The sequence below is a fragment of the Gossypium arboreum genome, chromosome 12, assembly GCF_025698485.1.
Source record: "Gossypium arboreum isolate Shixiya-1 chromosome 12, ASM2569848v2, whole genome shotgun sequence".
Lineage (NCBI taxonomy): Eukaryota > Viridiplantae > Streptophyta > Magnoliopsida > Malvales > Malvaceae > Gossypium > Gossypium arboreum.
Window position 1 is genome coordinate 84,914,627 of NC_069081.1, and position 72,089 is coordinate 84,986,715.

At 38.0% G+C, this 72,089-nt stretch overlaps 1 protein-coding gene and 2 non-coding genes across 3 annotated transcripts; 1 reads left to right on the forward strand and 2 right to left on the reverse strand.

Annotated features, from left to right (window-relative positions):
- Positions 1 to 4,184: 4,184 nt before the first annotated feature.
- On the reverse strand, positions 4,185 to 6,302 carry LOC128285436 (uncharacterized). The gene is made up of 4 exons (XM_053022931.1): positions 6,201 to 6,302; positions 5,935 to 6,126; positions 5,141 to 5,311; positions 4,185 to 4,388 (listed from the first exon to the last, which is right to left on the reverse strand). Exons 1-4 carry the CDS (start codon positions 6,300 to 6,302, stop codon positions 4,185 to 4,187), a joined length of 669 nt encoding a protein of 222 aa, XP_052878891.1.
- Positions 6,303 to 9,837: 3,535 nt separating this feature from the next.
- On the reverse strand, positions 9,838 to 9,943 carry LOC128286019 (small nucleolar RNA R71). Its single transcript, XR_008276566.1, has one exon. It is a non-coding gene; the product is annotated as a small nucleolar RNA R71 (small nucleolar RNA).
- Positions 9,944 to 37,102: 27,159 nt separating this feature from the next.
- LOC128285921 (small nucleolar RNA R71) lies at positions 37,103 to 37,208 on the forward strand. The gene has a single exon (XR_008276468.1). It is a non-coding gene; the product is annotated as a small nucleolar RNA R71 (small nucleolar RNA).
- Positions 37,209 to 72,089: the final 34,881 nt, after the last annotated feature.

Sequence of the window (72,089 nt, forward strand, 5' to 3'; positions counted from 1 at the left end):
AAAAAAACATTCTCATATATGATATCTAACTAAAGGCCATATCTCTTGATAGAGAATCATCGATGGTTCAAATCTCCTCTTTTGGATAAATATTTTTCCTTGAATTTCTACAAAATATTTTTCAACGTTTGTATTTGGAAAATTAGAGGGGTTTGGAACCATCAAAGGTTCTGGTTCATTAGTTCTTCTAACCTTTCGTGGAGGCATTTTGGAATTGTAAAAATAGCAAGCAAAGTTTCCAATGGAATAGTAAAAATAGGAGTTAGGAACCCTTAACCTTAAATGGAAATTTGTCGAATTCCCTTGCGAAATCTTGTTTGTTTCATCTTCAAATCCTTGCACTGAGTGAGTCTATTCCAAAAATAAGAGCTGCAAAATAAAGATCTTGGGAACAAAAAGAGATTTGGAGGTTTTAAAAATTTTAAGGTTTTAAGTGTTTAAAGGATTTTTAAAGAATTAGAAGTAAAGAGGTTTTAAGTAATAATTAATAGTGTTTTAGAGTTTTAAAATAAATATTTTTGGGTTAAAACTGGGTATAATTAGGGATTAATTCATCGGGTTGTGGAAATGGGTTAGGTTAAACCTGTAGAAAATTGTAGTAATGTCGCGACACTAGGGTTCTGTGTCGCGACACCCCTGAGATGTTGTCGTTGTTGCAACATCGGGGTTCGATGTCGCAACACACTCTGGAATTTTGGTTTTTTGGGTAAACTGGCTTTAGTGTCGTGATGCATAAAGTCTGTGTCGAGACATCTAGATGATTTTTCTCAATTTCATTGATTCTGGCCTTGGTGTTGCGACACGGGGTTACCGTGTTGTGACATTGGCTCTGTTTCTAGCAAATTTCCAATTTTCAGAGTGTCACAGTTCCTATACAACATAAATTTAATAAAAATTAAAGTCTAGACTAATAGTTAGTTAAATATACAATAATTTAGAAAGAGTTAAACATCAATCTAAATAATCAATATTTACTTTTGGATTTATCCGACAACACTATTAATTCATATAAGGACGATTCATTGGTTTTTTCGTTTATCTGTTTCCATGAACCTGTTCTTTTGACATGCATTGGTTGTAGTAAGTACGTCCTGTGATTCAGGATTATTAGGATTGAAAATAGATAACTTATTATAATGCACCCCTAAGTCCCTTTTATTTTCCCCACTCTGTTGGTGGCCATATTTAAAAACTTTCATTTCACCATTAATATTCATTGTTAATTCATTACTTTCCAGATTAATGGTAGAGCTTGAAGTGGCTAGAAAAGGTCTACGTAACAAGATTGGTATCTCTCGATCTTCTTCAAAGTTTAGAACTACAAAGTCTGTTAGTATGATAAAGCTGCACACTTTGACTAACACATCTTCTAATACTCCTTTCGGATGCACTGAAGATCTATCAGCCAACTACTATATTATTTAGGTGTTGTTTAGGTCCCCTAACCTGAGTTTTTCACATATTGATAGAGGCATTAAATTGATATTAGCTCCTAAATCGCGTAGGGCTCTATTGAAATGAATGTTCCCTATCTCTATGGGAATTGTAAAGCTTCTTGTGTCTTTCAAATTTTGGGGAACCTGTCTAGAAATAATAACACTACAAGAAGCCCTCATGTTAACTTGTTCTCCAACCTTAATTTTCCTACGCCTGGACATGATTTTCTTTAAAAATTTGGCATACTTTGGAACTTTTTCAATTAATTCAATCAAAGCCAACTTGACATTTAATGTTTTGAACAAGTTTAGAAAACTTAAAAATTGATCTTGATCCCGTTTTTGCTTCTCTTCTAGCCTTGAAAGGAACGTTATCTTTGCAGCAATAGAATCTTTAATCATCTCTTTCTCTGGTTCAACTGTTGGTGTAACTAATTTCTTTGACTTTGGTTCATCTTCATCTTCTAAGGGTTCTTCTTGAAGATCATCAGTGTTCTCCTTATTCATCTCCTAAGTTGGGTTCTCTTGTAACACCCCAAACCCAACCTAGACGTTATGGCCAAATCTATGATGTCACATTGGTGTTAAAACACAAATTCTGTGAAAAATCAGTTCTACATAGAATCTTCGTTCAGTGTGAAAACTCATGTTGTTTTAGCAATATATTAATTATAATAGTTGGTTGTTAAACTTTAAAACAGTGTTTGTTGCGGAAGCTTTCCAAATGTGTTGCGTAAACGTGGTGTTTTCAGAAAACATTTGTTTATATTTTCTTGAAAATTCGAGTCCTATTACTAATAGGTAAGATAGAGTAAATAAATCCCCAAATTAAAATAAAACTTTAAGAGTCCTTATTACATAATGAAAACCCAAAAATAAAATCTTAATTATAATATATATAATAAAACAACTACATCGAATAGCCACCACTGAGTCCTCCGACGCCTCGATCCATCTAAGCCTGAGGATTTCCTACACAGATAACAGATGGGTGAGTTTACAAAAACTCAGTGTGTGAAACCCCATAATAGGAAACAGTCAGAGTAAACGCAAACTTTCAGTTTCAGTTAGGGGTTTTAGCCCCTCTTTCAGTAGTAGTAGCAGTCTGGGCCTAAGCCCATTTTAGTAACAGTGACAGTCTGGGCCTTAGCCCATTTCAGTACAGTATACAAACAAAGAGTCCTACCCAATCCATCCATTACACACCACCTCTGTACCAGCCCTACACACCATGTGGGGACAAAACTGACCCAACCAACCCTACACACCAAGTCGTATCGATTGCGGCACTAAAATAGTATTTGCAGCAGAGTTGCCAGTAATAGGCTTATAGCCATTCAGTACACTTCCTCCAAAATCATATATCCCACCCCATGCAATGCAACATGATATAAATCTACATACAGTAAAAATGGCATGCTCAAACAGTCATACATCACATAAGGGTAAAACAATCATCTTACCAAAATAAGGGCCTAGGTATACTTACCGGCCCAACAGTAGGTCTATAGTCGCCTTGGGCGACCTGTGCAACCATAACAGTCAATCAGTGATAATGGGCCTACAACCCATATTATGGGCCCACAGGCCTGAGTGGCCCAAATAGCCCAGAAATGGCCTTGGCCATGTAAACTATACAACCTGACCCAATATTCTCCACACTTTCGTGTGGTTTACCCGCGGGCCCACACGGCCCGTTTCAGCCCAACATGGGCCAAAGCGGCCTAAACTCACAAGATCACTCGTGGTGGCCTCTACGATTGATTTCTCACACTTATGTGTTTGGACCACCACACGAGCGAGCGCGCGCTCATGTGGTGTCCAAAAACCTATTTTTTGGCTTTTGTCGAATAGTCGATATTGCAATGTGATTACATACCTGTTCACGAAAACGTATGAAGAATCCACGAGTTTTCTAACCTACATTCATTCTGACACACAGTCAGACTTTAATCAACAAGATTAAACACCCACTTCCTAGCACTTATTCAAAATTATATTGTTACTTGCTTTATTTATTCGAAGGTTGATCACAAACTCCTTGCTGACTATCTGCAAGATAAGTGGATCCATTACACATGAGTACTTATACACATAGATTGAATCACATATACCACCCTATAGAAAACATAAACCCCAAGGATAAAGGAAAAGATTATTCGGCCACTACCAAGAATCCAAGTAAAAATACCCTGGTTAGTACCCTGATATCAAATAGCGTTACCTTAGATCAAGAGAAGAGGAAGGTTCCGATCTTTTCTATGGCACTAGAGACTCCTCCATTGCACGAGAAGTACTAAAACCTGAAGGACACCCAACCTAGAGAGAAAGATGAGAATCAATTTTTAGAGAAAAGAAGAGAAAAGCTGAAAAAACAGAGACTTACCAATCAACATTCGGCCAAAACCCTAATGCAACAAGGGAGGAAATTAAGAAAGAGCAGGGAAGAGAAAAGAAGAGAAAAGAAGATAAGATATTCGGTCTAATGGCTACAACCGATTGTAGGAGGGAGAAGGAGGAATCAAAATAAAAAATGTAGCAAGAGCAGTCAGTCAAGAAAAGGGCCAATTTAGAAAAAGAAGGAAAAATGAATCAGTTAGCTAGAAGAAAATGATCAAAAAGAGGCACAAAAATGCACAACTCAGAGGAGAGAAAGACCCAAATGGTCACAAGCAACATTCAAAAGAATGAAATGAACAAAAATGAAGAGCACAACTCAAACACACTTTTGACACTAAGGTAAGAGTCTTATGACTGAATTGGTACAAGGGAGTTTCCCACATTTGGCACACTACTACCCCATGCCTTGATCCCCTTATCAAAACTCTCCCCACATCTCTCCACAAATCCCTCCACCAATTCCTCCTCTATCCACATCCCAACTTTCCTCCTTAAATCACGCCACACACTCCTATTTCCTTCAAAAACACCAATCGCCCAAGCTCCAGAGTTCTAGTGATATACACCCACCTACACGACACAACAGCAAAAAGGCATCCCTTGTGCACTATAGGACTCGAACTTAAGTCCCTTAGCATTAGTAACACGCCACTTGCGACTAGTCCAGTAGGCTTTTCATGACATACAAGACTGACAATAATTTAAGAGTCTACTAGTTGAAGACAAGGGTTTATTCAAGTAGAACCAAAATTTTGCTCAAGCCAAGGCTTGAATTCATGACTTCGCAGACACTCCAAAGCACTAAACCACTAAGTCAGACATACATCCACTTCACAACACATAAAAATAATTTTAACGGGGTGTTAAGGATTTGGGGTGTTACAATTCTAAACTCCTTAAAAAAAATTTTTGCCTCGAAATTTACCTGGTCAGAATAGGTGAGGGTATTGTTGTAGCATCGCCTCCTCGGATTCCCATGTAGCCTCCTCAGAACTGTTGTTCTGCCAAAGAACTTTCACTAATGGGATTGATTTCCTTCTGAAGACTTTTACCTCTCGATCCAAGTTCTGGACTGGTTCGTTCTCGAAAGTCAGATCTGGTCTAACTTCAGTTTCCTCAACCGGTACCACATGCGAAGGATCAGAGCGGTAGCGTCTTAACATCGAGACGTGGAATACATCATGAATTCACTCTAATTCTAGAGGTAGCTTTAACTGGTAGGCAACTAGTCCTACTCGTCTCAATATGTGGTAAGGCTCAATAAACCTTGGGCTGAACTTGCCCTTACGCCCAAATCTCAATACCTTTTTCCATGGCGAGACCTTCAAAAAGACAAAATCCCCCGCTGAATATTTAATTTCCTTACACTTCAGATCCGCATATGACTTCTGTCTGTTTGATGCTGCCTTCAGTTGATCCAGAATTAATCTAACCTTATCCTCGGTATCAGATACTAGCTCAGAACCCAGAGCATGCTGCTCGCCCAACTCAGTCCAACATGACGGAGAGCGACATTTACGACCATATAGCACTTCATAAGGTGCCATCTGTATGCTAGACTGGTAGCTATTATTATAGGCGAACTCTGTTACCGGAAAATAATCCTCCCAACTACCTAGGAAGTGAATCACACAAATTCGTAATATGTCCTCCAGTATCTGAATCACCCTCTCTGACTAACCATCTGTTTGAGGATGGAACGCAGTACTGAAGACTAATTGTGTACCTAGAGCTTCATGTAACTTCATCCAGAACTGAGACGTGAAGCGAGGATCTCTATAAGATATTATGGAAACTGGTACCCCATGCAGTCTCACTATCTCGGATACATACAGCTTAGCTAGTTTTTGTAACGAATAATCTATGCAAACTTGTATGAAATGGGCAGTTTTGGTCAATCGATCCACGATGACCCACATTGAATCTTTCTTAGAAGGCGATAGGGGTAGCCCACTCACAAAGTCCATAGTTACTCTTTCCCACTTCCACTGCAGAATCTTAACTAACTGAAGCAACCCAGAAGGCAATTGATGTTTCGCTTTAACTTGTTGGCAAGTCAGGCATTTCCCCACAAAGTTGATAATCACACGCTTAAGACCTGACCACCAATATACCTCACGAAGATCTCGTTCATCTTATTTCTACTTGGGTGCATAGCATAGGGGCTACTATGTGCCTCTCGCAGTAAGGTCTGTCTTAAATCAGTATCCTTGGGTACATAAATTTTGCCTCGAAAACAGAGTACCCCTTCACTATTCAACCTAAAATCCACAGTATTAGCACTCTCGATCTGACGGAACCAAAGACCTAATGACTCATCTTCCAACTGTTTACTCTTAATCTATTCAATCCACACGGTTTAACTTGGAGCTCAGCCAACAAACTACCATCATCAAATAGGCTAAGATGGGCAAACACTGCTCTCGGATCAGTCATAGCCCTACAGCTCAGTGTGCCGGCCACCATATTGGCCTTACCAGGGTGGTATTCAATCGAACAGTCATAATCCTTAAGCAGCTTAATCCATCTACGCTGCCTAAGATTTAACTCCTTCTGAGTGAGGAGATACTTAAGGCTCTTTTGATCCGTGTAAATGATACACTTCTCACCGTACAAGTAATGCCTCCAAATTTTCAATGCGAATACCACTATGGCCAACTCCAAGTCATGTGTTGGGTAATTCATCTCATGAGTCTTAAGTTGACGAGACTCATAAGCTATCACTGTACCCTCTTGCATCAACACACAACCCAAACCAACGTGTGATGCATCAGTGTAGACAATAAATTCCTTCCCAGACTCCGGCTGAATCAAGATAGGGGACTCAGTCAGAACTTTCTAAAGCTTCTGAAAACTCTCTTACTGCGCATCAGTCCAGTTAAGGGGCACGTCCTTACGTAGTAGCTTAGTTAAGGGCACGGCAATCAATGAGAACCCTTCTTCAAATCTTTTGTAGTACCCAGCCAGTCCCAGAAAACTACGAAGTTTTGACATAGTATTACGTTGCTTCCAATCTAAAACAGCCTTAATTTTCTAAGGATCAACACTAATCCCCTCAGCAGATACCACATGACCAAGAAATGTTACCTCACGTAACCAGAATTCACACTTGCTAAACTTGGCATACAATTATGTTTCCCTCAAGATTTGCAGACCTACCCAGAGATGCTCATCATGTACATCATCAGTCCTTGAATACACTAGTATGTCATCGATAAATACTACAACAAACCTGTCCAGATAGGGTTGAAACATTCTGTTCATCAGATCCATAAAAGCTGCCAGTTCATTTGTCAGTCCAAAAGGCATTACCAGGAACTCGTAATGACCATAACGAGTCCTAAACACTGTCTTGTGCACATCGACCTCTTTAACTCTCAGTTGGTGATACCCCAATCGGAGATCTATTTTAGAGAAAACTGACGCTCCTTGCAGTTGGTCGAACAGATCATCAATCCTTGGCAGAGGGTATTTGTTCTTAAAGATCAATTTATTCAGTTGTCTATAGTCGATACACATACACATGGATCCATCCTTCTTTTTCACAAACAAGACTGGTGCTCCTCACAGAGATACACTAGGCCAGATAAACCCACAATCGAATAATTCTTAAATCTGGGCCCAAAGCTCCACAAGCTCCTTCGGTGCCATTCTGTATGGGGCAATGGACACCAGAGTTGTACTAGGAAGGAGCTCAATCCTAAATTCCACCTCACCTTTTGGAGGTAACCCCATTAACTCTTAAGGAAAAGATGTCCGAAAAATCCTTAACAGTCTTGATATCCTTTATAGATGAGTCCCCAACATTTAAAACACTGACGTAGGCCAAGAGCGCCTCACAACCTTTGCGAACCAATTTCTCGGCCCTTAGTGCAGAAATTACATTACTCAAATAGTTCCGTCATTCCCCAATTACCATTACTTCCTGATCAACCATAATTTATACATGTTTTTATCCCATGCTCAGCACATTTATGGATGGTTTCTCCTTATATTTGGTAAATTCGATGCTCCTAATCCTTTAATTTCATGTTTTATACTTAGGTGAGAATAGGAGAGTAAAAAGAGCGAGAAACGGGCCGAAAACGGAGAAAATAGACCCACATGGGAAATCAACACGGCCTGGACTTCCTCATACGGGTGTGTCACACGACTGTGTCCCTTTGGCAGGATCAAAGCATGACTTACATGGGTAGACTACACGCCTGTACCTATTCAATAGCCTTGACCACGGGATGGAGTAATTGCACATGGGCGTGTCCTTGTTGAGTCCAAGTATAACCTTATTCGAAAAAGGCCAATTTTGAAGGCTCTTAGGCATTCTAAAGCCTATTTAAACACCTGAGGAGGCACTTAGGAAGGGGACGTGGAGTAGGAAGCAGGGAATTACTCAAGGAAAGTCGATTGATCCATCTCAGAAGCCGGATTCATCATCAAGACTGAAGATCTCCCTTCAAGTTCCTTCAGGAGTTTTGGGTTTTCTTATGTTTTGTTATCTTTATGCTTTTGAGATGTTTTCTTTCATAAGTATGAACTAAACCCCCTAAATACCTAAGGGGAATGAAACCTAAGACGGATCTTGTTATTATTATCTGAATTGTATGATAAATATTTACTTGTTCTTAATTATGTGTTCTTAATTCTTGTTTTAATATTCCAGGATATTGATTCAAGTTAATGCTCTCATCCAGAGGAGGAACAGACCCTGTCTAAGAGTAAATTTGTCATAATTAAGTGGAGTTGATTACACGCCTAGAGATAGGGTGATAAGATTTTACTGGATTAGGGTGAAACCTAATAAGAGGATCCATAGATCGAGTTAATGCAACACTAGGGCGTTAATTAGAAAGAGATTTCAATTAATCAACCTAGGGTTAGACATTATTAGTCTCGAGAGAGATAATAATATAACTTAGGGATTTCTACGGATCAAGTCAAATAAATAAATTGTCTGATTCAGAGTCAAATTACAAGTGAAGTCTAGGTGGATTTTTCCTTAGGTATTGTCTTAATCAATCGAATTTTCTAAAAAGTATTTTTCCAAATTTTCTTTCTGTGCATTCTTAGTTTAGTAATTAGTTTAGATAACCAAACCCCTTAATTTTTAGGCTAGATAATAAAAAGAAGATAATTACTAGCACTCTTAGTTCCTTTGGGTTCGACAATCTGGTCTTGCTAAAGCTATACTACTGTTCGATAGGTACACTTGCCTTTATTGTGATAATAGTTAGTTTCAAGAACGCTTAATTATAAATATTTAAAACATGTCATGAATATCACGTATCAAGTTTTTGGCGCCGTTGTCGGGGAACGAGGATATTAGGAACACTCGATTTTTATTACTTTAGCCATTCTACTTTATTTGCAATTTAAATTTTTATTTTCTTTTCTAATTTATCTTTTCTTCGTTCCTGGCGGGTTTTTATAGTGTATGACTAAAAGAAACCCGTCGGGACCATTACTATTTGATAGTAAGATCGATCGCACAGTTCGTAGAAACCAAAGAGAAATAAGGCGAAGCTTACGATACACAGAGGAAGATCAAGAGGACGATACTTTAACCACAACCGAGGAGATGGCTGAAAACCAAGAAAATCCGCTACCTCTTGCGATAGCTGTTAATTAGAATCCTGATCTGTGCACTATGTATGATTATGCTAAACCTTCTTTAACAGGAACTAAATCGAGCATTAGACCTACTGTAGCTGCAAATACTTTTGAACTGAAACCTAACACAATTCAAATGATACAGAAATTTGTTCAGTTTGATGGTGTGCAGGACGAAGATCCCAACGCTCACTTGGCAAACTTTTTGGAACTATGTGATACATTTAAAATTAATGGTGTTTCTGATGATGCCATTCGCCTTCGATTATTCCTTTTTCATTGAGAAACAAAGCTAAATAGTGGTTGAATTCGTTACCACGAGGGTCAATCACTACTTGGGAACAAATGACCAAAAAGTTTTTATTAAAATATTTTTCGCCGGCTAAAACGGCTAAATTACGTAATTATATCTCTTATTTTGTGCATATGGATTTAGAAACACTCTATGATGCATGGGAGAGATACAAGGACCTCTTGAGAAGATACCCTCACCATGGATTACCACTCTGGCTACAGGTTCAAACGTTTTATAATGGCCTGAATCCTTCGACTCGACAAATGGTTAACGCAGCCGCTGGTGGGACTATCAATAATAAAACACCTGAAGATGCTTATGAATTTATAGAAGAGATGTCACTGAATAATTATCAGTGGCAAGTCATGAGGATAAAGCCAACAAAAGCAGCCGACATTTATAACATCGATTCGGTCACCATGCTCTCTAATCAGGTCGAACTATTGAATAAGAAAATTGACAGTTTTCTTAGTTCTTCACAGGTTCACCTAGTAATGCAGTGCAAAGCAAGTGGAGGTGGATCGAGCAATCCAGATTACCCACCTTATGGCCACAACATGGATAACGAGCAGTTAAATTACATGGGTAATAATCCTCTATCTCAAAATAATCCTTATATAGTAATACTTACAATGCAGGTTGGAGGAACCACCCAAATTTCTCATGGGGAGGCTAAGGAAATCAGCTACCACCACCACCTCTAAGCTTCCAACAACCATCCTATCAACAAGAGAAAAAACTGAACCTTGAGGAGACGCTAACGAAATTCATCTTGGTGTCAGAAACTTGTTTTCAGAATACTGAGACAGCACTTAAAAATTAACAAGCGTTGATCGAAGGGCTCGAAACTCAGATAGGTCAGCTCGCTAAATTGATATCTGAATGACCACAAGGTAGACTGACAAGTAACACTGAATCTAACCTAAGGAAGCAAATCAATGCAATTACCATTCAAGATGAGGAAGGGTTAGTTGCACCTGAACCAGAATAAAGGTAAGAAACTGTGGTAAGTAAAGGTAAGGGTGAGGTGAACCACAATGACCAGAAACAGGTAAGTAAAGAGTACAAACCTCGTGTTCCATACCCAAACGTGACAAGGAAAGACCGCACAGAAGAACAATTCGATAAATTCCTTAAATTATTAAAAAAAGTTACATATTAACTTACCATTTATTGAAGCTCTTTCGTAGATGCCAAATGCAGTCAAATTCTTAAAGGAGCTTTTAAAAAATAAGCGGAAGTTGGATGAGGCATCACATGTGGAACTAAATGCTGTTTGCTCAGCCATACTACAGAATAAGATGGCCAACAAATTAAAAGATCCAGGGAGTTTTACGATTCCCTGTTTAATTGGTAGCCTAGACGTAAATAATGCTTTGGCTGATTTAGGGGCTAGTATCAATGTCATGCCTTACAAAATGTTTAAACAACTAGGTCTTGGGAAACCCAAACAAACTAGGATGAGTATTCAATTAGCTGATAAAACAATCCGATTTCCTAGGGGGATTATTAAAGATGTACTCGTTAAAATTGACAAATTTATATTCCCAGTTGATTTCGTTGTTCTAGACATAAAAGTGGATATTAATGTTCCTTTAATTTTAGGGTGGCCCTTTTTAGCAACCGCTAGAACAATAATTGATGTTGGCACAAGTGAACTCACACTTCATATGGGAGATGAAACAATCACCCTTCAAGCTCATAATTTGAGTAACACATTGAAAATTGAAGGTGGTTGTATAAATCATTCTACTAAAATTGACCATGTGGTGCAACCTACTTTGCAGGAAATAAGTTTGAAGAACCTACACGAGCCATGTTCAAGCAACAACAAAGGACCTATCTATGAAGAACGAAGGCTACAAATCGAGGAACTAGATGAATGGCGGACACAGAAACCAAGAACACCTGATAAACATAAACCGAGCCAGGACGAGCTCAATACATCACCAAATCAACTTAAGGTTGGAGACAAAGTACTACTAGATGCAGTAGGTCCTCGCATTACCACTTCTGAACCTAATGAAGAAATTCCTCTTACGGTACTCAGTATTTTCCTATATGGTACAGTCGAGGTAAATCACCCCAAATTCAAAACTTCTAAGGTAAAAAATACTCGTCTTAAACCTTATATTGATAAAGTTGATAGCAGGGATGAGGAGTGTAAACTCCTCGAGCCACCATGATCACACACCAGAGAGGTAAGTCAAGCTTAGACTACAAATAAGAGCTTCTCGGGAGGCAACCTGAGCACTAAAAGTAATGATTTATTTAAATTCTAGTTTTTCACATATAACCTACTAACTGAGTCTTGAAACACATGGTTTTCCCATCCACACGGCCAGGCACACGGGCGTGCCTTATGCCGTACACATACCACAGGAGCAGACACGACCGTGCGATACGGCCGTGTGAAGATAGGGCAAATTTTTTTTCTTTAACACTGGATGCGATAAGTAGCCACGGCCGTGTGATAAGGCCGTGGGTGAAACTGCCAAACCAACATGGGCGTGCAACACACCCATGTTTTGAAACCGTGGGCGAACCTATCAATTTAGTACGGGTGTGTTGATTGACACTGTCAAACTAATATGGGTGTGGGCTATCATACATAGGCGTGAGAGATGCGAACAAAGCCAGACACGGCAGTCCGACACGGCCGTGTGCACCCACACGCCTAAGGAACACAGACATGGGACGAATGCCAGACGCGCCTAAATTTAAAAATCGTCAAACACATGGGAAAAAATTAGGGCACACGGGCCTGCCCCACTGCCGTGTGCCCCAAAATCTATATAAACCCCTCACTATTCATCATCTCCCTCCCCAAAAATCCCTAACCCTAGCCCCTGCAACTCCACACGCCCTACCTGCCACGCCCGTGTGCCGCCTACAATACTGTTTTCGATAACCCAAGCTTCTCCCTTTTGCATTTGTTTACTCTTTTCTCTCTATTTTCTTTAAATATTTTGCCTATTTCCTGTTTCCTCTGATCCATTTGACTATTTTAAGTGAACATTCATAGTATAATAATAGAAATACTCATGCTTATTATTAAAGAATTTTTCCATTTTTCATATTACATTCATCCATCTTTCTCGTTTCCATGGATTTTATGCTTACCCACATGCACTCATGCATTAGATATTCTCGTAGCATTATTCTCATAGTCTTATTTTAATAACTTAATATATTTGCTTTAGTTGTTTTTGTTTAGTTTACTTCATCTTGTACGTGAGGCTCATGAAATATTCCTATTTTGTTTTGTTTTTCCATGCTATTCTTCAGGCATATTGGTTGAACTTCGACTTTTCAATGCATATATACAATGTCATTCTCACTTGGTAAGAAAACCGCTGTCCCCTCTTGAAGAAGAGGGAAGGAGCAGCGTTATCGTCGGGTCCTATCACTGAGATCCATCACTCTTTCCTCGAGTTCCCCTTGGGACCCCAGGAGGAGCTATTTCAAACATTACGGGCCCGACCCCTAGGTGTGGGCCGTTGCATTGACTGGGCTGCACTTGAACAGATTCAATTGGCTGACGCAGTCCGAGCCCTCTAATGACTGACCCGTAAGGGCTCTTCTTTGAGATCGTCGAGTTGACGTATCTTGAGTTCACATTGGAACTCTGCTCGACGTTCCATCTTCAGACCATCATGACCAACTTCGACGATCCTGGAATGGTCCAATTCCACCTTGGTGGTCTAGTGCGCCAGTTGAGCGTACCTGAGTTCAAGATTGCACTAGGGCTGTCCATGGAGGAGTTCATGGATGACAATGAACTCGACACCCTCCACCGCCACATCCACTACTCTCCCTCAAAGTGCTGGAGGGGCCTCAGCCACCTACGATCCTAGCCGTTCTAAGGCATCGGCTCTCCCTCCATCCTTGAGGTACCTACAAGCCATCTTGGCTCACACTCTGACGAGACGACGAGAAAGCACCAGCGTCGTCACCACCCACGACGCCTATTTCTTATGGAGCATGGCGAACTGGCACGTCCTTGACCTCGCCTACTTCATCGCCCTCTCCATCCGCCATCAGACGGAGCGACATCGGAGGGGGGGTCATCTCTATCGGGCCCTATGTGACTCGATTGGCACAACACTTCGGGCTCCTCAACACAGCGGCACAATCATCTTCCCTCACTCTCATCGGCCAGATGTCTCCACAGGGCATCTCAAGCATGCTAAACATGAGGATGATCAAGAAACGACGTGGCACCTACCCTCATCAGTACCGCCTCGTCCAGTCCACCGAGGAGGAGGACCCAAAGGACATTACTGATGATGTCCCTCCATGTCATGAAGACTCACCGTCTCAGCCACTACCCATCCATCGTCTAGTTCATGCGGCGGTTTCATACTCTAACATATCCGAGCGCCTTACTCGATTTGAGCAGCAGTGTTTTTAGCGTTTTGATCACATTGATGCTACACTTCATTAGATTTGTCAGCACCTTCACATCTCATCGGCACCACCACTTCGCGAACCATCTGACGATGACGATGTTTAAAAACTTTTTATTTATTATTTTTATTTTCACTATTATCTTTATCTATCTTATTTAAGTACTTTTTATTTCATTTTCCTTTATTATTATTATTTCAATTTTAGTTTTTATAATTTTTATTGAATAATTTATAGTTTTGGCTATTTCATTACCAGTAATTATGCTTCCTTATATTTCCTAAAAAGTTTCTGATTCTATCACAGTATAAAGAGCTCCAAAGCTCATCATCGCATAGGAACTACAAACTCCACTGGCAAAGGTTCTCCACGACTGCCATGTCCTGCTCGACCACGACCATAGCTACCACCAGATATAATATTCTCTTGGCGTAGGACTTATGGACTAATGAACCTCTACCACCACCGGAGTATCCTTCTCCATTATAACCATTGCCTTGGCTGATTATTCTCCATAACTCCAAATCAAGGAGTTCATTCATCATTCAGGAAGTTTCACTTCTCTCCCTATCTTATGATTATTTATCTACATTTTTCAATATATCTATCTTTGTACATTGAGGGCAATGTACACCTTAAGTGTGGGGGGGTCTTTCATATCATCATTAGAAATCCCTGAATTTTGTCTTATTCTTACATGAATCACTCATATCACTATTAGAATGAATTTTAATTAATTTATTATTTTTATTGATATGTCTTGAATTAAAACACATATGCATTTATGCATTTATTGTTTAAACTTTAAGACATTAGGGAATCAAGCATGATAAGTTGATTTTTGAAGAATTATAAACCTTTAGATTGTTTCCCTAAGTTTAGGTATTATAGTGAGTTGAAATTCACAAGTTTAAACATCAAAAAGCCATATTTTTTGTGAGATCTTAAGCCTTTAGAGTATATTTTATTTCTTTCATGCTCACTTTTATTATGAATGCATCAGTATTGATTTGTTATTTTAGAACTTGCTTGATTATGCATGTCAAGACCACACCATTTGATTTGATATGTCAAGATGATAAAGGCACTTAGGTTTAACCCATTCACTCCACAAAAGCTTACCTTCATAGTTGACCCTTAGTGAACCCCTTTGAGTTTAACAAGCCATTAATTGATTTACCCTCAATATTAACCCATAACCCATTATTGTTGAAATCCACTAATTTGATCCCTATTTTTGTCGAGATTTGATTTGAACTAATTGCTTAGCTATGTTTTGCTCTTCTATGTATTTTACTTGTTCTAAAAAAAAGAAAAATACTTAAACACATATTAGTAGTAATTTGTCATTTTTGAGCTTGAATGTTAATTTCATATTCTGGGAAGAAGCTCACTTGTATTCAACTAATAACTGGCTATTTTTCTAGCTAGGTAATTTTTCAATTCAATTTCGATTCTAACCTTTTCTTTCAGCTTGTGACCACACCCCCTACCCAAAGCTACATTACAACCCTCTAAAAGACCTTTTTGATTGATGTATCAACTCAATTCATAGTGGTGGGGATTTGATTTTCAAGCAAGCCTATGGCAAGAGCTTTTCATATTGACTAATGAGTGCTTTAATTGACGTCCTTAAACACCTTGAGTGATTTGAGTGAATCTTTAGTGAGGATGTTAAACTCTGTGATATTTTGATCAAAGGTAATCACTTAGATAAGGGGATACACCTAGGTTTTTGTGATAAAATAATCAACTTGGAATGTTTGAAACTTTGATGTACTTTTAGTTGAATTTTCAATGTATGAATACTTATGGATTATTTTGAGATATTATTGATAGGGATTATAAATTGACAAGAATTTATTTTGATTGTGAGTTGAGGATTTTGCTTGAGGACAAGCAAACGCTTAAGTGTTGGGGTATTTGATAAACCGTAATTTTTACATGTTTTTATTCCATGCTCAACACATTTATGGATGATTTCTCCTTAGGTTTGGTAAATTTGATGCTCCTAATCTTTTAATTTCATGTTTTATACTTAGGTGAGCATAGGAGAGTAAAGAGAGCGAGAAATGGGCCGAAAATAGAGAAAATAGACCCACATGGGAAATCAACACGGCCTGGACTTCCTCACACGGGCGTGTCACACGGTCGTGTCCCTTTGGCAAGATCGAAGCACAACTTACACGGGTAGACTACACACCTGTGCTTATTCAACAGCCTTGACCACGGACTGGAGTAATCGCACACGGGCGTGTCCCTGTCGAGCCCAAATATAACCCTATTTGGAAAAGGCCAATTTTGAGGGCTCTTAAGCATTCTAAAGCCTATTTAAACACCTAAGGAGGCACTTAGGAAGGGGACACAGAGTAGGAAGCAAGGAATTACTTAAGTAAAGCCGATTGATCCATCTCAGAAGTCGGATTCATCATTGAGACTAAAGATCTCCCTTCAAGTTCCGTCAGGAGTTTTGGGTTTTCTTATGTTTTGTTATCTTTATGTTTTTGAGATTTTTTCTTTCATAAGTATGAACTAAACCCCCTAAATACCTAAGGGGAATGAAACCTAAGAGGGATCTTGTTATTATTATCTAAATTGTATGATAAATATTTGACTTGTTCTTAATTATGTGTTCTTAATTCTTTTTTTAATATTCCAGGATATTGATTCAAGTTAATGCTCTCATTCAGAGGAGGAATAGACCCTGTCTAAGAGTAACTTTGTCATAATTAAGCAGAGTTGATTGCACACTTAGAGATAAGGTGATAAGATTTTACCAGATTAGGGTGAAACCTAATAAGAGGATCCATAGATCGAGTTAGTGCAACACTAGGGCGTTAATTAGAAAGAGATTTCAATTAATCAACCTAAGGTTAGACGTTATTAGTCTCGAGAGAGATAATAATATAACTTAGGGATTTCTATGGATCAAGTCAAATGAATAAATCGTCTGATTTAGAGTCAAATAACAAGTGAAGTCTAGTTGGATTTTTCCTTAGGTATTGTCTTAATCAATCGAATTTTCTAAAAAGTATTTTCCCAAATTTTCTTTCTGTGCATTCTTAGTTTAGTAATTAGTTTAGATAACCAAATCCCTTAATTTTTATGCTAGATAATAAAAAGAAGGTAATTACTAGTACTCTTGGTTCCTTTGGGTTTGACAATCTGGTCATGCTAAAGCTATATTACTGTTCGATAGGTACACTTGCCTTCATTGTGATAATAGTTAGTTTTAAGAACGCTTAAATATAAATATTTAAAACCTGTCGTGAATATCATGTATCACTTCCTCATCCTCTTCAGTTCTAAGAATAACCTGTTTAGTGGTACAATCCAAGCTTACCCGATGTTTAACTAAACAATCCATGCCCAATTTTAGGTCAAATTCTCCAAAAGGCTACTCTATAAGATTGACCAGAAAAACCACTCCTTGTATTTCCAAGGGAACATCTCTAAACATCTTATTTATCTGAACAGATTGCCCAGTGGACTTAGAACAGTAATCTCACCCATAGTGTTTTCAGCCATAATACCCAATATCTCAAACATAGAGCATGCTATGTATGGATGTGTAGACCCAACATCAATCAATGTAGAATAAGGTACACTATGAATAAAGAACATACTCGTAATGACATTTGGAGCATATCTTTCCTCTCAGCGATGTGTAACATAAACCAATGCCAGCTGCCTTGCCTCAGTATGACCAGCACCTCTGCCCGGTACTCCACGACTATGACCCATACCATTTCCACCCTTGGTCTGACCACGACCCCGCGGTGGCTGCTGACCACCCAATTGAGCATTATAGAAACCAGTAGTTTGCACTTGCTTAGGCCTCCATGGACAATCCTTGACATGGTGCTCCAATAATCCGCATCTCAGACATGCACCCGTCTTTTTCCAACATTCGCCCTGGTGGTGTTTTCCACAATTAGCTCAAAACTGAAGTCCAAAAGTAGCAACAACATGGGTCTTAACTCTAATTGGACCATCAGTTTTGGGCTTTTTCTTAAACCTTTGAAAAGAATTTGAGGGCTCAGCATCCCTCTTATCTCTGTCTTTTTTCTCAGTACTGGCGCTCAGCGCGTGTCACATCCTTAGCGATTTTTTCCTTGTCAACTAGTGCTGCAAAATCCCGCTCCCTCTAAGGAGCTATCAAAACCCTTAGACCATCTCTGAGGCCATCCTTAAACCAAACACACCGCTCGTATTCTGTTGCCACCATCCTACGAGCATAGCGGCTCAATCGTAAAAATTCAGCCTCATATTCAGCCACTGTCCTATCTCCCTGAGTTAAATTCAGAAATTCCCTCCTACGGGCATCTACATAGCTGGCACCCATATACTTAGCCTAAAAAGTAGTCTTGAAAAACTCCCAGGTCAATCGATCAGCTTGAATGCCCTCTTTGACGGTAAGCCACCACTGGTAAGCCTCGTCTCTCAGTAGAGAGACTGCACCTTTTAGCTTCTAATCAGGGGTGCAGTCAAGGTCATCCATGATCCTTTCTGTGGCCTCCATCCAATATTCAGCCACATTAGGGGCAACTCCAGCAATACCCCTGAAAATCTCTTCCCCATTAGACCTGAGTCGTTCAGTAACCAACCCACTGCCTACAGTGCCAGTACTAGGCTTAACGACCCTTTCCAGAATCCTCAACATTGCTTGAGACAGTGCGTCGTCCCCAACTGCTTGATTTTGAGACTTTTCTTAGCCATAGGTGAAGCTGGTGCCTCTCTAACTTCCTCATTAGGCTGGTGTCCAGAAGATGAAGACCTAGCCCGAGCACCTCCACGGCTTCTGTCGCGGCCTCTACCACGACTACCTCTAGTGCTTTTTATACAATCGCGCTTTTATCTGTATTAGAAGTTTTATGCTAGTCAGTTTATTGTTTCAGTTGTTTATTACAGATTTCTTATGAACAATATTATCTCAGAGTTTTGTTTTCGTAGTACGCAATCTTACTATGGTTCGTAGTTTACTCTAACTAAAGAGTTTCAGTACAGTTTTACTACCTAATATAGTTCCAGTAATAACATCTTTTAGAACAAACAATTAGAGGACTTACAGGATCGACGTGGAGACTCGGTGTACCACTCATTCAGTAAAACATACATCTAAATAATCACTTTATTCCAATTTAAAACAATGTTGTTGAAATTTCTACGTTTTTGAAAAACCCAAATCTACAATTGAGTTTTGCAACTTGGCTCTGATACCACTAAAACTAATACCCCAAACCTGGCCTAGACGTTATGGCCGAATTTATGATGTCACATTGGAGTGTTAAAACACAAATTTTGTGAAAAATCTGTTCTACATAGAATCTTCGTTCAGTGTGAAAACTCATGTTGTTTTAGCAATATATTAATTATAATAGTTGGTTATAAACTTTAAAACAGTGTTTGTTACGGAAGTTTTTGAAATGTGTTGCGTAAACGTGGTGTTTTCAGAAAAAAAACATTTGTTTATATTTTCTTAAAAATCTAAGTCCTATTACTAACAGGTAAAATAGAGTAAATAAATCCCCAACTTAAAATAAAACTTTAAGAGGCCTTATTACATAATGAAAACCCAAAAATAAAATCTTAATTATAATATATATAATAAAACAACTATGTCGAGTGGCCACCACTCAGTCCTCCGACCCCTCGATCTGTCTAAGCCTGAGGATTTCCTGCATAGATAACAGATGGGTGAGTTTACGAAAACTCAGTGTCTGAAATCCCATAATAGCAAACAGTGAGAGTAAACACAACTTTTAGTTTCAGTTAAGGGTCTTAGCCCCTCTTTCAGTAGTAGTAGCGATGCAGGCTGAGCCCATTTCGATGTGATGGCGACTGGGCCTTAGCCCATTTCAGTACATTATGCAAACAAAGAGTCATCCCAATCCATCCGCCACACACTACTTTCGTACCAGCCCTACACACTATGTGGGGACAAAATTGACCCACCCAACCCTACACACCAAGTCGTACTGGTTGCGACACTAAAACAGTATTTACAGCAGAGCTGGCAGTAATAGGCTTATAGCTTTTCAGTACACTTCCTCCAAAATCATATATCTCACCCCATGCAATGGAACATGATATAAATGTACATACAGTGAAAATGACATGCTCAAACAGTCATACATCACATAAGGGTAAAACAATCATCTTACCAAAATAAGGGCCTAGGTATACTTACCGGCCCAATAGTAGGTCCACAGTCGTCTTGGGCGACTCGTACAACCTTAACAACCAATCAGTGATAATGGGCCTATTACGGGCCCATGTGGGCCCACACTCCAGTGTGGCCCAAATAGCCCAGAAAAGGCCTTGGCCATGTAAACTAAACAACTTGACCCAATATTCTCCACACCTTCGTGTGGTTTACCAGTGTAGGGCCCACGAGGCCGTGGGCCACAAAGCCCGTTTCGGCCCAACATGGGCCAAAGTGGCCTAAACCCACGAAATCGCTCGTGGTGGCCTTTACGATCGATTACTTGCGCTTATGCATTTGGACCACTACACGAGCGAGCGCGCGCTCATGTGGCGTCCAAAGACCTATTTTTTGGCTTTTGCTGAATAGTCGATATTGCAATGTGAATACACACCTGTTCATTAAAACGTGTGAAGAATCCATGAGTTCTCCAACCTACATTCATTCCAACACACAGTTAGACTTTAATCAACAAGACTAAACACCCACTAACTAGCACTTATTCAAAATTATATTGATACTTGCCTTGATTGATCGAGTGTGGTTTTAGTCCGCTAAAACCGTTGTCGAAGGTTGATCACAAACTCCTTGCTAACTATTTGCAAGATAAGCGGATCCATTACACATGAATACTTATACACATAGATTGAATCACGTATACCACCCTATAGAAAATGAAAACCCCAAAGATAAAGGAAAAGAGTATTCAACCACTACCAAGGATCCAAGTCAAAATACCTCAGTTAGTACCTTGATATCAAATAGTGTTACCTTAGATCAAGAGAAGAGGAAGGTTCTAATCTTTCTATGGCACTAGAGACTCCTCCACAGCGCGAGAAGTACTAAAACTCGAAGGACATCCAACCCAGAGAGAAATATGAGAATCGATTTTCAGAGAAAAGAAGAGAAAAGCCGAAAGAACAAAGACTTACCAATCAACATTCGGTCAACACCCCAATGCAATAAGGGAGGAAATTGAGAAAGAGCAGAGAAGAGAAAACAAGAAAAAAGAAAACAAGATATTTGACCTAAGGGCTACAGCCGATTGTAGGAGGGAGAAGGAGGAATCAAAACAGAAAATGTAGCAAGACCAGTTAGTCAAGAAAAGAGGCCAATTTAGAAAAAGAAGGAAAAATGAATCAGTTAGCCAGAAGAAAAGGATCAAAAAGAGGCACAAAAACGCACAACTCAGGGGAGAGGAAGACCCAAATGGTCACAAGCAATATATTCAAAAGAATGAAACGAACAAAAATGAAGAGCACAACTCAAACACACTTTCAGCACTAAGGTAAGAGTCCTATGACCCAATTGGTACAAGGGAGTTTCCCACATTTGGCACACTACTCGCCTATGCCTTGATCCCTTCCTCAAAACTCTCTCCATATCTCTCCACAAATCACTCCATCGGTTTCTCCTCTATCCACATCCCAACTTTCTTCCTTGAATAACGCCACACACTCCTATTTCCTTCAAACACACCAACTGCCCAAGCTCTAGAGTTCTAGTGATATACACCCACCTACACGACACAACAGCAAAAAGTCATCCTTTATGTGTAGTAGGACTCAAAATCAAGTCCCTTAGCATTAGTTGTGACAGCCCTAAAGTGACCCTAGTCCGAAAGTGGTTTCGGGACCACTAAACCGAGTCATAAAAATAATTAACCGTCATAGTTAATGCTTATTAGATGTATGTATGCATGAATAAAAATTTCATATTGGAATTTTGTTAATTGTAAGTGAATTTTATTAAATAGGACTTATGTGGGAAAATTTAGAAATGTGCTAGGCAAATGTAAAGTGGCCTATTTATGCATGTTGCAAAATAATTGTACTTGCATGTCAAATTAACCAAAGAACAAGATGGTGTCTGGCCATGCTATAAGTTAAAGCCTATTATAAACATTTGGTGTTAGTGTTTTATGGGAGAAAGAATAAAATAAAAGGTTAGTAATAAAGTAATGAAAAGGGAGGGTGATGAAAACAAAGTTGTCTCATCCATGTTTCTCCCCCATTGCTTGTGACTTGAGGAAGAAAGAAAAGAAGAAATCAGTTCTTCTTGGCGAAATGAAAAGAGGAAGAAGGGAGTGAAGCATTCGGTTATCCTAGGTCAATATTAAGGTAAGAAAGTTTATACTAGTTCTTGAAATTTTAGTTGATATGGGTGAGATACCAAGTTATTTTTGTAACCCATGTTGAAATTTTGAGTGTGGAATGAGTAAGGTTTTCGCCATGGAGATTAATAAGGGTGATGGTTGTTGTTACATGCTAAATCTAGATGAATAATGGTAGTTGCTTACATCTTGATATTTATGAGTTCCTTTCTTGGTTCTACCTTAGACCCACGAAGTATATTTTTATTTAGTGTTGTTGGAGATTGATGATAGAAGCTAATGAGTGAGAGTTGGATAGATATTATGAGGTTAAAATTCATGTGATTGTAAGCTTGTAAGTTGGATGATGAAATTCATGCTTTGTGAGGGTAAATGGGTTAAAAGGAGCATTCGGCCATGATGTAAAAGCATGATGAAGTGATGTTAAATGTTTTGAATATTGAGTATATGTTGTTATAAGTTGAATTTAAGGTTTGTTAAATTGTCTTTGTCATTGCCGAATGTGTGTAGTTAAAGAAAAAAATTGTTAAAGTGCTTAGTTAATTGATATTAGGTTAATGTATGTGTTTTGAATTGATGGAATGGAGAGGATGCTTTAATTGTGTTATGAACAATTATATGTTAAATTAAGGTTTGCTAAGCTAGCTATTAAGGTGAAGTACAAATGTTAATATTTGATTACTAGTGTATATATGGGTATTAGCTTAGTTTTGAACTTGAAACAAAATGGTATTTAGTCAATACAAGTAACCATATTAAGTAAAATGTATTAAGTATAGAATCGGCCTCGGCATAGACATGCATATTCGGCCACATGAGGTAGATTGATGTTGCATGTATTCGGTTAGAGGCAAGCATATTGATGCTTTTATCTTGGCTTAGATAATCGGCTGAAAGAGAGTGTGGGCTAATATGTTGAGTTGAGTCATGATTTCATATATATGTGACTCTAATGTCTAATGTATATATGGGTTAAGTACCTTGAGTTTCTCTTTTTGATGTTCAAATGATTAAATCAATTTGTTTGTTAAATTAAGCTCAAGAGCAAAGGGGAACTAAATCCGATAAAGGGAAGGAAAAAGTGATCAAATAGCCGTCGAAATCGTTCGACAACATCCGAGGTAAGTTTTCGAGTAATGAAACTTAGTTTACGATTTGATTAAGACATGACGTATAATCATAACTAATATACGGTGATATAATGGTTCTACTTGAATTATATGTTGAGTTAATTAGTCTATACGTATGATGGGTAGCCGTACGTGCATAGAGATCAAGTCACAAAGTAGACCAAATCATGTTGTTTGTATGTGGCTATTGAGCCGAAAATGGGAATGCTTAATAATTGACTTGTGTTTGAATTCTAGTTATGAAAATGAGATAAAGATGTGTCATGATTTACTGATATGTACATGAATATTCGGATGATAACCGGGCTAAGACCCGAAGGAATTTGTGCTAGTGACTAATTCCTGGCTAAGTCTCGAAGGCATTTGTGCGAGTTACTAATTCCGGGCTAAGTCCCGAAGGCATTTGTGCGAACTACTATATCCGAGCTAAGTCCCAAAGGCATTTGAGCGAGTGGCTATATCTGGTTAAAGCCCGAAGGTACTTGGTTTGGGAATGAGCGATCTTGCTGTAATAAATTTCAATTATTATGCTCGTAAAGTCCCAATGAAGAGGTATGTTTCGTATATGCATTGGATTAGTTGATTCCCTTTAAATAGTATTCGCTCAGTCGTTTAATGAGCTTCTGGCTTTTGGTTAAGTTGATCTCTTGTATGAGTACAAGGGTTGGTGATGTGAAGTAGGTATGATTTTGAGAATGTGTGTATATGAAATTATCCGTTTAGTCATATGAATGCTATACTTCAATTGTGCCTAATTTCATTGCTCAAAACTTACTAAGCATTAAATGCTTATTCTGTTTCATTGATTCTCTGTTCTATAGATTTTGGTTCGTCAGCTATCAGACTCGGGATTGTCGAAGTCGAAGTTGTCCACACTATCAAAGCCCTTTTGGTACACTTTTGGTTGAACTCTGAAAATGGCATGTATAGGACTACCCTTTTGTTGTTAGTCAAGTACCTTGGTGTTGTATATATTTGGATAGCCATGTGAAAATGGCTTATATATTTTGAGCATAGTGTTATAATCATTTTGTATGTATATGGTTAATGAGAGTTGTGGATATGCTTGGTGATGATTGGCCATTGGAATGGTTAATCATGATCATATTTTGTGCTATATATGCTAAAAGGGCTAGTTGAATCATGGAAACTATGAAATAGGTAAAGTCTACCTCAAAGGCGAATCTTGACAGCAGCGATGATGTAAATTTGAAAAATCACTAAAAATAGTAGGAATGGAATTAAATAGTGAATAAATTATGTAATCGAACCTTGATGAATCTACTTTCATATGGAAGAAACGAAACGATCATATGAGTCGTAGTTTAGAAGATATTTAAGTTTTCATGGAACAGGGCAGGCGATTTCTAGATCCCCGATCGACTTTGGAAATTCACTATAAATTAACCGAGATAATTAGAAGTCATGCCATATATGTATAGATTCCTTTTTGAGTCTAGTTTCGTTAGAAACAAACGGCATAAGTAATGAAGGTCAAAGCAGTCGAACCCTGAAACAGGGTAGACTTTAACTAATAAACTATACTAATTGGCTCGACCAAAAATTCTAGAAAAAAATTTGTAGTTGGACTTAAGGGTCTAGTTTCAGAAAAAATTTACAGAACTGGTTTTCGAGTTTTGGAACTCGAGATATGATTTTTAAGGTGGCGTGGCGCGATTAGCGAGTTGTCTGGAAATTTTAAATGAACTGTGTTTACAATGAAATAAGTCCGTAAATACCTCGTGTTCGACTCGAAAGCATCTCTGCACGGGTGTTACAATTTTATTGGTATCGAGCTACGGTTTAGTCGATTCTAGGACTACCGTAATACGTTTGGGTCTAGCTATACATGCCATTATGCGATTATTTGATAGTGTGGTGATTTACGACAATTGAAAATGTGTTTATTTATAGTAATGGATCCCGATCCCAATCGAAAGGTAGTGATGATCTTGAGAGTGTAGCGCCCGCTCCCACTTTAAGGGACAATGGCCGGACTCTCAACCTATTGCTAATAATCGAATGATGAAGCTAGACAAGCTTTTTATAGTGTGATGAATGATTGGTTCAACCAATACATTCGAACTAATCTGTTGTTCCACAACCTCTATTCCCACTAATACCACCCCACCTACAATACCTCCGTAACTAACCAAATAAGGTCAAATAAGCCTCCGGTTGATGAATCCGAAAACACGGACTCTTGAATTTAAAGCTACGGACAGCGATGATGCCGAGCAAGCTGAATTTTGGTTGGACAACACTATTCGGTACTCGATGAGCTATCTTGCACACCGATGAGTGCCTAAAGTGTACTATCTCCTTGCTACGTGATTACGCCTACTATTGGTGGAATCGTTGACTTCTGTTGTGTCCAGAGAGCAAGTAACTTGGGAGTTTTTCCAAAGCGAGTTTGGAAAAAGTATATCGATCGAGATTCATGGATCAAAAGCGGAAGGAATTTCTTGAACTTAAACAAGGTTCTATGTCGGTTCTGACTATGAGCGAAAATTTGTAAGGCTTAGCCAGATGCGCTCGAGAATGTATTTCCTCGAAAGTCGTGATGTGTAAACGTTTGAGGATGGGCTGAATGATGATATAAAGTCGTATGTTGGCATTTTGGAAATCAGAATTTGTGGTACTTGTCGAGCGAGCTTGCAAAGCCGAGGAGCTCGATATGGAGAAAAGAAAAGCTGAGGTGGGAGCAAAGGAGTTTAAGTAAGAGGTCTTGGAAGCCCTTCCAACGATCATCGAAGAAATTTAGAGATGACTTAGGCGGTCTAGAGACACTTGGTCTTTCTAGACGAGATCGCGATCGACCCCTGTGAGTGCACGAGTCACTTGATCGCCGGTGTTGGATATGATCGTCGAGACGAGCAGTGTCGATATTGTGGTAAATGGCATTCGGGAGTTGTAGATTCCATGACCGCTCTGTTACAAGTCTTGGTCACCGACCACTTTATTAAAGATTGCCCGAGATTGTGCGAGCAGAGCGTAAATTAGAGTGGGAAACCTGGTACTACTACTGCTCGGGGTAGACCATCTAGAAATACGGGCAATACTAGTGGCAGTCAGAGAGGATCTAGAGATGCTACAACCAGATCTGAGGCTCGTGCTCTGCTAGAGCTTATGCTATACTGCCAAGCCGCGAGGATGCTTCCTCGCCGGATGTTATTATCGGTACTTTTACTCTCTTTGATACTAATGTGATTGCTTTGATTGACCCTGGTTCCACTCATTCCTATATATGTGAAACCTTAGCATCCATAAGACTCTACACCTGAGTCTCTTGAGTTTGTAATTCGGTGTCAAATCCTTTGGGTCGTTCGTGCTTGTCGACAAAGTGTGCAAGAAATGTCCCCTAGTGTCTGAGGTTCCTGTTTTCCGGCCGATTTGATGCTCTTACCGTTTGACGAATTTGATGTTATCCTCGGTATGGATTGGTTGACCGTACATGATGCAATTGTAAATTGCAAAAGAAAAACCATCGATTTAAGGTGTGTAAATAACGAGGTAATCCGAGTTGAGTCTACTGACTTGAATAGGTTGCCAGCTGTAATATCATCGATGTTGGCTCAGAAATATGTAAGAAAGGGGTGTGAAGCATACCTTGCGTATGTACTTGATGACAAAGAGTTAGAAAAGAAGCCTGAATCTGTGCCAGTGGTTTGTGAATACCCGGATGTTTTTCCCAAAGAATTACCGGGTTTACCACCTGTTCGGGAGGTAGAGTTTGGTATTGAGCTTGTACCTGGGACTACACCGATTTCGATAGCTTCGTATCGTATGGCACCAACAGAATTAAAGGAATTGAAAGCTCAGTTGCAAGAGTTGACGGATAGAGGTTTCGCTCGACCAAGTTTCTCACCTTGGGGTGCACCAGTATTGTTTGTGAAAAAGAAGGACGGAACCATGAGGTTGTGCATCGACTATCGTCAGCTGAATAAGGTGACAATAAAGAATAAAGATCCGATACCGCGCATTGACGATTTGTTTGATCAAATAAAGGGAGCCTCAATGTTTTCAAAGATAGATTTGAGATCGGGTTATTATCAGTTGCGAATTCGAGATTCGGATATACCCAAAACAGCTTTCAGAACGAGATACGGTCACTACGAATTCTTAGTGATGCCGTTGGGCCTCACTAATGCCCCCGCGGTATTTATGGATTTGATGAATCGGATCTTTAGACCGTATTTGGATCGGTTTGTAGTTGTGTTTATCGATGATATTTTGGTCTATTCGAGAAATGAAACCGATCATCTTTGAACACCAGGATTAGTGTTGCAAATTTTACGGGATAAGCAGTTATATGCTAAGTTCAATAAGTGTGAGTTCTGGTTAAGAGAGGTTAGCTTCTTGGGTCATGTGGTATCTGCATCGGGTATTCGAGTTGATTCGAACAAAATTTTGGCCATACTAAACTGGAAGCCTCCGAGAAATATTACTGAGGTTCAGAGCTTTTTGGGACTTGCCGGTTACTACCGACGGTTTGTAAAAGGTTTCTCGATGATAGCCACACTAATGACGAAACTACTTCAGAAAGATGTTAAGTTTGAATGGACGGAAAAGTGTCAGAAGAGTTTCGATCAATTGAAAACTCATTTGACGGAAGCTCCAGTACTAGTGTAGCCCGAATCAGGCAAAGAGTTCGTCATTTACAGTGATGCATCCTTACTTGGGTTGGGTTGTGTATTAATGCAAGAAGGTCGAGTTGTAGCTTATGCGTCGAGGCAACTGAAGCCACATGAAAAAAATTATCCAACCCATGATCTCGAACTGGCTGCCATCGTATTTGCTTTAAAAATATGGCGACATTACTTATTTGGTGAGAAGTGCCTACGGGTTTACTTCAGTCGATCATGATACCTGAATGGAAATGGGATCGAGTCACAATGGATTTTGTGTCTGGGTTGCCAGTGTCGGCAAGTAAGAAAGATGCGATTTGGTTTGTTGTTGATAGACTGACTAAGTCGGCTCACTTTATCCCCGTACGCACGGATTTTTCATTGGACAAACTAGCTAAGTTGTATGTTTCTCAGATTGTGAGATTACACGGGGTACCCATTTCTATTGTGTCGGACAGAGATCCGAGATTCACCTCGCAATTTTGGAAGAAATTGCAAGAAGCTTTGGGTACCAAGTTGCATTTTAGCACCGCTTTTCATCCCCAAACCGATGGTCAATCCGGCGGATAATTCGGATACTCGAGGATATGTTGAGATCTTGCATCCTTGAGTTTAGTGGTTCATGGGAGCGGTATCTACCTTTGATTGAGTTCGCCACAACAACGATTTTAGTCAAGCATTAAGATGGCGCCTTACGAGGCTTTATGCGGTCGAAAATCTTGTACACCATTGTTTTGGACCGAGCTCGGTGAAACTAAATTTTTGGAGTTGATTTGATTAAAGATCTTTGACGCGAAAGTAAAAATAATTCGTGAAAGTCCGAAGGCGACATCAGTTATCGAAAGTCGACGCGGATTTGAAGCGAAAGGACATTGAGTATCGGTGGGAGATAAAGTGTTTCTTAAAGTTTCACCTTGGAAAAGATACTCGATTTGGGCGTAGGGGCAAATTGAGTCCGAGGTTCATCGGACCATATGAAATATCCGAACGAGTCGGTCGATTCGTATAGATTGATTTTACCCCGAACTTGAAAGGATCCACAACGTTTTCATGTTTCGATGCTTTGGCCTTCTGATCGATCCTTCGCACATAATAAGTCCCTCAGAGGTTGAAATTCAAGCCGATATGAGTTATGAAGAAGAATCGATTCGTATCTGGCTCGTGAAGTGAAAGAGTTACTGAAACAAAAGGTTCCTTTAGTAAAAGTGTTATGGCTCAAACACGGGATGGAAGAAGCTACTTGGGAGACCGAGAACTCTATGAAAGAACGATACCCAAACCTATTTACGGTAAGATTTTCGGGACGAAAATTTCTTAAGTGGGGAGAGTTGTGACAGCCTAAAGTGACCCTAGTCGGAAAGTGGTTTGGGACCACTAAACCGAGTCATAAAAATAATTAACCGTCATAGTTGATGCTTATTATATGTATGTATGCATGTATAAAAATTTCATATTGGAATTTTGTTAATTGTAAGTGAATTTTATTAAATAGGACTTATGTGGGAAAATTTAGAAATGTGCTAGGCAAATGTAAAGTGGCCTATTTATGCATGTTGCCAAATAATTGTACTTGCATGTCAAATTAACCAAAGAACAAGATGGTGGCCGGCCATGCTATAAGTTAAAGCCTATTATAAACATTTGGTGTTAGTGTTTTATGGGAGAAAGAATAAAATAAAAGGTTAGTAATAAAGTAATGAAAAGGGAGGGGTGATGAAAACAAAGTTGTCTCATCCATGTTTCCCCCCCCATTGCCGTGACTTGAGGAAGAAAGAAAAGAAGAAATCGGTTCTTCTTGGCCGAAATGAAAAGAGGAAGAAGGGAGTGAAGCATTCGGTTATCCTAGGTCAATATTAAGGTAAGAAAGTTTATACTAGTTCTTGAAATTTTAGTTGATATGGAGTGTGTGACAGCCTTAAAACGACCCTAGTCGGAATGTGGTTTCGGGACCACAAAAACTGAGGCATAAAAATAATTTGATATTTATTTTGATGCCTATAATATGTGTTAACTCATGTGTGACATTTTTGATGCTTTAATTTAGAGTTATAAATGTGAATTTCACTAGAAAGGACCTAGTAGAAAACTTTGAAAGTATGATGGGGGAATGTGTGATGACTAATTAAAGCATGCATGCAAAACAATGGCCTTGCATGTCAAATACCCTCTTTTTACAAGTGATGGCGGCCATGACAAAGAAATATGGGCAAAACATGTCATAGACATGTTTTGTTGGTGAATCATGGGTGAAAAAATAAATTAATGAGCATGGGTAATAAAGAAATGGAAAAAGAAAAAATGGTCTCATGCATGCCCCATTGCTTGGTGTAATGAGGAAAAGAAAAGAAAAAAATTTGTTCATCCATTTTTCATTCTCTCTTGACCGAAAATACTAGAGGGGAAGGGAGGAATTTTGCTTCATGCTTGGTTTGGAAGAGGATTAGGAAGAGGTTTGGCTATACTTGCATCAAGATTAAGGTATGTTTGAGGTTGTGCCATGAGATTCATGCATGTTTTTTTTAGTTGATAGCTTGATGCTCTTGTTAGCCCATGGTTCAAACCTTTGTTATATCATGGGGATGGTATTTGGCCAAGGTGGATTTTGTGTTAATGCCATTGCATGTTAAATATGAAGCTTGCTAATGATATATGTGATGGTGGATTGATGGCTCTTGGACTTTCTTTTTAGTATTTTTGAGTAAGACATTAAGTTCTTTGTTTAATCATGACCAAAATTATGGTGTTGTGATGTATTCGGCCATGGTACATCCAAAAGTGTGATTTATGCTCATTGCATGGAAAGTAAGATTTGTGTTTTGAAATTTTGTTCATGTTTAGTTACAATCAACTTGAGATTCGGCTCTAGCATATATATATACTATTTCAAGGTGTATATTTGCTTGTGATGATGTTTCGTTTATGAAGTAAATGAGAGATGTGTATTGAGCTACGATATGTAATGCGTTAGTTAGTAAAATGTATGCTGTTTTTGTGTGGTATTAAGTGTATAATTGGCCTCAACACGGACATGCATATTCGGCCACATGAGGGGAAATTGGTGTGCATGCATTCGGTTAGAGGCAAGCATATTGATGCCTATTCTTGGCTTAGAAAATTCGGCTAAGAGGAATATTAACTAATGTGTTGAGTTCGATTCATGATTTCGTACACATGCGACTTTGATGCCTAATGAGTATATATATTGGCTAAGTACCTTGTATTCCTCTTCGATGCTCAAATGATTAAATCGATTTATTTGTTAAATTAAGCTCAAGAGCAAAGGGGAACTAGATCCGACAAAGGGAAGGAAAAAGTGGTCGAATAGCCATTGAAATCGTTCGACGACATCCTAGGTAAGTTCTTGAGTAATAGAGCTTAAATTCTGAATTGATTAGATCATGTTTAAAGCAAATTAAAATCATGCTCTTTGTGTGTGGCTATTGAGCCTAAATTGCAAGTGTGAAAAGTGCCTTGTGTTTGAGTTTTGCTAATGAAAATGAAATACGAATGTGTCATAATTTATTGATAATTGTGCTCGGTTATTCGAATGATGTCCGAGCTAAGTCCCGAAGGCTTTGTGCTAAGTGACTATATCCGGACTAGGATCCGAAGGCATTCGTGCGAGTTAATAAATCCGGGCTAAGCCCGAAGGCATTTGTGCAAGTTACTAAACCCGGGTTAAGTCCCGAAGGCATTCGTGCGAGTCACTATAACCGGGCTTCGTCCCGAAGGCATTTGAGCGAGTCGTTATATCCGGTTAAATTCTGAAGGTACGTGATTCGAGAATGAGCGATCTTGCTGTAAAATTTTCAGTTAATACGCTTGAAAAATTCCAGCAATGAGGTATGTTCGTATGTGCTTGAATTAGTTGATTCCCTGAATAATATTAAGCTTAGTCGAGTAATGAGTTTCCGGTATTTGGCTAAGATGATCCCTTATGTATGAACATAGGGGTTGGAATGTGAAATGAGTAGGATATTGAGAATTTGTGCATATGAAATTATCCGTTAGCTTTATGAATGCTATGCTTTTGTTGTGCTGGAATTTCTTGCTCAAACTTACTAAGCATAAATTGCTTACTCCGTTTTCTCTGTTTCTTTGTTTATAGATTTTGGCTCGTCAGCTATCGGACTCGGGATTTTTGGAAGTCGAAGTCTCCCACACTATCAAAGCCCCCATTTTGGTACAATTTTGGTTGAACTTTGAAATGGCATGTATAGGACTACCCTTTTGTTGTAGGTCATGTACCTTTCGGTTTTGTGTAAACTTGGATAGCCATGCGAAAATGGCTTATATACGTTTTTAGCATAGTACTATAATCGTTTGTATGTTGATCATTATGAGGTATGGAATTGTTTTGAAACGATTAGCCATTGGAATGGTTAATCATGATCACACTTTGTGCTATGTATGCAAAAAGGGCCAATTGAATCATGGAAATCATGAAATAGGTAAAGCCTACCTTAAAGGCAGATGCTGACAGCAGCAGTGATGTGGATGTGAAAAATCACTAAAAATAGTAGGAATGGTATTAAATAGCGAATAAATTATGTAAATGAACCTTGATGAATCTAATTTCATATGGAAGAAACGAAACGGTCATATGAGTTATATGTTAAGAGATATTAAAGTTCTCGTGAAACAGGGCTAGAACGGTTTCTGGATCCCCTGTTCCGACTTTGGAAATTCATTGTAAATTAACCAGAGATAATTAGGAGTCATGCCATATATGTATAGATTCCACTCTGAGTCTAGTTTCTATAGAAACAAACAGCATCAGTATTGAAGCCCTTTACAGGGAGATATCCAATTCGTAATGCGTGAGGGTCAGTGTAGTCGAACCCTAGATTAGGGGAGACTTTAACTAATAAACTGTACTAATTGGCCAGACCAAAAATTATAGAAAAAAATATGTTGATGGAATTATGAGTCTAGTTTCAGGTAAAATTTACGAAACTGGTTTTCGAGCTTTAAAACTCAAGATATGATTTTTAAGGCGACAGTGACGCAGTAACCAGCTAGTCTGGAAATTTTTTTTTAAGACTGTGAAAACAATTAAGTTAAGTCTGTGTGCACCTTGTGTTTGACTCCGGTAACGGACTCGGGTACGGGGTGTTACAGAGTGAGATATCAAGTTATTTTTGTAACCCATGTTGAAATTTTGAGTGTGGAATGAGTAAGGTTTTCGGCCATGGAGATTAATAAGGGTGATGGTTGTTGTTACATGCTAAATCTAGATGAACAATGGTAGTTGCTTACATCTTGATATTTATGAGTTCCTTTCTTGGTTCTACCTTAGACCCACGAAGTATATTTTTATTTAGTGTTGTTGGAGATTGATGATAGAAGCTAATGAGTGAGAGTTGGATAGATATTATGAGGTTAAAATTCATGGGATTGTAAGCTTGTAAGTTGGATGATGAAATTCATGCTTTGTGAGGGTAAATGGGTTAAAAGGAGCATTCGGCCATGATGTAAAAGCATGACGAAGTGATGTTAAATGCTTTGAATATTGAGTATATGTTGTTATAAGTTGAATTTAAGGTTTGTTAAATTGTCTTTGTCATTGCCGAATGTGTGTAGTTAAAGAAAAAAATTGTTAAAGTGCTTAGTTAATTGATATTAGGTTAATGTATGTGTTTTGAATTGATGGAATGGAGAGGATGCTTTAATTGTGTTATGAACAATTATATGTTAAATTAAGGTTTGCTAAGCTAGCTATTAAGGTGAAGTACAAATGTTAATATTTGATTGCTAGTGTATATATGGGTATTAGCCGAGTTTTGAACTTGAAACAAAATGGTATTTAGTCAATACAAGTAACCATATTCGTAGAATGTATTAAGTATAGAATCGGCCTCAGCATAGACATGCATATTCGGCCACATGAGGTAGATTGATGTTGCATGTATTCGGTTAGAGGCAAGCATATTGATGCTTTTATCTTGGCTTAGATAATCGGCTAAAAGAGAGTGTGGGCTAATATGTTGAGTTGAGTCATGATTTCATATATATGTGACTCTAATGTCTAATGTATATATGGGTTAAATACCTTGAGTTTCTCTTTTTGATGTCAAATGATTAAATCAATTTGTTTGTTAAATTAAGCTCAAGAACAAAGGGGAACTAAATCCGATAAAGGGAAGGAAAAAGTGATCGAATAGCCGTCGAAATCGTTCGACAACATCCGAGGTAAGTTTTCGAGTAATGAAACTTAGTTTACGATTTGATTAAGACATGACGTATAATCATAACTAATATACGGTGATATAATGGTTCTACTTGAATTATATGTTGAGTTAATTAGTCTATCGTATGATGGGTAGCCGTATGTGCATAGAGATCATGTCACAAAGCAAACCAAATCATCTTTGTTTGTATGTGGCTATTGAGTAGAAAATGGGAATGCTTAATAATTGACTTGTGTTTGAATTCTAGTTATGAAAATGAGATAAAGATGTGTCATGATTTACTGATATGTGCATGAATATTCGGATGATAACCGGGCTAAGTCCCGAAGGCATTTGTGCTAGTGACTAATTCCGGGCTAAGTCCCGAAGGCATTTGTGCGAACTACTATATCCAGGCTAAGTCCCGAAGGCATTTGAGCGAGTGGCTATATCCGGTTAAAGCCCGAAGGTACTTGGTTTGGGAATGAGCGATCTTGCTGTAATAAATTTCAATTATTATGCTCGTAAAATCCCAATGAAGAGGTATGTTTTGTATATGCATTGGATTAGTTAATTCCCTTTAAATAGTATTCGCTCAGTCGTTTAATGAGCTTCCGGCTTTTGGTTAAGTTGATCTCTTGTATGAGTACAAGGGTTGGTGATGTGAAGTAGGTATGATTTTGAGAATGTGTGTATATGAAATTATCCGTTTAGTCATATGAATGCTATACTTCAATTGTGCCTAATTTCATTGCTCAAAACTTACTAAGCATTAAATGCTTATTCCGTTTCTTTGATTCTCTGTTCTATAGATTTTGGTTCGTCAGCTATCGGACTCGGGATTGTCGAAGTCGAAGTTGTCCACACTATCAAAGCCCTTTTGGTACACTTTTGGTTGAACTCTGAAAATGGCATGTATAGGACTACCCTTTTGTTGTTAGTCAAGTACCTTGGTGTTGTATATATTTGGATAGCCATGCGAAAATGGCTTATATATTTTGAGCATAGTGTTATAATCATTTTGTATGTATATGGTTAATGAGCAGCAGTGATGTAAATTTTAAAAATCACTAAAAATAGTAGAAATGGAATTAAATAGTGAATAAATTATGTAATCGAACCTTGATGAATCTACTTTCATATGGAAGAAACGAAACGATCATATGAGTCTTAGTTTAGGAGATATTTAAGTTTTAGTGGAGCAGGGCGGGCGATTTCGGATCCCCGATCGACTTTGAAATTCACTATAAATTAACCAGAGATAATTAGAAGTCATTCCATATATGTATAGATTCCTTTTGAGTCTAGTTTCGTTAGAAACAAGCGGCATAAGTAATGAAGCCTGTGCAGGAAGATATTAAGTCGTAATACATGAAGGTCGAGCGATTGAACCACAAAGCAGGTAGACTTTAACTAATAAAGCTGTACTAATTGGCTCGACCAAAAATTTTAGAAAAATTTGTAGATGTAATTATGGGTCTAGTTTGAGAAAAAATTTACTGAAGCTGGTTTTCGAGTTTTGGAACTCGAGATATGATTTTAAGGTGACAGTGATGCGATTAGCCGACTTATGCGGAAATTTTAAATGAACTGTGTTTTACAATGAAATAAGTCCGTAAATACCTCGTGTTTGACTCCGGCAACGGTCTCGGGTACGGGGTGTTACATTAGTAACATGCCACTTGCCACTAGTCCAGCAGGCTTTTTCATGACATACAACACTCACATTAATTTAAGAGTCTAATAGTTGAAGACAAGGGTTTATTCAAGTAGAACCAAAACTTTGCTCAAGCCAAGGCTTGAACTCATGACTTCCCAAACACTCCCAGAGCACTAAACCACTAAGTCAGACATACATTCATGCCACAACACACAAAAATAATTTTAACAGGGTTTTTAGGATTTGGGGTGTTTCATCTCTGGGCTACTCAGTACTTTACCTGATTGGAGCACTTGACTTTCAGATGCTCCTTCCCTTCTCTTTAAGGATTATTTTCGGTATTACTAGGAATACTTGTGCCAATTTGTGTTTTTATATCACCTATCATGCTCATCAATTGGCCCATTTGATCTTCAAGCTTAGTCAATGTTCTTGTTGAATTGGTGCACTCAAACTGCACCTACTTTACATCTATTCTTATTGGCTGCATCTCCCCCTCGATTCTATCCAGATTTTGGCCACATACAGTATGGTCATTTGGGCTGACCTTTTCTTGAGGTTTTTGTAAATAAGGAGGTTGCTAGTTAGTGTTTTTAACTTGGTTAGAGCTATTACCTCCTCTTTGGTTTCCTCCCTATCTCAAATTTGGGTGATCTCTCCATCCAAATTTGTATGTATACGAATAGGGATTTCCACCCCTATTTCTGATGTAGTTCACATCCTCGATGGGATTGTTAATGTAATGGAAGAGTGGTTTGTCTCATCTGTATATAGATGGTGCATTATTCTTAGGCTCTATTCAGTTGATTCTGTCCACTAATTATTGATATCTATCATCCTCCTAGACAACCTTCATCGTAGATGGCCTTTGGCCATATGCATATCTTTCAGTTGGCCACTAGCAGGAGTTCATTGCCTCACTTTCTATTAATTTTATGCATCCTCATACGTTCTGTTCATGAGGGCACCTTCTGTTGCTCCATCTAATCCTGATATTGATTGCACATCCAACCCATTATAGAAAATTTGCAATTGTAAACACTTAGGAAATCCGTGGTGTGGGCATTTTTGAATCAGCATCTTAAAACACTCCCATGCTTCTTCAAAGCTTTCTCTTTCTAATTGTTTAAACATTGAAATTTCTTTTTTTAGCTAGACTGTCTTGCTAATAGGAAAGAACTTCTGTAGGAATTTCCCTACGAGTTTGTCCCCTGTCATTATTGATCGTAGTGCTTGCGAGTCTAGCCAAGAAAAAAGGTTACCGATTAATGAAAAGGGGAACAACTAAAGACGAATAGCGCCATTAGTGACTCCATTGTATTGAAGGTATCACAAAGCCGGAGGAACCATTTTAGATGCTAGCTTAGATCTTCTGTCATTGTTTCTCAAAACTATAAATTATTCTGGATCATTGTTGGTTTAGTCTCAAAATTATTGGCCGTAATGGCTGGCCTCGTTATACTTCCTTGAATCGTATCCAAATTTGGTAGCACATATTCCCTCAGAGTCTTCTCGTTACGTGGCATATTTATATTTGCAGGTAGCTGTGGTGGTGGTGGTGAATCTTCTAGGTTATTATTATAAACTTCGTTGAACAGTGGATTCTCGCGTGGTGGTAAATTACCTCCAACAGATAGCTAATTTTGCATTGGCTACTGTTGCTGTTACTATTGACGATTTCTTCGGATTATTCTTTCTAGATCTGTGACTGGCTTTATGGGTGGTCCCCTACTACGAGTCTTATTCTAAACCCAAAAAGACAGGATTAGTAGAGAATAAGAAAAATAAATTTGTAGCTATAACCTAAAAATTTCTTAATTATTCTATTAATATGCAAAAATTAAAATCAATATTAGTGACGCTACCTCCCCGACAACGGCACTGACAACTTGACCTCCTCTGGACATACCAACGTTCAGAGTAGAAATCCTGCACAAAAGATATGAAAAGCAGTATCTGCAAGTATACGGATCAGGTTGTAATATAGTTACAACAAAACAGGTAAATACTCCGACAATCATATCCAAGGGAGGCGAGCATTAAATTAATTCTAACCTAAACATAAATAGATCTAATTAGTACTTTACATGGATTATAGTATGATGAATAAAAAGAAAGGTTGTGGTAATCTATATGAATAATAATAAGAAAAGAAAGAAATGAAAATAAATAAATAAATCACGAGAAATCAAATAATAAAATATATATCAAATCTGGGTACGGGTGATTAGCTCACTTCAGTAATCAATAGCCAACTATAGTTTTGGGTTTTCTTGTTCAATCAACTAGTCAAAACCCAACAGGATTTTTCGATCTTCCACTAAAATATTGAGTTGGGAAGAACAACTTATCTTTCAACCTCACAGTCCAGACAGGTTCAAGGTTAAGGTGTTCATGGATAGGCCATACCAAATTTGGTTTAATTCCCACCTTAATTACTTTTTAGGGTTGTCAGGCCTAGGGTTTAGGTTCTTCCTCTCCTAAACAATTAATCCGCTAAAAAAACCTTATAGAATAGTTAATTAATCATACCTCTTGTAACATCCCTAACTCCTATCTGCCATCGAAATAGGGTTATAGAGTATTACTGTAAAAACGTAACGTAAAAACATACATTTTATACATTAATGAAACCATGAATTATGTAACAGCCCATTTTTAGTCAAATCAAAATAGTGGTTTTGGGACCACAAATCTGATGTAAAAATTATTATTTTATTATTATTTTAATGTCTATAGCATGATAATATATTTGTGTGAGAATTTCGTTAACAAATTTTATCGTTTGGTTAGTTAATTTGATAAAAAGGACTAAATCGTGTAATGTGTAAAACTTGAGTTCTATTAGCTAAAAGTATCTAATAGCTATAGAACCTTAAAGTAAGAGTCCTTAAGTAGTAATTAGACCATTTTATTGGTGAGTGGAAAATATTGGACATGTATTATGTGATTTTAATGTTTATTTACTAAGGTTAATTAAGTAAAATGTTAATAATCATAAAATAAATAAAACAAAACCATTTTTTAAATCATCTTCATCATCTCTTTCACCAAATTTTAAAGGAGGAAACCATTAAAGCATGCTAGGTAGGGTATTCGACCAAGCTATTTACATTGCATTGATCAAGAAAAGCGAAACTCGGATCTAGATCAACGGAAAAATAAAGTTCTCAACTAATCGACCAATTTAGCTTTTTTTACATCGGATGCAAGTTCGTATGTAATAAGTATTATTATAATTATGTTTTAAATGCTTTGATATTGTATAAATTGTGAATACGAGACTACAGACATATTCGACAATGATTAGAAAATGATTCGGCATTCGAAATCCCGGTTGAACCTTAGGAATAGATTTGGATTCTAGTGACATGTCATTAGGGATTATTGTGATTATTTGATCTGGGTGCTGGTCCTGTACATCCTACCGGTGGCTGAGTATACCAGTATTTGTTGTGTTTACTTGACAGCTTGTGTAAGCAGCATCGAGTAGCTACGACTTGACCCATAGCTTGTGTGAGCAGGCCCATTGATAGCTCGAGAGTGAGCATATATGTGATATGTGATTGAGATAGTATTGGCTATATATATGGCACCTGGGGTGCGAGTTTCCCATGTATCCGATAGTATTTCGAATGGTTCAATGGGTAAATGAAAGATGTGATTGTGTATGAGATTGATACGAGATGGTACAGGTATGTACATGAGCCGTATAAGCTTAAATCAAAGAAGTTGTGAAGTTCATATATAAGATTGTGATTGAAAATGAGAAAGGTTTTTTAGTTTATTAATACGAGCTTACTAAGCTATAAAGCTTACTTGGTTTATTTTTCCATGTTTTATAGTGACTTCAAAGCTAGCTCAGATTTGGGGATCGTTGGAGACTTCGTCACACTATCCTACTATCACTTTGGTACTTTTGTGCTTATGTTTTGAGTATATGGCATGTATAGGAACTTTGGTCATTTTGGTAATGTGTTGTGCCATTTGAAATGGCTTGTAAATGTTTATATTTTGGTTTGTATATATAGCCATGAGTGATGGCTTATTTTGGGTTATTTTAGTATGTTTGAATATTGTATATATATTTTTATATGGATTGTGTGATGTTTTGAAAGTTGGACATGTGATGCTAGTGGATAGTTAGCATAATAGATATCTAATAGCCAAGTTTTGATTGATTAACATGCTTGAGAATATAGATCAAATGTTGTATAGTTGATAATGGTCATATTGATGAATTGAGGAAGTAAAGTTTGGTACAAATAGTATAGCATATTTTGGTGATTTGTGTATATGTAAAATGAAAGTATATAATGTGCATGATTTACGCTTGAATTGGCTGGTTTAAATGCTTATATATGCTATGTGTTGGTGCCAATTGATGTGGTGTAGCTACATATGAGTTTGGGTGGCAAAAATTGGCTTGGTAAATAGCCTATTTTTGTCTACACGGGTAGAGACACGGGCATGTGTCTCAACCGTATTTGACACACGGTTACAGTGTGTGCCCCCTGGTGTTTAAATTTAAAACAAGTTAGTATGCTCCACCGGCCTCACACACAGGCGTGTGACTTGGCCATGTGGCATAAGTCAGTATACCCTACAGGTTTGGTACGGCCTGACACACAGGCGTGTATGGCCATTTTTAGGGCAAATGGACTAGCCATACGGGCGTGTGTGTTGGCCGTGTAACCCAAGTCAGAGAGTTACACGGGGTCAGATATAGGCTGAGAAATGACCATGTGCTCCCATTTCGAATGTCCATATAGCCTGCGACACAGACGTATCTTTGGCCATGTGAGAGACATGACTGGGCCACACGGGCCTATGTCCCTTGTTTTTGAGAAAATTTTCTAAGCACTTTAAAAGTTTCTCAAGTTATCAGTTTAGTCCTGAGCCACTCCTAATGCATGTTTAGGGCCTCGTAAACTCGTATTAGGGACAAAATTTTTGGTTGTGAATGGAATGTATACTTTGTGATTAATTGTATGTGAAATGTATGTTTAAATGTGTTATAAGTCCGGTAATGCTCCTTAACCCTATTTTGGTGTTGAATACGGGTGAGAGGTGTTACAAATTAAATCATTAATTCACATGCTTAGCGTCCCTTAATCGAGCCCTCGAGGCCCTAAAAACACTTTAAAAACAAATTAGGACTAAATTGGAAACATTTGAAAAGTTCAGGAAAAAGATAGAAAATTTGAACTGCAGGGGTCACACGGCTAAGACACACGTCTGTGTCTCATGCTATGTAACAATCAAAATAGGGACACACGGCCGTGTCCCAGCTTATCTCGTGTCCTTGTAACTTTCGAAGTTAGGTTACACGACCACGCCACACGCCCGTGTGCCAGGCCGTGTAACAACCTGACTTGCATCCTTTAAAACCTACAGGGGACACATGCCGTGTCGCATGCCCGGGTTATAGGCCATGTGGACATGAAATTAGAAAAAATCAAGCCATTTCTATCACCAACATAAACATGTACCTAAAAGCTTTTTGTGCACAACTTCAAATGTAACAACCCGTTTTTAGTTAAATTAGAACGGTGGTTTTGGGACCACAAATTTGAGGTCAAATATTCATTTTATTATTATTTTAATGTTTATAGCATGATAGCATGTATGTGTGAAAATCTCGTAAAGAAATTTTATCGTTTAATTGGTCAATTTGAGAAAAAGGACTAAATCGCGTAAAGCGTAAAAGTTGATTTCTACTAGTTAAAGGTGTCTAATAGCTAAGGAATTTTAATTGGAGGTTCTAAAATGGTAATTAGTCCATTATTATTATAAGTGTACATTGTTAAGCATATGTTAGGTGAATGAAATGATTTATAACTAAGGTTAATATAGAAAATTGGTAAATAAAAAAATTAAAACAAAACAATGGTTCCTATCATCTTCCATTATCATTCATCCACCGAAAATATACCTAAGGAAGCCATTAAAATAGCTTTAAGCATTCGATCACCTTGGAGCTTAATTGTAAGTTCATTTTTGCTCGGTTTTAATGATTTCTATGTTTTTTTGATTGTTACTTCATATTCTAGTTAGCCCATACCTTAGATTTTGAGATTTTTAAAGATGTAACATGTTGCCATGGTTGAATGTTTGAGTAATAATGGTTGATGATGGATTTTGAATAGTTTTTGATAGTTAAACAAGTTTTGTAAAGTAATTTTTTTACAAAAAATTTAAAAAGGGATTAAATTGAGAAAATGTGAAATGTAGTGGTTAAAAGTGTGAATAAATGAAAATTATGGGCTACTAGGGGCATTATGGTAATTCAGCTAGCATGGGTTAATCTTGAATTTCATTTATTTGTGATTTTGAGAAATAAGGACTAAATTGTTAAAAGTGTGAAAGTTTAGGGGTTAAAGTGTAAATAGGCCTAAATGCATGTTTTGGACTAAATTGAATGAATAAATAATTAAATAAGTTAATTTTGAATATAATTAGATCAAGAGAAGCAGAATACAGTCTTGGATCTCAACTCGATTCGCTGTTTTAACATTCGAGCTAAGTTCGTATGTATTAAGCATTGTGATGATTATGCTTTAGTGCTTTGATATTGCATAAATTGTATATACGGGAGTACAGATAAGTTCAATGAGAAATTGGTTATTTGTGGCACTTAGTATGCAATACGACATAGCTTCAACTATATAGGGCACTTAGTGTGCGATACGATATAGCTTCGGCTATATACGACACCTAGTGTGCGATTTGAGATAGCTTCAGCTATGTACAGCACTTAGTGTGCAAAATATTAGGTATAGCACTTAGTGTGTGAGATATCGAGTATGGTACTTAGTGTGCGAGATATTGAGTATTCAACGACATATTGTGCATGTATGAACTTGTTATGGATTGGTATAGGTATGTACATGTATATTTATGAGCTTAAAATCGAAGAGGTTACAAATTTTGCATATAAACTTATTAATAAGCAGTTGAAAGGATTGTTAGCAATCTTAAAGTACATGTTTAGATTGATGAATGTTGTATTTATAATTAGTTAAGTTTATATCATACGAGCTTACTAAGCTATGAAGCTTACTTTGTGATATTTTTTTCTATGTTTTATAGTGAAACAAGGAAAGCTCAGATCCGGAAGTCGTTGGAATCATCATCACACTATCAAACATCTAAATTGGTACTTTTGGATTATACACTTTTGGCATATGGCATGTATAGGCTAGATGTGATATTTTGGTTGTGACTATAGCCATGAGATTTGGCTTGTAAATTGTATATGTTTTGGTATGTATATATAGCCATGAGTGATGGTTTATTTTGGTATGTTTGGTATGAATGTGATTATAGTTTTATAGTTGCTCAAATGGTTATTTGATTTTCAAAGTATAAAATGTTTGTGAAATGCCTTGATGAGGTATGATTTTAAATGTTGTGTGGATTTATATAAGGAAGTTATGTGAGTTGAATTTTGGTAAATGAATTATATAGATTGATGTTGTTTTGGCATGTATTTTCTAACAGCCTAGTTTCAGCTAAATCGGAATAGTGGTTTTGAAACCACAAATTGGAGGTCACTAAATTATTTTAATATTATTTTTGGTGTTTACAACATGTGAACTTATATGTGTGAAAATTTCGTGAGCTAATTTTATCGTTTAATAGCTCAATCTGAGAAAATGGACTTGATCGCATAAAATGAAAAAGTTGCATTCCACTTGTTAAAAGTGCTTAATTGTCATGACTTATTAAATGAGAGGTCCTTATGTTGTAATTAGACCATGGATAGTGGGAATGGACATAAATGGGCATTAAATGGATGATATTAATTGTTTTATATTAAGGTTAAAATTGTAATTTGGTAATCAAGTTAATATTAATTAAAAGAAACATTAAGGTGGCCATTTTATAATCTTTTTCCATCGGAAATCAAAAGAAAAGAAAATATGGAAGCTCATTTAAGGTTCGACCATGGTTAAGCTTGATTGAGGTATGTTTTGAGCTTGATTTTTGATGATTTCTATGCTTTTGTGATCGTTGTATCGAGTATTAGCTAGCCCATGCCCTGATTTTTGAATTGATTGAAGATTTTTGGAAGTTTCCATTGATGAATTCATGTGTTTTATGATGTTTGATGATGAATTATGAAAGCTTAGTGCTTGATATATATGTTTTGTAAAGTGATTTTGAGTAAATATGCATATTAGGGATTAAATTGAGAAAAGTGTAAATTAAGGGGTTAAATTGTGAAATAAATGAAAGTTTTGGGCTGCTAGTGGTCCTTATGAAATTCAATCAAGCATGGGTTAAATTAAATTTCATGAATTTTTTGTTTTTATGAAGTAGGGATTAAATTGATTAAATGTAAAACTTTACGGACTAAAGTAGGGTCAATGTAATTGTGTTGAATGATTTACGAGAATGAATGCTTTATGTTTGATAAATGTATGTTCTATGTTGTAAGTTGATCGATAATACCTTGTAACCTTACTCTGGCGACGGATACGAGTTAGGAATGTTACATTTTAATTGGTATCAAAGCTTCGGTTTAGTCGACTATAGGGCTAACATAGCGTATGTGATCTAGCTATACATGCCATATATATGAATTGAGATAGTGTGATGACTCCTGACGTTTTAAACTGTGTTTTCATATTGTAATGGATTCCAATCGAGCTATAGCCAATGAGGTAGAAAGTAATGTCCCTGCTCCTATGCAAGGGATAGCTCTATCTAGTTCTAAACCCGTGATAGGTAGCCAGGGAGGAGAGGCTAAAGAAGCCTTCTTCCAAATGATGAACTTTCGTGCGTGCTAGTTGAATGTTTAAAGTGTGCCGTTTCACTGTTGAGAGACACAACATATCAATGGTGGAATACCTTGGTGTCTGTAGTACCAAGAGAGCGTGTGACTTGGGAATTCCTTCAGACGGAGTTCCGAAAGAAATTTATAAGTCAGCGATTCCTTGATCAAAAGCATAAAGAATTTTTAGAGTTAAAACAGGGCCGCATTACTATCACCTAGTATGAAAGAGAATTCATACAGTTAAGCAAGTACTCTTAAGAGTATGTGTCTACTGAAGAAATAATGTGTAAGCGATTTATTGAAGGGCTGAACGAAGATATTAAACTTCTGGTTGGGATTTTAGATTTAAAAGAGTTTGTTGTGTTAGTTGAAAGGACTTGCAAAGCCGAAGACTTTAGTCAAGCAAAGAAGAAAGCTAAATCAGAGGCTAGAGATACAAGGAAGAGATCGATGAGTAAACCTTATCAGTCCTCATCGAAGAGATCTAGAGATTATTTTAACAGATCGACAACTTCAATGGGATATTCTAATAGAGATCGTGGAAAGCAATACACCAACCCTAAAGCTCAAGCTATATCGAGTGTTGGTAATGTGAAAGATGTTAATTCCGAATGTCAACAATGTAGAAGACGACATTTTGGAGATTATTGGATGAAAAATTATAATAGAGCTTGTTACAGTTGTGGTTTGCGAGACCATTTTATCAGAGATTGTCTTGAGCTAAATGAAAAAGACAAATCTTAGCATGCAAGATTGAGCAATACGACAATGAGAGGGAGACTGCCAAAAAATTCTAGAAATGTATCTAGTGGTAGAGGTGTAATGAGAGATTCTGCTGTGAGGTCTGAGTTACGAGCACCTGCCCGAGCTTATGCTATTCATGCGTGGGAGGAGGCATCATCTCCAGATGTTATCACCGGTACTTTCACTCTCTATGATACTAATGTGATTACATTGATAGATCTAGGATCAACTCATTCTTATATATGTATGAATTTAGTATCTAGAAAGACTTTACCTATAGAGTGTACTAAATTTGTGATTAGAGTATCGAACCCCTTAGGAAAATGTGTTTTGGTTGACAAAGTCTGCAAGAATTGCACATTAATGACTCAGGGTTACTATTTTATGGCTGATTTGATGTTGTTACTGTTTGACGAGTTTGATGTTATTCTGGGTATGGATTGGCTAACGATGCATGATGCTATAGTGAATTGTAGATAAAAGAAAATTGAACTGAAATGTCAAAATAATGAGATTATTAGAATTGAATGTGATGATCTGAATAGTTTGCCAGTTATGATCTCGTCTATGTTAGCTCAGAACTTTGTGAAAAAAGGGTGTTAAGCTTAACTTGCTTATGTACCTGATACAAAAGTGATAGAAACAAATATCGAATTAGTTCTAGTTGTGTGTGACTATCCAGATGTATTTCCAGAAAAGTTACCAGGTTTACCACTTATTAGAGAAGTTGAGTTTGGTTGTAACAGTCCAATTTTGGGGCATGTCAGAACGGTGGTTTTGGGACCGCAAATTTGATGTAGGAAAATTTAATTTTATTAGATTTTTAGGTCTACAATTTCACAAAATGATCTCGTGAAAATTTCGTTAAAAAAAATTTATGTTTGGGCACTCAATTTAGTAAAAAGGACTAAATTATAAAAAGTGCAAAAGTTGAGTTCTACATGTTAAATGTGTCCAATTACTATGAGATTTTAAATTATAGGTCCTTATATGATAGTTAGACCATTCATTAAGTTAGTGGACAAAAATGGACATGATGAGATAAAATTTTAAAGATTGACAAAAAAGGGCATTTTGGTCATTTGGTAAATAAAAGAATAAAAACGGAAATAAAGTCAAAATTTGTCCATATTCTCCAAACCTTCGCAAAAAGTTGGAGACACTATAGCTAGGGTTTTCTTCAACTTTCAAGCTTGATTGTAAGTACATCCTAGCCTCGTTTTTAATGCTCTTTACTTTTTTAAAGTCGTATTCACTTGATCTTTCCATTTCTACCATTGTTTTGAAGTAGGGTTCATATTTAAAAATTTACCGATGTGTGACATGCATGTGTTTTGATGTTTAATGGTAGAAAATGAAAGTTTGATGTGTAATAAATAACTTTTACTAAGTGATTTTTCATGAAAATACCTAAAAAGGACCTAATTGTAAAAAGTAGTAAAATAGGTAGTAAAAATCTAATTTGATGAAAAATGACGGCTGATATGAGCATGTTTATGGTTCGGATAGGCTTGGGTAACAAAGAAATTGAATACATTTCATTTTACGAGCTTAAAGACTAATTTGTAAAAATTGAAACTTTAGGGGCAAAAAGGTAATTTTTCCATAATGTGATGTTTGGAAAATTTTGAGTAATGTGAATATTAAATAAGCTAATTTTATTATTATAGATCAAGAAAAACAAAGTTCGGACCTTGCTCGAGGAAAGAATAAGGTGTTTGACGATTAAATCCTTATCTACTATTTTTGGTACCGAGGTAAGTTCGTATGTAAATAATGCATCGTTAGTTATGCTTTAATTGCTTTGATATCGTATGAATTGTAATTTACTCTTTGAGCGTAATTGACAAAGCTCGACAAGAGAGAAAATCCCTGTTGAACCTTAGGAATAGTTACGATACAAATGTCATGACATTAGAGTTATTTGGGTTTACGTGTAAGACCACATCTGGGATATGGCATCGGTATGAGATTTTGTGTAAGACCATAACTTGGCTATTGGCATCGATATAAGGTTTGATGAAAGACCATATTTGGGATATGGTGTAACACCCCTTACCCGTATCCGTCGCCAGAACAGGGTACGAGGTATTAACAAATTATAGTATATACTATTAAATAAAACCCAACAAAAATATGGTGTGCAATTTGATCATGGATCATTATAACATATGCCATTAACAAAACAAACCAATTTCAAAGGCTTCGTACAAAATGATAAGTTTGATACTATAAGTAGTAATTTAAACCTAGACAATTATAACACGTAACAAAATAACTAAGTCTGCTATACATGCCATATTTCAAAATGTTGAGTTCAGATACCAAGAGTATTGATAGTGCGGGCGGATCTTCTACGATCTCTAACTCCTGTGCTAGCTGGATGATACTATAAGACAAAGGAGAGAAAAGAAAGTAAGCTTATAGCTTAGTAAGTAAGTATATAAATAACAAATAAGGAATCTAATATGTTTACAACATAACTCAATTATATCATATTTTTAATTTTCTTTGTTTACTCCAATTAGATCAAGTTTGTCCCTCTGCGTCATGATCACTAAATAAATCATAACTAGAGTTACGAAACTCGAAATTCAAATCTGTAAAATTTCCCTAAATCTAGACTCATAAAACTTCTTACTAATTTTTTTTCTAGAATTTTTGGTTTAGCCAATTAGTACATTTATTAGTTAAAGTTTCCCCTGTTACACAGCTCAACTGATCTGACCTCTGTTCACTATGAATTGAATTTCTCTCAGTACACAATTCAAATAACCATTAAACCTATTTCATTTAAAACTAGAATCAATAAGGAATTTATGAATATAAACTATATTTCTTAATTTGTTTTTTACAATTTTTAATGAGTTTTCAAAGTTGGAACAGGGGATCACATAGTCATCCTGAGCAAGTCACACACAATTGTAAATATCTCAAAATATAGAATTCCTTTGCTTGCTCTGTTTCTTTTATATGAAAATAGACTCATTAAAATTTAATTTCACATCTCATTAAACCTCTAATTAAATTCCTTCTATTTTTGGTGAATTTTCAAAATCACGTTACTGCTACTGTCCAAAACAGTTTTAATGCTAATTTCGCTCTTTCACACATTCTTTATACTAACCTCATTTTAACTTACATATATATATACCACAAATCATTTTCACGACATTTCATACATCACAAGTGTAGGTCCATGACTACAATGTCACCACAAAACCATCCCGTTGAACAATTCGGATTAATCCTCGATACTTGATGGTTTCAGCACACAGCCTCACCATCATATTCCATTTAGTTCGGCTCTCTTGTACACATGGTGAACACTTAGTACCACTCATGAGACCTAGCCGATTTGTCTCATAGCTCTCTTGTCTACATGGTGTCCTTCACTTGGAATCACGCATGCGACCTAGCTACATTTATCTCTCACGTAGCTCTCTTGTATACATGGGATACATCCTGTATCACACATCTGACCTAGCTACTACATAGTATCTCGTAGCTTTCTTGTACACATGATGTGCACTCGGCACCATACATGTGACCTAGCTACGCCCCCTCTATTTTATTCGATCTTTCCGAATGTTCAACCGGGATCTCTCTCTCTATTACTTATTTCCATTCTTCCAATAATCGATTTATACTTCAACATCATCTAATATATATAATAGGCTGAAATATAAGAATGTAAATGAAATTAATGTATTATTTACATACAAACTTACCTAGGTGCAAAATATGGGAATTTTGCAATTTAGTCCAAAACTTTCTCCTTCCCCCGTTCGAGGTCAATTCCACGCCTTTCTTGATCTATAACAATATATTTAGCTCATTTAACACTCGAACTATTTATTTTAATCCAAAAATCACATTATACAAAAATTACATTTTTGCCCCCTAACTTTTACAAAATTACGATTTTTCCCCAAGGCTCAGAAATTTAATTTCGGCCCTTATTCTTATGTTTAATGACCTACTGATCATTTTTTTCTTCCATGGAAACATCAAATTCTCACTCTAACACATAGTTATGAACAATAGGTATTTTTGTCGATTATCTTGTTTTGCTCGTTTTAGTTAAAAATCGCTTAGAAAAGATCATTCTCCTAACTTCAAACATTCATATTCTACCATCAAACAAAAAAATACATGCCTATCATTCATGGGTAAATTTTTAAACATAAACCCTAACTCGAAATAATGGTAGAAATAAGTAAACCGAGCTACGAGGATTTCAAAAATGTGAAGAACATTAAAAACGGAGCTTGAAATCACTTACTATGAAGCTTGAAAGTTGAAGAAACCCTCGCTATGGAGGAGAGCAATTTTTGGCAGCAACTAATGAAGATGATAACCAATTTTGTGTCATTTTTCCCATTTTATTTCATTTAATATACAAATGACCAAAATGCCCTTACTAAAAAACTTTCAAAAAAATTCCCTCCATGTCCAACTCTTGTCCATAACTTAAGAATGGGTCAAATTGCTATTTAAGACCTCCTAGTTAATATCCCAAAGCAATTTAATACTAAAAACTTCTAAAACACGAGTTTTACAATTTATTCGATTTAGTCCCTAATCTCAACTTAAGCACGCAATGCATAGAATTTCATCACGAAATTTTCACAAAATCATGAAATCATATCATAAACCCCAAAATAATTATAAAATAATTATTTCTATCTCGAATTTGTGGTCACGAAACCACTATTCCGATTAGGCCCTAATTCGGGTTGTCACAATTCTCCCTCCTTTAGAGATTTTCGTCCCGAAAATCTTACCGATAAGAGGTTGGTCTTTGTTTCCTCATAGCTTCCTCGGGTTCCCACGTAGCCTCTTCTATCCCATGTCTGTGCCACAATACTTTCACTAAGGCTATACTTTTATTTCTTAACTGTTTAATTTCTCGAGCCAAAATCTTTATTGGTTCCTCCTCATAGGTCATATCCGGTCGAATCTCAATTTCTGTTGGAGAAATCACATGTGAAGGATTAGAACGATAACGTTGCAACATTGATACATGAAACAAGTTATGAATTCTTTCTAACTCTGCCGGTAAGGCCAACCGATATGCCACTGGTCCAATCCTCTCAGTAATCTTGTACGGCCCAATAAAACGCGGACTCAACTTGCCTTTTCGGCTAAATCTCAGAATCTTTTTCCATGGTGACACCTTCAAGAACACTTTATCACCCACTTGAAATTCAATCTCTTTTCTTTTAAATCGCATATGACTTTTGTCGATCTGAAGCGACTTTCAAGCAATCCGAATTACTTTTATTTTCTCTTCGGTTTCTTTAACTAGATCAACTCAGTGAATCTGTTTCTCACTAAGTTCGGTCCAATATAAAGGAGTCCGACACTTACGACCATACAAGGCTTCGTATGGTGCCATTTGAATACTTGACTGATAACTGTTATTGTAGGCAAATTCAATCAAAGATAGATATTTCTCCCAACTACCTCCAAATTCTAAGACACAGCATCTAAGCATATCCTCGAGTACCTGGATTACTCTTTCCGACTGACCATCTGTTTGTGGATGAAACGCGGTACTAAAATTCAATTTTGTACCGAAAGCTTCTTGTAACTTTTCCAAAATCTCGAGGTAAATCTCGTATCTCTATCGATATTATAGACATAGGTACTCGTGCAACCTCACAATTTCAGCAATATATAATTCGCTAATTTATCAAGTGAGTAATCGGTGCGTCTTGGTATAAAGTGGGCTGACTTTGTTAATCTATCAACCACTACCCGACAACATCCTTCTTTTAGGAGTCAAAGGCAAACCGGTTACAAAATCCATGGTAATCTTGTCCCATTTCCACTCGGGCACCATTACTGGTTGAAGTAATCTTGAAGGCACTTGATGTTCAACTTTTACTTGTTGACAGATCAAACACTTGGTTACAAATTCGAAATGTCCTTTTCATACACGCCACCAATACAACTTCTTTAAATCATTATACATTTTTGTGCTACCAGGGTGAACTGATAAACAACCACTATGTGCCTCATGTAATATTTTTTGAATCAATTCATCGTTTTTTGGTACACATATCCTGTCCCGAAACATCAAACAGTCGTCTGGTCCAACTCAAAAATCTGAGTCGTAACCTGATTCGCATTGAGTTCTCTTGGTTCGCAACTCACTATCATTCTTTTGAGCATCACAAATCAACTGGAGAAATAATGGTTTAGCCCTCATCTCTGCTAAGATTGACCCATCATCAGACAATGCTAACCCCGTATTCATGGCTCTCAAAGTAAAAAGAAATTTCCTGCTCAAGGCGTCAGCAACTACATTTGCTTTTCCCGGATGATAATCAATCACTAGATCATAATCCTTTAATAATTCAAGCCATCTCCGCTGTCGTAGATTCAAATCCTTTTGATTCATCAAATACTTCAAACTTTTGTGATCAGTAAAAATTCGGCATTTTTCACCATACAAATAATGTCTCCAAATCTTCAAGGCAAAGACAATAGCGGCCAATTCCAAATCATGTGTAGGATAGTTCTTCTCATGCGGTTTTAACTGTCTCGAAGCATAAGCTACCACTTTACCCTCTTGCATCAACACACATCCAAGGCCTGTCAATGATGCATCACTATAAATTACGAACTCCTTTCCTAGCTCGGGCTGTACTAAAATTGGTGCTTCAGTCAATCGTGCTTTCAACTTTTCAAAACTCTATTGACATTTATCAGTCCATTCAAACTTAACATTCTTTTGCAACAACTTAGTCATAGGAGAGGCAATCATCGAAAATCCCTCGACAAAACGTCTATAATACCCAGCTAAGCCTAAAAAGCTTCTAACCTCGGATACATTCTTTGGCGGTTTCCAATTAACGATCGCAGAAATCTTGCTTGGATCCACCCGAATACCATCACCTGAGACTATATGTCCCAAAAATCCGACTTCACGAAGCCAGAACTCACTTTTACTAAACTTAGCAAATAGTTTCTTTTCTCTCAAGATCTGCAATATGGTTCTCAAGTGTTCAGATGTTCAGACTCATCCCGAGAATAAATTAGAATGTCATCTATAAACACTACTACAAACTTATCCAAATATGGCCGAAAGATCCGATTCATTAAGTCCATAAATATAGCTGGAGCATTTGTTAAGCCGAAAGGCATCACAAGAAACTCATAATGTCCATACCTTGTCCTAAAGGCGATTTTCGGCACATCCGACTCCTTAACTCTCAACTGGTAGTAACCAGACCTCAAATCGATCTTTGAAAACACTGTGGCCCCCTTTAACTGATCGAATAAATCATCAATCCTCGGAAATGGGTACTTGTTCTTTATAGTCACCTTATTAAGTAGCGATAATCAATGCAAAGTCTCATTGAACCATTATTCTTCTTCTGAACAATACAGGAGCACCCGGGGAGAGAAACTTCGGTCTCACAAATCCCTTATCATTAACTCCTGCAATCGAGCCTTCAATTCTTTTAATTCATCGAGCCATTCTATATGGAGCAATCGAGATCGATGCAGTACTCGACAACAAATCAATGGCAAACTCTATCTCTCTGTTCGGAGGCAACCCAGGCAATTCCTCTGGAAGTACATCTGGAACCTCACAGACTATCGGTACTGATTCAAACTTCAGTTGAGGCAACTCAGTATTCATTACATAAGCGGATAAGCTTCACACCCTTTCCTCATGTATTTACGTGCGGACATGTGCGAAATCACCATAGGCAATTTATTTGATTCATCTGTTTCAACCCACAGAATTTCTCCATTTTCACATTTCAACTCTAGTGTTTTTTGTTTACAATCTACCTTGGCATCATACAATGTCAACCAGTCCATTCCCAAGATAATGTCAAACTCATCAAATGGTAACATCATCAAATTAGCCGGAAAACAGTGACCTTGAATCATTAATGGGCAATTCTTGCAAACCTTGTCAACTAGCACATATTGGCCTAAGGGGTTCAACACTTTAATCATAAACTCAGTAAACTCAACAGACAACTTTTTATTAGATACTAAATTCATGCAAATATAGGAATGAGTGGACCCGGGATCAATCAATGCAATAACAATAGTATCATAAAGAGAAAATGTACCAGTAATGACATCGGGAGATGATGCATCTTCTCGGGCACGTATAGCATAAGCTCTAGCAGGTGCTCTAGCTTCTGATCTTGCCGCTGAAACTTTCATCGCAGTTTTACTGCTAGTCCCACCTCCAGTATTTCTCGGTGGTCTACCTCTACTAGCGGTGGTATTCTGTCTATCACTCTGAAATCTTTCTTCTTTAACTTTCTCCAGACAGTCTCTAATAAAATGCTCGCGAGAACCACACCTGAAACAAGCTCGCTCGGTTCCCCAACACTCACCATAATGTTGCCTGCCACATTGCTGACACTCGGGCTTTCTGGGTCGCACATTACCCACACTTGCCACCAAAGTAGCTTGAGCTTTAGACCCCGAATATGCTCTACCACGATCTCTGTGTGAATCCCAAGTTGAAACTGTCATTCGAGGGTTTGTCTCTTTGGACATCTTTGATTGAGATTGAAATGGCTTGCTTATCGGCCTTTTTCTGGCATCTCAGCCTCAATAGCAGCTTTTCTTCTTTCTTTGTTTAATTCTTTGGCTTTAAGAGCTCGATCAACCAATACTACAAATTCTTTCAACTCCAAAATTCCTACAAGCACTTTAATGTCCTCATTTAGCCCATCTTCAAACCTTCTGCACATAATGGCCTCGGTGGACACACATTCCTGGGCATACTTGCTGAGTTTCACAAATTCGTGTTCATACTCTGCCACAGACATCTTGCCCTGCTTCAATCCAAGGAACTCCTTCCGTTTTTGATCAATAAATCGCTGACTTATGTATTTCTTTCTAAATTCTTCCTAGAAGAAATCCCAAGTAACTTTTTTTTTTGGCACCACTGCTACCAAAGTCTTCCACCAGTGGTAGGCCAAATCTCTCAAAAGTGATACAGCACACTTTAAGCACTCCTCGGGTGTACATGAGAGCTCATCAAATACACGGGTAGAATTTTCAAGCCAGAATTCCGCTTTCTTAGGATCATCATCGATCTTTGCTCTAAACTCTTCGGCCCATTGTTTTCGAATCTTGTCAACTGAAGGCTTGTTCATTCTTACCAAATCCATGCCTTGAGCAACTACAGGAATCGTTTGAGGTATAGGAGGGGGTGGAGGAGGTTGAGCATTTGGATTTGCTCGAATAAATTCAGTATACCAATTGTTCATCATTTGGAGAAAGGCATCCCGAGCCTTATCTCCCTGTCTCAATGTCTCAGGTCTACTTTCCACAGGCACGGTCCCTTGTGCGGGAGCCGGCGCATTACTAGCAGCATCATCAGCCGCAGTTCCTTCAGGATCCATTACTATATTAAAACAAAACACAGTTTAGAATAATCAGGAGTCACCACACTATCACAATATTTTTATGGCATGTATAACTAGACTTTTACACACACTTTATTAGTCTGAGAACCGACTAAACCATAGCTCTGATACCACTAAATGTAACACCCCTTACCCGTATCCGTCGCCAGAACAGGGTACGAGGTATTAACAAATTATAGTATATACTATTAAATAAAACCCAACAAAAATATGGCGTGCAATTTGATCATGGATCATTATAACATATGCCATTAACAATACAAACTAATTTCAAAGGCTTCATACAAAATGATAAGTTTGATACTATAAGTAGTAATTTAAACCTAGACAATTATGACACGTAACAAAATAACTAAGTCGCTATACATGCCATATTTCAAAATGTTGAGTTCGGATACCAAGAGTATTGATAGTGCGAGCGGATCTTCTACGATCTCTAACTCCTGTGCTAGTTGGATGACACTATAAGACAAAGGAGAGAAAAGAAAGTAAGCTTATAGCTTAGTAAGTAAGTATATAAATAACAAATAAGGAATCTAATATGTTTACAACATAACTCAATTATATCATATTTTTAATTTTACTGTTTACTCCAATTTGATCAAGCTGTCCCTCCTGCGTCATGATCACTAAATAAATCATAACTCGAGTTACAAAACTCGAAATTCAAATCTGTAAAATTCCCCTGAATCTAGACTCATAAAAATTCTTACTAATGTTTTTTATAGAATTTTTGGTTCAGCCAATTAGTACAGTTTATTAGTTAAAGTTTCCACTGTTACACAGCTCAACTGATCTGACCGCTGTTCACTACGAATTGAATTTCACTCAGTAAACAATTCAAATAACCATGAAACCTATTTCATTTAAAACTAGACTCAAAAAGGAATTTAGGAATATAAACTATATTTCTTAATTTGTTTTGTACAATTTGTAATGATTTTTCAAAGTTGGAATAGGGGATCACATAGTCATCCTGAGCAAGTCACACATAATTGTAAATATCTCAAAATATAGAATTCCTTTGCTTGCTCTGTTTCTTTTATGTGAAAATAGACTCATTAAGCTTTAATTTCACATCTCATTAAACCTCTAATTAAATTCCTTATAGTTTTGGTGAATTTTCAAAATCACGTCACTTTACTCTTGTCCAAAAGCAGTTTTAATGCTAATTTCACTCTTTCACACATTCTTTATACTAACCTCATTTTAACTTACATATATATATACCACAAATCATTTTCACCACATTTCATACATCACAAGTGTAGGTCCATGACTACAATGTCACTACAAAACCATCCCGTTGAACAATTCGGATTAATCCTCGATACTTGATGGTTTCAGCACACAGCCTCACCATCATATTTCATTTAGTTCGGCTCTCTTGTACACATGGTGAACACTTAGTACAACTCATGCGACCTAGCCGATTTGTCTCGTAGCTCTCTTGTCTACATGGTGTCCTTCACTTGGAATCACGCATGCGACCTAGCTACATTTATCTCTCACGCAGCTCTCTTGTCTACATGGGATACATCCCGTATCACACATGTGACCTAGCTACTACATAGTATCTCGTAGCTTTCTTGTACACATGATGTGCACTCGGCACCATACATGTGACCTAGCTACGCCCCTTCTATTTTATTCGATCTTCCGAATGTTCAACCGGGATCTCTTTCTCTATTACTTATTTCCATTCTTCCAATAGTCAATTTATACTTCAACATCATCTAATATATATAATAGGCTGAAATATAAGAATGTAAATGAAATTAATGTATTATTTACATACAAACTTACCTCGGTGCAAAATATGGGAATTTTGCAATTTAGTCCAAAACTTTCTCCTTCCCCCGTTCGAGGTCGATTCCACGCCTTTCTTGATCTATAACAACATATTTAGCTCATTTAACACTCAAACTATTTATTTTAATCCAAAAATCACATTATACAAAAATTGCATTTTTGCCCCCTAACTTTTACAAAATTATGATTTTTCCCCAAGGCTCGGAAATTTAATTTTGGCCCTTATTCTTATGTTTAATGACCTACTGATCATTTTTCTCTTCCATGGCAACATCAAATTCTCACTCTAACACATAGTTATGAACAATAGGTATTTTTATCGATTATGCCATTTTGCTCATTTTCATTAAAAATCGGTTAGAAAAGATCGTTCTCCTAACTTCAAACATTCATATTCTACCATCAAACAACAAAATACATGCCTATCATTCATGTGTAAATTTTTAAACATAACCCTAACTTGAAATAATGGTTGAAATAAGTAAACAGAGCTACGAGGATTTCAAAAATGTGAAGAACATTAAAAACGGGGCTTGAAATCACTTACTATGAAGCTTGAAAGTTGAAGAAACCCTAGCTATGGAGGAGATCAATTTTCGGCAGCAACTAATGAAGATGATAACCAATTTTGTGTTATTTTTCCCATTTTATTTCATTTAATATACAAATGACCAAAATGCCCTTACTACTAAACTTTCAAAAAAATTCCCTCCATGTCCAACTTTTGTCCATAACTTAAGAATGGGTCAATTTTCTATTTAAGACCTCCTAGTTAATATCCCAAAGCAATTTCATACTAAAAACTTCTAAAACACGAGTTTTCAATTTATTCTATTTAGTCCCTAATCTCAACTTAAGCGCGCAATGCACAGAATTTCATAACGAAATTTTCACTAAATCATGAAATCATATCATAAACCCCAAAATAATTATAAAACAATTATTTCTATCTCGAATTTGTGGTCACGAAACCACTATTCCGATTAGGCCCTAATTCGGGTTGTCACATATGGCATTGGTTTGGTACTATGTGTGTGAGATTTCCCAAGTATCCTTTAGTATTCGAAGTGGTTCAACGGGAAATTTAACGGCTATGTTAAAGTTATAAAAGATTATGGTATGTTGTGAAAGACAATGGTATGTTGCAAGTTGGTACAGGTATGTACACAAAACTTATGCTTAATGAGCTCGATATGTGATGAACCCTCGGTAAGGTTTGATCGGTAAGGTTTGATTGAGTAAGTTATGATGTTAAGATTTCAATATCATCTATGCCAAGTTTTTCTATGAGATTTACAATGACATTTATGTTAATTTTCTTCATGTTAAAGAATATGTTAAAGTGTGGTTATGATGCCTATTTTTTGCATAGAAACTTACTAAGCTTTAAAGCTTACCCCCTTTCTTTTTCCCTTGCCTTATAGTATCACCAAGCCAGCTCGAGGATCAAAGACTGTCGGAGATCCATTCACACTATCAACTTAACATTTTGGGTACCAATGACTTTAATATTTTGTGTTATGGCATGTATAGGGACTTGGTCATTTTGTTATGTGTCATATTAGATTTGGCCAAATGTGTTGGCTTATAATGGTTGATAATTAATTTTGCAAATGGACATTGAAATTGTCTAATATTGGCTTAAGTATTAGTACATATGATGATGTCCTTCATGGATGTGGATATTGTATGGTTTGAGATGATAAGTATGAGATGTTGAATGTGATAGAAAATAGCCTGTAACTGATGTGTGAATGACTTGGTTGTGGCTGATTTGGTTGAATTTATATGCTTGGATTGGTGTTGCTTGTTGTTGTGTAGGTTGGTGCAAGTAAATGTGGCAAAATGGCTTGGTAAATAGCCTTATTTTTGTCCACACGGGCAGAGACACGGCCGTGTGTCTCAGCCATGTGAAGGACACTGTAACACCCCAAGCCCGGCCCAGATGTTATGGCCGAATCTGACGTGCCACATTGGAGTTGAAAACCCACGTTCCGTTTTAGTGTTTTAAAACCATACATTTTATTGAGTTAACAAAGTGTATGGAAGTGGGCACCGTAGGTATCCGAGACAGAGGAGGTGAGCCATGAAGGTTTGCTTAAGTACCAAGCTCTTTAATTGGATCCAATCCTAGACATGCCCACAACCATAGCCACACTTTGTTATATCGAGTTTAAATTTGTTTAAGTGGGCGTCTTTGATAAATCGATTAATCGTGGTGTTGAGATATTTTGAAAACAAGTATCATTTTGAAAACACATCCTAAGTCTAGCCCATTTGAATAATTCTTAACCAATTTTAAAGTTATTAAAATTAAAATAATTCAAAAAGAAATAAAAGGAAAGTTAAAATTGGCCTTATTACAACCCAAAAATAAATAATAGTTAAAGGAAATTAAACGAAACCAACACTTTATTTAAAGCCCAAGGCGATCACCGTGGCCACTCTGAATCCCTCCGCCCAAGTCCCCACATCAAGGCTCACTGCAAGGTTAAGGAAAGGGGGTGAGTTTGGAAACTTCGAGTGTGCAACAAGCCCTTTCGAGCCTAAAACAATAACGGCCTGTTGGGTCTAAGCCCAAATCCAATCTCAATCATGCCTTTGGGCAGTAGCCCTTTTCATATTTCATATTTCATATCTTGGGCCAAAGCCTTTTCATATTTCATATTCTTGGGCGAAGCCTTTTCATATTTCATATTATCAGAAGCGGTATGGCCCTTAGGCCCATTTCAATGTCACATATAATTTCAATGAAAGAATGCAACCCATTTGGGAGACTACTCAACCCACCATCCGCTACTCTCCACCGTACCAACCAACACACCATGTGGGATTAACTCGACCCACCCCGCCAAACTCTCCTTTGGCGGCTTAGTAGTGCTTTATCATATAACCGAGGCCTAGCCTCTTTTAATAAGCAGGGCAAAAGCCCTTTCAATAAGCGGGGCATAAGCCCTTTTATAACTAGGGCATAAGCCCTTTTGATAACAGGGCATAAGCCCTTTTGATAAGCGGGGCATAAGCCCTTTTCACTTCCTCCATCCATATAAAACCCAACCCAATGCATTTATGATTACCTCATGTGCATATCATACATATCATGTGCATATCATACATTTCATGTGCATATCATACATACCATATTTATCAAAATCCCATGTATTAAAATCATACATAAACCCTAGGGGTATAATGGTCATTTTACCTAGGGCAAAACGGTCATTTTCATATTATAAGGGTAATCTCGTAATTTTACCAAAATTAGGGTTTCCATGTTCATTAACGATTACTAACAATCCATGGGTGCAAACCGTGATTACGGCCCATTTTAACGAAATCGAGTTATTGGGCCTAAAACCCTAATGGGCCTACTTAGCCAATTACGTCGTCTAGGCCCACTTAGCCTATATTCCATAACGGTTTTAACGGTCTTATCATGCAATTTAACGATTTCGTTTTCTACCAATTTTACCCAAATGGGCTGAAAGCCCAATGGGCCCCACTTGACCCCTCGAGGCCCAACTTACCAAGAACGCCAAAAATCACATTCTTACCGTTTCCATCGTTCTCGTTCACCGTCTCATTGATTCTAACTAACTAGTGAGCGTTAATTGCTCACAAGTCCTCGAAATGCCGAATTTGGCATTTTGCTTTTCGCATTTTATCGCTTTAAGCTATGAAAGGGTTCGTTACACACGATTTGCGATATTCCTTGACGAGATCTCCTATGCGATTTCTCCTATAATCAATTGTTAAATAGATCAGCTCGCAATAATTGAACCAAATCAAGAACTTCCCAATATTAACACTTACACATTCGCCACCATCCATAATGGCCTTAGGCACCTTACCTTTGTCGCGATTGATGACTAGGCCTAGCTACTCCGTGATCCAAGCTACTCCAAATCGACACTACACCTTGCTGCTCCTTCAATAAATAAACCAAAATATTAAAAGAATACCCCATAGAGTCTATGCCCATATTCGCCATCTCCTAAACTTGGAGTTTGGCTTTTGGCCAAAGCTACACTAGGAATTGTTTAGAGTTTGAACACTTACCACAGTCTTTCTCCTCTTGAATCCGGATGTCTAAAAGGTAAAGGAACCGAACGTCAACTATTGAAAAGGAAGAAAAAAGGTTGCTGGTCACAAAGAATCGGCACCCCTATCTTCATTGATTTGACTTTTTAGGCACTTCGGCAAAAATAGAGATAAGGAAAGAAACAATGATGAATGGAGGAAATAGTGGGCTGATTTGAAAGAAGAAAAGGAAGAAAAATGAATAGGAGGGAGGTAGATTCGGCTGGAAAAGAAAAGAGAAAAAGGCTACACACCAAAGAAGAAATCGGCACAACTAAGACCCTAATGCGAAATTACTAACCTAATGCCCCTTTGCCGAAAATCCCTCTCCAATCTCCCTTATTCGCCAACTCCATCTCCTATCACATCCCTAAAATCTCTCCCTTATCCCTCCTTAATTTTGCATTTGACTTGATCCAACTCTCCTCTTACAGAATCCACTTAAGTTCCAACACTTACCCTTCCCCGCACACAAAAATAAATACTCTTATTTGCCAACACAGGGAATCGAACCCAGGTCTTCCTCTATGCCCACACGCCACCTTTTTAGGAGCTTAGTGGCGTCACCCTTGCCACTTTACCAAAGCTCTTTTTGTGATACACTTTACCCAAAACTTAATATAAGGGCACCTAGCCAGAACCCCTAACTCCTAAGTCCAAAATTTAAAAATTCTACCGGTTTGGCCAACTCATGGGCCTTCCATAAGCCCATTTACATACCCAAATTATGAATTCCATCATCACATACCAAATTTTAGAAATTTACTTAAAATATCAGGAATCGCGAAAAACCCAAAAATCAGGATGTTACAACTCTACCCTCCTTAAAGAAATTTCGGCCTCGAAATTTACCTGGTCCAAACAGTTGAGGGTACTGCTGACGCATTGCCTCTTCGGTCTCCCAAGAAGCTTCTTCCTTGCCATGGTTCCTCCAAAGTACCTTCACCAACGGGACTGACCTCTTTCTCAACACCATGACATCACGATCAAGTATTTGCACAGGTTCCTCTTCAAAGGTCAAATCCGACTGTACCTCAATCGAACAGTCATAGTCCTTTAACAACTCTATCCACCTTCACGCCTAAGATTGACTCCTTTTGAGTCGCAAGTACTTAAGACTCTTGTGACCCGTATAGATGATACATTTCTCTCCATACGGTAATGCCTCCATATCTTAAGTGCAAAGATTACACGCCAATTCCAAGTCATGCGTGGGGTAGTTCACCTCATGTGGCTTAAGCGTCGTGAAGCATAGCGACCACTTTACCCTCTTGCATCAACACGCAGCCCAAACCTACATGTGACGCATCGTTGTACACGTGAAATCCTTACCGACCTCTGGTGAATCAATCTTGGCGCTTAGTCAAAACCTTCTTCAACTTCTCAAAAGCCTCTTGCTTATATCGTCCAAACAAAAGGTGCTCCCTTCCTTATAAGTTTAGATTAGCGGTCTTGCCATCACGAGAAAATCCTTCCACGAATCTCCGATAATAACACCAACCCCGAAAACTTGAATCTCATTACCGACTTGGTGGCTTCCATTCCAAGATTGCTTCAATCTTTGAGGTCCACCTTGATCCCTTCAGAGACACAACATGCCCCAAGAAGGTAACTTCCTTCACCAAAACTCGCACTTACTAAACTTTGTATAAAGTTGCTTCTCCCTAACACTTGCGATTACTACGAAGATGTTCATCATGCTTCTCTTCCGTTTCCGAATACACCAAGATATCATCAATAAAAGCGACTACGAACCGATCTAAGTATGGTTTGGAATACCCGATTCATCAAATCCATGAATGTCGCCGGTGCATTAGTCAACCCAAATGGCATTACCAGAAACTCGTAATGTCCGTATCGAGTCCTGAACGCCGTCTTATAAATATCCCCCTCTTTAACTCTTAATTGATGATATCCCGACCAAAGGTCGATCTTAGAAAACACCGAGGCTCCTTTTAATTGGTCGAACAGATCATCGATTCTTGGTAACGGATACTTGTTCTTGATAGTCAGCTTATTCAACTGCCGATAGTCAATACACATTCACATAGTCCCATCTTTCTTCTTTACGAACAGCACCGGTACACCCCATGGAGAAACACTTGGTCTTACAAACCCTCTATCCAGCAGCTCTTGAATCTGAGCTTTTAATTCTACCAACTCCTTTGGTGCCATCCGATAAGGCGCAATGGACACAGGAGCTGTTCCAGGTAGTAAGTCGATTCCAAACTTGACTTCTCTGTTCGGGGGTAATCCAGGAAGTTCATCTGGGAATACATCCTGAAATTCCCTAATAGTCCTAACCGACTCCACTGTTATCTCCTCAAGTCCCGTTTGACTTACAAAGGCCAAGTACGCCTCACAACCTTTCCGGATCAACTTCTCGGCTCTTAACGCCGAAACAACATTGGATAAATAATCCCTTCGTTCCCCTATGACCATTATCTCCTCATCTTCGGCAGTTCTTAGTACCATCCTCTTTACAGCACAATCCAACGTCGCCTTGTGCTTAATTAACCAATCCATTCCCAAAATAAGATCAAAATCGCGAAATGGCAGCTCCATCAAATCTCCTTCAAAGATTTTATCTTGTGTCACTAATCTGTCTTCGCCTAAAAATTTTATCTACCTTAACCGAATGTCCCAATGGACTTATTACTGATACCCCACTCACAGTCTTCTCAGGAAGCATATCCAAAGCCCCCGATACATCACAAGCAATGTACGAGTGGGTGGAACCCACATCAATCAAAGCAGTGTAAGGCATGCTATGAATGAAGAACGTACCAGTTATAACATCAGGAGCGTCACCCTCCTCACGACGTCGTGCAGCATAAACCAACGCCGGTTGTCGAGCTTTAGCATGACCAGCACCTCTGCCAGGTGCCGCACGTCCTCGTCCATTACCATTGCCACCTCTACCTTACCCACGACCCCTCTGTTGTGGTGGTCCTCCTCGCCGTGGTTGGACATCCCTTTGCTCTGCCGCTAGCTCCTGAGCTGTCCTCCGAGGACACTCTCTGAACTTATGCTCCTTTGACCCACATCGAAAACATGCTCCAGTTCGTTTCCAGCACTCCCCCATATGCACCCTACCACAGTCCACCGCAAGCTGCGGTCTATAAGTATTCTTGGGCCGCTCGAACTGGTTCCTTCATCCTTGCTCTTTTAACACTTGATTCGTGGCACTCGAGGGTGCAAATCCCTCTTGAATCTGGTCGATCCTTCTCACGATTCTGTCGCTCACTCAGCTTCACCTCCTCGGCTATCTTAGCCTTTTCTACCAATGCAGCAAAACCACGCTCCCTCTGTGGAGCTATCAATATCCTAAGCTCATCGCGGAGACCATCCTCGAAGCAGACATTGCGCTCATATTCAGTTGCCACTATACCACTAGCATATCGACTCGGCCTCAAAATTCGCCTCATACTGCCACAGTCTTATCACCTTGAGTCAGATTCAAGAATTCCTTTCGACGAGCATCCACATAGCTTGCTCCAACATACCTCCCTTTAAAGGCAGTTTTGAACAATTCCCAGGTTACTTGCTCAATTGGGGTACTCTCCCTTACGGTGATCCACCATCGGTATGCCTCGTCACGTAGCGACGACACGACTCCTTTCAGCTTTTGCTCCACTGAGCAGTCTAGGTCGTCCATGATCCGTTCTGTTGCCTCCAGCCAATATTCTGCCACATTCGGGGCCACTCCAGATACACCCCTAAATACCTCTGCTCCGTTGGCCCGGAGTCGCTCCGATATAGACCCCCTATTCACCGTCCCAGTACTAGCTCCAGCCACTCTTTCTAAAACCCTTAACATGGCTTGGGATAAAGCGTCATCCCCCGCAGCCCGATCATAAGACCCAGTCTCCGTTGCTTGCGGCACAGCTGGCTCCTCAGCTGGCCTATGCCCCGAGGATGAAGATTCAGCTTGCACCCTTCCGCGACCACGTCCGCGGCCTCGTCCACGAGCTCCTCTAGTACTCATATCGAATTATCTGATTTACGAATTTTATGAAATTAGTATAACGTGCCACTGTTTATTAAGAAAATATCTTATGTAGATATAGCAGTTCAAGGATTTTTCGTATCATTGTAGCCTAGCTACAGTCTCATTCCTACCGTTTACAGCTCTACCCTAGCTAAAGTCTCATAGTAGGGTCTCAGCACTATTCATAATATCATATCAATATCATATATTGTAAGGAAAATATACTTACAGACTTGGTGTCGGGGATTCAGTGCGCCACTTCTTTCTCCAATCCATTTAGAACTAAAAAACCATGTTTTTGATTATCGAAAATAGAAATTCGAAAACTTTGATTTGAAAACTCCCTTTATTTTGAACTCTTGATTTAAAAAAGAAAAACTGGTACCTTTTTAACGTATATTCTCCATAAAACATCTTTAAAATGAATTTTGAAGCCATTTCCAAAATACCCTTCTTAGGCCTAAGTTTTGAAAACATTTTTGGACCCGATCCACACCCGAGTTGTTGCAACCTAGGCTCGATACCACTAAATGTAACACCCAAGCCCGGCCCGGATGTTATGGCGAATCGACGTGCCACATTGGAGTTGAAAACCCACGTTAGTTTTAGTGTTTTAAAACCATACATTTTATTGAGTTAACAAAGTGTATGGAAGGCTGGGCACCGTGGGTATCCGAGACAGAGGAGGTGAGCCATGAAGGTTGCTTAAGTACCAAGCTCTTTAATTGGATCCAATCCTAGACATGCCCACAACCATAGCCACACTTTGTTATATCGAGTTTAAATTTGTTTAAGTGGGCGTCTTTGATAAATCGATTAATCGTGGTGTTGAGATATTTTGAAAACAAGTATCATTTTGAAAACACATCCTAAGTCTAGCCCATTTGAATAATTCTTAACCAATTTTTAAAGTTATTAAAATTAAAATAATTAGAAAAGAAATAAAAGGAAAGTTAAAATTGGCCTTATTACAACCCAAAATAAATAATAGTTAAAGGAAATTAAACGAAACCAACACTTTATTTAAAGCCCAAGGCGATCACCGTGGCCACTCTGAATCCCTCCGCCCAAGTCCCCACATCAAGGCTCACTGCAAGGTTAAGGAAAGGGGGTGAGTTTGGAAACTCGGTGTGCAACAAGCCCCTTCGAGCCCAAAACAATAACGGCTGTTGGGTCTAAGCCCAAATCCAATCTCAATCATGCATTGGGTAGTAGCCCTTTTCATATTTCATATTTCATATCTTGGTCAAGCCTTTTCATATTTCATATTCTTGGGCGAAGCCTTTTCATATTTCATATTCTCAGAACGGTATGGCCCTTAGGCCCATTTCAATGTCACATATAATTTCAATGAAAGAATGCAACCCATTTGGGAGACTACTCAACCCACCATCCGCTACTCTCCACCGTACCAACCAACACACCATGTGGGATTAACTCGACCCACCCCGCCAAACTCTCCAATGGCGGCTTAGTCATTTATCATATAACCGGAGGCCTAGCCTCTTTTAATAATCAGGGCAAAATCCTTTCAATAAGCGGGGCATAAGCCCTTTTATAACTGGGGCATAAGCCCTTTTGATAACTGGGGCATAAGCCCTTTTGATAACTGGGGCATAAGCCCTTTTTCACTTCCTCCATCCATATAAAAACCCAACCCAATGCATTTATGATTACCTCATGTGCATATCATACATATCATGTGCATATCATACATTTCATGTGCATATCATACATACCATATTTATCAAAATCCCATGTATTAAAATCATACATAAACCCTAGGGGTATAATGGTCATTTTTACCTAGGGCAAAACGGTCATTTTCATATTATAAGGGTAATCTCGTAATTTTACCAAAATTAGGGTTTCCATGTTCATTAACGATTACTAACAATCCATGGGTGCAAACCGTGATTACGGCCCATTTTAACGAAATCGAGTTATTGGGCCTAAAACCCTAATGGGCCCTACTTAGCCAATTACGTCGTCTAGGCCCACTTAGCCTATATTCCATAACGGTTTTAACGGTCTTATCATGCAATTTAACAGATTTCGTTTTCTACCAATTTTACCCAAATGGGCCCAAAGCCCAATGGGCCCCACTTGACCCCTCGAGGCCTAACTTACCAAGAACGCCAAAATCACATTCTTACCGTTTCCATCGTTCTCGTTCACCGTCTCATTGATTCTAACTAACTAGTGAGCGTTAAACTTGCTCACAAGTCCTCGAAATGCGAAATTTGGCATTTGACTTTTCGACATTTTATCGCTTTAAGCTATGAAAGGGTTCGTTACACACGATTTGCGATATTCCTTGACGAGATCTCCTATGCGATTTCTCCTATAATCAATTGTTAAATAGATCAGCTCGCAATAATTGAACCAAATCAAGAACTTCCCAATATTAACACTTACACATTATTACCATCCATAATGGCCTTAGGCACCTTACCTTTATCGCGATTGATGACTAGGCCTAGCTACTCCGTGATCAAGCTACTCCAAATCGACACTACACCTTGCTGCTCCTTCAATAAATAAACCAAAAATATTAAAAGAATACCCCATAGAGTCTATGCCCATATTCGGCCATCTCCCTAAACTTGGAGTTTCGGCTTTTGGCCAAAGCTACACTAGGAATTGTTTAGAGTTTGAACACTTACCACAGTCTTTCTCCTCTTGAATCCGGATGTCTAAAAGGTAAAGGAACCGAACGTCAACTATTGAAAAGGAAGAAAAAAGGTTGCTGGTCACAAAGAATCGGCACCCCCTATCTTCACTGATTTCGGCTTTTTGCGGCACTTCGGCAAAAATAGAGATAAGGGAAAGAAACAATGATGAATGGAGGGAAATAGTGGGCTGATTTGAAAGAAGAAAAAGGAAGAAAAATGAATAGGAGGGAGGTAGATTAATTTGGAAAAGAAAAGAGAAAAAGGCTACACACCAAAGAAGAAATCGGCACAACTAAGACCCTAATGCGAAAATTACTAACCTAATGCCCTTTGCAGAAAATCCCTCTCCAATCTCCCTTATTCGCCAACTCCATCTCCCTATCACATCCCTAAAATCTCTCCCCTTATCCCTGTGACAGCCCAAAATTGACCCTAGTCGGGATGTGGTTTCGGGACCACAAAACCGAGGCATAAAAATAATTTAAAATTTATTTTGATGCCTATGATATGTGTTAATTTGTGTGTGACATTTTTGATGTTTCGATTTAGTGTTATAAATGCGAATTTCACTAGAAAGGACCTAGTAGTGAACTTTGAAAGTATGATGGGGAAATGTGTGATGACTAGTTGTTCATGCATGCAAAAATAAGGGATTTGCATGTCAAATTTCCCCCCCCAACATGAAGTGGCCGGCCATGGCAAGAGAGGATGGGCAAAACATGTCATGAAACATGTTTTGTTGGTGCATTAGGGAGAAATAATAAACAAAGGTGTATGGGTAAGAAAAGAATGAAAAAAAAATGTGTGTGAGTGTGGTATTCCCCCCCCCATTGCCGTGAGTTGTAGAGAAAAAAAGAAAATTTTGTTCATCCTTTCTTTGAGCCAAAACTAAGGAAGAAGGAGGATTTTTGCTTCATGCTTGGTTTGGAAGAGATCTAGAAGGAGATTTGGCTAAGTTTGCATCAAGATTAAGGTATGTATGAGGTTGTGTTAGGAGTTTCATGCATGTTTTGGTTGCTAACTTGATGTGCATGTTAGCCATGGCTCAAATCTTTGTTATGCCATGGAAATGGTATTTGGCCAAAGTTGTTATGGTGATAAAGCCATTGCATGCTAAGTGTGAAGCTTGATGATGATGCATGCAATGATGGATTGTCTACTTTTGAGTAAGATTTTGAGTTTTCTTTTGTTTAATCATGATTGAAGTTGAAAAGGGCATGATTGTCATATTAAACCATGATGCATTCATGAGCATGGTTCATGCTTCTTGCATGTTAGTTAAAATTTGTGTTTTGGATGGCTATGGACACCTTGAAATTGGCCGTGCTCATATATGTATATATATGTTTGCACATGATGTTTTAGTTATGAACTAAGTGATGAATATGGTTGTTTAAAGAAGAAGATGTTGAAGAATGATTGTGAAATTGCAAGCACATTCTACCTAGCACACATATGAGTGCTTGATGCTATATTATAAGTTTTGAGCTACAATATGCAAAGCATTAACTAGTAAAATGCATGCTGTTTTTGTGAGGTATTAAGTGCATAATTGGCCTCAACATGTACATGAATATTCGGCCTTGGGTAGCCTATTGAAGGCCTTAGCTTTTCCTTGATGCTCGAATAAATTGTATTGAATTGCTTGATGTAGTATAAAATGTGCATGACCATTGTGTATTCAAGCTAAAGAGTGGCCATATGACCATTTAAACTCCTTGTCATATTCGGCCATAAGCTAGCACAATGAGGTTTTAATAAATTGAATTTGTTTGAATTAGCTCAAGAGCTAAGAGGGCCACAATTGGACAGGGGAAGGAAAAAGTGATCGAATAGCCGTAAAAGCCGTTCGACAACATCCGAGGTAAGTCCTCAAGAAGTGACCTTACTTGAATTATGTGGAATGAAATATGGATGTATTGATTATTGATTTATGTGTGTATGAGTATTGAATAATACCCGGGCTAAGTCCGAAGGCGATTATGCTAGTGATTATAATTGTGTTTGAGCCTTAGTAACGAGAATGAAATATGTATGTCCAATGATTATTGATGTATGTGTGCATGAGAAATTGAATGATATCCGGGCTAAGCCAGAAGACAATTATGCTGGAAATTATATCCGGGTTAAGACCGAAGGCAATTGTGCTAGTGGCTACATCCGGGCTAAGACCAAGGCATTCGTGCGAGACATTCTATCCGGGCTAAGACCGAAGGCATTTGTGCGTGGTTATATCCGGTTATATTCGAAGAATCTTGGGCTGGAGGTGAGTGTTGGTTGCTGTAATAAATTCAATTAGTACACTCGAAGCCCAAAGAATAAGGTGCGTTTATATGTGCATTGGAAAGTCGACATGTTTGAGCAACATTAAGCTCAATCGACTAATGAATTTCAGTTATTGAATTGATTGATACTTTGTGAAAGTATATAATGATGAAGTGTGAAGTAAGAATGTGTATTAATGAAATGATGCATTTGGCTATGTGAATGTATTGCTGTAATTAGAGTTGATTATATTCCTTGAGACTTACTAAGCATAAAAATGCTTACCCGTTGCTTTGGCTCTCTGTTTTATAGATTTAGCTCGATAGCAATCGGATTCGGGATCAATAAAGTCAAGTCATCCACACTATCAACGTCTCTAATTTTGGTATAAATTTTGGTTGAACTTTGAAATGGCATGTATAGGACTACCCTTGTTGGTTAAATATGTTGTGATGTATTTGTGTACGGCCATGCGAAAATGGCTCGTAAAAGTGAAGTATCGACTTAGACTATTTGCGGTTTGTATATGTATATATTTGGTGTCATGATGTGACCATGGATTGTAAATGGGAATGTTGGTCACATGATCAGCCATTGGCATGGTTAAAATGATCATATATGAACCTATGTATGGCAAGACTAGTTGGTTCATGGAGACTACCAAATAGGTAAGACCTACCTTAAAAACAGATGCTGCCAGCTGCAGTGACGTGAATGTGAAAAATCACCAAAATTTGTAGGAATGGTATTAAATAGTGAATAAGCTATGTAAATGAACCTTGATGGGTCTATTTTCATATGGAAGAAACGAAATGGTCATAGGAGTTACATGTTAAGAGATATTAAAGCTATTGTGAGACAGGGCCAGAACGGTTTCTGGGTCCCCTATTGCAACTTTAAAATTTGCTATAAATTATCCAGAAAGAATTAGGAGTCATTCCTTATATGTACAGATTCCATTTTGAGTCTAGTTTCATTAGAACCAAACGGCACCAGTATTAAAGTTCTGTACAGTGAGATATTCAAGTTGTAACGCACGAAGGTCAGAGCAGTTGATCCCTGTAACATGGGTGACTTTAACTAATAAACTGTACCAATTGGCCCGACCAAAAATTCTAGAAATAAATCCATGGATGGATACATGAGTCTAAATTGAGGGAAAATTTACGAAACCAGTTTCGAGTTTTGAAACTCGAGATATGATTTTAAAGGCGACGGTGACGCAGTTTTCCAGCCTGACTGGAAATGTCAAATTGGTGGGCAAAACAAGTGAACTTGGTTTGTTAACCCTCGTGTCCGACACCGGCGATGGTCTCGAGTTCGGGTGTTACAATTTTATTGGTATCGAGCCATGGTTTAGTCGATTCTAGGACTACCGTGATGTGTTTGGGGTCTAGCTATACATGCCAATAAATGATGAATTGATAGTGTGGTGATTTCGACAATTTGACTTTGTGTTTGTTTATAGCAATGGATCCCGATCCCAACCGAAAGCGATAGCTGATGATGTGGAGAGTGTGGCGCTTGCTCCGCCAAGAAGGGACAGCGCCATGGACTCTCAACCTATGGCCAGCAATCCGAATGATGAGGCTAGGCAAGCCTTTTATAGTGTGATGAGCGAATGGTTTAATCAATACATTCGAACTAACACTACTGTTCCACAACCTCCATTCCAAACAAATGCAACCCCGCACCTACAATACCTCCAATGGATCTGACCAAATAAGGTCAAGTAAGCCCCGATCGATAGGATTCGAAAACATGGGGCCACTGAATTTAAGGCTACGGATGATGATGATGCCGAAGCGAGCTGAATTTTGGTTGGATAACACTATCCGGTGCTCGATGAGCTATCTGTACACCCGATGAGTGCTTAAAGTGTACCATCTCCTTGCTACGTGAGTCCGCCTACTATTGGTGGAGTACTCGACTTCGTGGTACCTAGAGAGCAAGTGACTTGGGAATTCTTTCAAACCGAGTTCAAAAAAGTATATCGATCGAGATTCATCGACCAAAAGCGAAGGAATTCCTTGACCTTAAGCAAGGTTCTATGTCGATTCATCTCTCTGAACGAAAATTTGTGAGGCTTAGCCAGACGCAGCAGTATGCATTTCGTCCAAGTCATTATGTATGGCAACTTGAGGATGGGCTGAATGATGATATAAGGATGTTCGTTGGCATTCTCGAGATACGAGAGTTCGTAGTACTTGTTGAGCGAGCTTGTAAAGCCAAGAGCTTAGAAAGGAGAAACAAAAAGCTGATGTGGG

Bases quoted from the DNA above. Each gene is read 5' to 3' on its own strand.
- LOC128285436 (XM_053022931.1), bottom strand. From the start codon at position 6,302: ATGGTGGCCGGCACACTGAGCTGTAGGGCTATGACTGATCCGAGAGCA. The intron at 6,127-6,200 runs GTTAAACCGTGT...TGGTTCCGTCAG, and splicing joins GTTTGTTGGCTGAGCTCCAA to ATCGAGAGTGCTAATACTGT. The intron at 5,312-5,934 runs GTCTTAAGCGTG...TTGGGCGAGCAG, and splicing joins TGAGGTATATTGGTGGTCAG to CATGCTCTGGGTTCTGAGCT.